At 42.4% G+C, this 72,089-nt stretch overlaps 1 protein-coding gene across 1 annotated transcript; it reads left to right on the forward strand.

Annotated features, from left to right (window-relative positions):
• The first annotated feature begins 28,014 nt into the window (after nt 1–28,014).
• Nucleotides 28,015–54,018, forward strand: LOC136945631 (3'-5' exoribonuclease HELZ2-like). Its single transcript, XM_067239580.1, is given in 20 exon segments — nt 28,015–28,075; nt 39,135–40,645; nt 40,893–41,076; nt 41,414–41,521; nt 41,675–42,186; nt 43,621–44,256; nt 44,395–45,193; nt 45,308–45,383; nt 45,512–48,938; nt 49,050–49,135; nt 49,601–49,738; nt 49,822–49,971; nt 50,175–50,319; nt 50,491–50,622; nt 50,735–50,927; nt 51,401–51,547; nt 51,647–51,856; nt 51,973–52,129; nt 52,253–52,420; nt 52,586–54,018. Coding segments are annotated over 19 exon segments (8,736 nt in total). The 5' UTR covers nt 28,015–28,075; nt 39,135–39,293; the 3' UTR covers nt 52,702–54,018.
• The last annotated feature ends 18,071 nt before the right edge of the window (nt 54,019–72,089 follow it).

Genomic DNA, 72,089 nt, shown 5'->3' on the forward strand with positions numbered 1-72,089 from the left:
AGAGCAAGGAGCAAAGCTAATGTCTCCTGTTCGATGGTGGAGTACCGGGACTGACACTGATTAAACTTCTTAGAGAAGTAGCACACCGGGTGGTCCACACCGTCCACATCCTCCTGTAGGAGAACAGCCCCAGCACCCACCGAAGAGGAATCCACCTCGAGCTTAAAGGGTGTCCTGAAGTCAGGACCAGAGAGGACAGGTGCACTACATAACAAGGCTTTGACGACATTGTAGGCAGCCTGGCACTCTGCCGACCACACAAACGCAACCTTAGGACTAAGTAAGTCTGTCAAGGGAGCAGCAACCGAGGAGAAGTTCCGGCAAAACGTACGGTAGTACCCAGCCATACCTAGAAACTGACGCAACTCCTTCCTGGTCGTAGGCACTGGATACGCCATCATTGCGGACACTTTAGCTGCGATAGGGCGTACCTGGCCTCTCCCAACCTGCTTGCCCAGATACGTGACGGTAGCCTTACCGAATTCACATTTGGCCAAATTAACTGTAAGCGAGGCAGCGGCCAACCGTTCAAACACAGTCCTCAACGCCTGCATATGTTCTGGCCAGGTAGCCAAGTGGATGACTACGTCGTCCAGATAAGCGCAACAGCTTGGGATATCACCCAGCACCAGATTGACCAAGCGCTGGAACGTTGCTGCAGCATTGCGCATACCAAAGGGCATTACTGTGTATTGACAGAAACTGTCAGGGGTTACAAAACCCGAAATAACGGAGGCACGAGGGGTAAGAGGTACTTGCCAGTAACCCTTCAGCAAGTCTTTGACACATAGGAGGCCCCCCCAACAGTATCCACACAGTCCTCCATACGGGGTAACGGGAACGAATCCGGCACAGTAACGGCATTTACCCTCCTGTAGTCGATACAAAACCTAAACGTGCCATCGGGTTTAGGGATCAAGAGACACAGGGAACTCCAGGGACTGGTACTGGGGGTGGCTAACTCGTTTTTAATAAGATACGTCACCTCATCTTTCATAACTGCCCTTTTTGTCATGTTCACCCGGTAGGGATGTTGGCTGACGGGGGCAGCCTCACCGACATCGACGTCGTGCTCCAGCACCGTAGTACGGCCTGGCACATCCCCGAACAGCGAAGAGCATGCCCGAATAACGGCGGTTACCTTGGCGCTCTGCCCCTGGTCCAAATGCTCCAAAAGGGACACAAGGGAATTCAGCATCTCCGTGTTACACAAGCGAGCACCCTGCTGCTCTGCTTCACGGAACTCCAGGCCGTCTTCGTCCCTCACGGAACTGACCACACAGACCGGACCCAAAGCAACAGACGTTACGGCCGAGGTTAAAGGCGTATCCGCGTCTACAGCGGATCCTGGGGTGGAGCTCCCGACCTGATACCTTTTCAACATGTTGATGTGACACATCCGAGACTGGCACTTCCGGTCAGGAGTGTCGATCAGATAGTTTGTGGCGGTACACTTTTCCCTAACGATGTACGGGCCAGAGAAACGTGCTGATAAAGAAGACCCAGGAATAGGCAGTAAGACTAACACCTGGTCACCTGGGTGGAACGAGCGAGACACCGCCTTCCTGTCGTAATGCTCCTTCATGCCCGTCTGAATAGCGGCGATCGCTTCCCTTGCCAGGGCACGGGCCTTGCTTAGCCGCTCACGGACCCGACTGACATACTCTAGCACACTCTTGGGTGCGGGGCAGACAGCTAGGGGAGTAAGTAGCTGCTCTTTCAGCACCTTAAGTGGCCCCCATTGCATGTCCGAAGACGAGCTCAGCAGGACTAAAACCAAGAGACTCCTGTACAGATTCCCTGACAGCAAACAGCACAAATGGTAAACCTTCATCCCAGTCCTTCTGGGTCTCAAAACAAAACTTCCTCAACGGACTTCAGGGTTTGGTGCCACCGTTCCAGGGCACCCTGACTCTCAGGATGGTAGGCACTGGATACATTGTGTGTTATGGCCAACGACTTTAACACCCTCGATAATAACTTGGACATGAAGTTTACATTTACATTTACATTTAGTCATTTAGCAGACGCTCTTATCCAGAGCGACTAAGTACAGGGACATTCCCCCGAGGCAAGTAGGGTGAAGTGCCTTGCCCAAGGACACAACGTCATTTGGCACGGACGGGAATCGAACTGGGAATCGAACGGGAATCGAACTGGCAACCTTCAGATTACTAGCCCGGTTCCCTAACCGCTCAGCCACCTGACTCCCAACAAGTTAGTACCTCGATCTGTCTGTATCACTCGAGGCAAACCAAACGTGGAAAAAAAACTTGATAAGAGATGCTATGACGGATTTAGAGGTTATATTGCGAAGAGGGATAGCCTCTGGGTACCTCGTAGCTCTGCACATCATCGTTAACATAAACTGATTGCCTGTTCTCGTTCTCGGCAAAGGGCCAACACAATCAACGATCACTTTGTCGAATGGCTCACCCATCACCGGTATGGGGTGAAGCGGGGCTGGTGGAACAGGCTGGTTCGGCTTGCCTACTATCTGGCAGGTATGACAAGAGCCACAAAACCAAACCACGTCGGACTTCAAGTTTGACCAAAAGAAATGTCTGAGGACCCTGTCATACGTCTTCCTTACGCCCAAGTGACCCGACTATGGGTCGTCATGGGCCAGTGTTAACACATGCTGACGGTATTCCTGGGGAATTACAATCTGACAAACACAATCCGTTCCTATCCCTGTGCGGCTAGACCACTTCCTCATCAGAAGTCCTTCGTCTATGAAGTATTTAACACCGTCTTTATGGGCGGCAACGGGTGCAGTGGCCAAAGCGAAATGATTGACGAGAGTGGGGTCTGAAGTTTGGCAACTAATCAGCCGTTCTCGACTAACAGACAGAGGCAGGGCGTCAAAAACTGAGTCACTGGGTGTTTTTTTCTTACCGGGTGGTGGCAACTGGATGGTTGGACCTGTATCGTGGTCTGTGGCTAATGCAGGACCGAGCACTGACTCCGATAGATCACACACGTCACCCAGCCGGCGTGACTGAGTGTGCGTCGCTACGCACGCCGGAAAAGTTAAGTTGAGCTTTGAGAGTTTGCACTGCCTCTGTGCACTCTAGAGACCAGACCCACGGTTCATCTCTCCGAAGCAGCTGGCGCAGTGGGGCTGTTATGGCCGAATACTGAGGCATGAACTTTTAGATTTGCCCCTCGTCGGGCCACATTGAAGACAAAGGAGGGCAAGATCCTAGTACCATAGCTAACAGTCACTGCGATGGACCCCAACAGGGGACCAGATTTTAGCCTGTGTGGTGTGTTCAATCAATTGATCACGTATCATCTCGTCTGTCTACGTGCCGAATTTACAATGGCTAGCTAAACCTTTCAGGTTGGAGAAGTACTGATGGATGGACTCGCCTGGGAGTTGATGCCGTCGCCGAAACATAAACCGTCTCAATAAAGCACTCTGTGGGGCAGCAAACTGGTCTTTCAAAAGTTTTAAAGTACCTGCATAGTCTGCATTTGCCCCGTTGTCGGCTAGAGTTTCCAACACACGCTGTCCCTCGACTCCAGTGCCTCAGCAATACCTTTTTCCGAGCGGCACTGACATCGGCTAGCCCCGTAGCCTGAAGGTACGTCTCAAAAGACTGATGCCAGCGATTCCACGGTATTGTAGGCTCACCTGGAAGTGCGAGGAAAGGAGGTGGAGGAGGAAGGGAAAAGTCAGCCATCCTTGTCGCCAAAATGTTGTGTTTAATAAGGACGCTGGACGAGAGGTTTTAGCACGCAGCTCACTTTACTTCTAGACCAACAGAACTGACAATTTCAAACTTCCACAGCTGCATACTACGCATGCTCCTAACGATTAACAAAAGAACACAGATTAATTTGTCCTGACGGACATAACAGTACCGCCACAAATTAGTCTATGTGTGGGAAACACTGCAATGTGTCCGAGGTAGCTGAACGAAGCCGAAGGGACAAGAGTAAAGTTAGTTCCATAGGTGGGCGATCCAATGAGTCTTGTACTAGTTCTGTAGTACGCATGAGAGAGGAGGCTAAAAGGGCTGCTCTTCTTGCACAAGCAGTATCACTGAAAAAGAAGAAAGAAATACAGCTGAAAGAAGCAAACTTAAGAGCTGAATTGGAGCAGTTAGAATTAGACACTGCTATAGCGGCTTCTGATGCCAAGTTGAAGGTGTACACTGAGCATGAGAGTGCTTGTGATGTAATGAATAACTATTTGCAGACTAAGTTGCCAAACACAGATACACGTAGTCATGCAGAAAGAGTACTCGGACATGAATACATTGGATCCCGTACAGATGTCAGTAGAGCTCGTCCTGTACGCGAATATGCTGGATCTCGTATAGATGTCAACAGAGCCCATCCTGTACGTGGATATGCTGGATCTCCTGCGGATGTACCCAGAATCAACCCTGTGTATAAACCTCCTGAACAGACGGGTGATGGTGATGAGGAAGATGAAGATTATTACATCCCTGACACTACTGCACGAGGTATGCCTAATGGAACTGCTGTTGGAAACACAGGAAGTGCACCTCGTCCGCATGTTCCCCATCGGGTGTCTATAGATAGAGATCTACCTGAGGTTCCAGAGGAACCAATGCCCTCAAATGACAAGATTTATGAGGTGATGCACCATCAAAACAGAATAACTGAGATGCTGGTTCAGCAGCAAAACTTTATTACCCAAAAGAGACATTCCTGTGTTTTCCGGTGATCCGCTCACATACAAGTCATTTCTCAGAGCCTTTGACAATGCTATTGACAGCAAAACACATAATGATGGAGACAAACTCTTCTTTCTGGAGCAGTATACTAGCGGAGAGCCACAAGAACTGGTGAGAAGCTGTGAACACATGCGGCCAGAGAAGGGCTACAGAGAAGCCAGGCTACTGCTTCAAGAACAATATGGTGATGAGTTGACAATAGCGATGGCCTGCATAGACAAAGCTTTGAAATGGCCACAGATACAAACAGATGATGCAAAAGGCTTGCATGCATATGCTCTTTTCTTGATTGGTTGTCGAAATACCAAGCAGGACGTTGACTACATGGATGAAATGGATAATCCAACGAACATGAGAGTCATACTTTCCAAGCTACCATACAAGATGAGGGATAGATGGAGACAGAAAGCATTCGACATCCAGGAACATAGAAGAACAAGAGCTAGGTTTGCAGACCTAGTCACTTACATAGAGAGACAAGCCAAGGTTGCCATAGATCCTTTATTTTGCACAGCACAGGAAGACAGTGCACCTGTTAAACAAAAGGAGAAAGACACTACAGCTAAGAACACAAGAGGAAGCACTACAAAGGGTAGCAGTTTTGCTACAAGCATTGCTACTGAAAAGCAGAAGCCTTTGCATTCAAACCAAAGTGCCAAGACAGATCAAATTAAAGTTCCGGATGCAGGTGTGTACTGTGAGAAGAAGCATGTACTGGAAAACTGTGAGAAGCTCAAGAAACAAACACACAAAGACAAGACTGAATTTTTGAAACATAAAGGATATTGCTTCGGTTGCCTTACACAAGGTCACTTAAGTAAGGATTGTGTAAGTAGGCTGACATGCCAGGTATGCTCGCTGAAACATCCAAGCATTCTGCATATACAGAAACAGGAAAAAGCCATAGAAGGAAAGAACAGCACAAGCGAGGCCCAGACCACGAGTGCTGTAGGACAGGAGACGTGTGGATACACAGGAGCCGGAAACGGAGAATGTGTTTTAGCCATTGTTCCTGTAAGACTCAAGTCCAAGAAAGGCACACGGACAGTGGAGACATTCCACTGAATTGACCAAGGTAGTTCTGCAACCTTTTGTATGGAGAAGGTCATAAGAATGGGGGGTCAGATGGCTGAGCGGTTAGGGAGTTGGGCTATTAATCAGAAGGTTGTTGGTTCGATTCCCTGGCTATGCAAAATGACGTTGTGTCCTTGGGCAAGGCACTTCACCCTACTTGCCTCAGGAGAATGTCCCTGTACTTACTGTAAGTCGCTCTGGGTAAGAGCGTCTGCAAAATGCCTAAATGTAATAAAATGTAAATGTCAGAATGCTGAGGCAAGAAGACGGAGATTTTGCTCCGAACTATGGGTCAAGAGAAGGTTGTCCATAGCCATAGACAAGCCAGTCTGACCTGGAAGTCAGTTAGCCTGGTCCTAACCAGACCCTCGTACATTTCATTTGTACAGAGGGTCTGGGATCGCTCCATTGACAAGCGTTAACTTCCTTGAAGGGGGTACTCTGTTGAAGTTTAAAACTATTGGAACTGCCCAGAGCCACTCTGATCTGCCATAACCAATCGCTAGTGTTCGCCTTATCCAACTCCTTCGCCACTACTGGAGCGGAGTTAGCTGCCGTAGCTGGAAAATCAAACTTTTCCCGAACCCTGTGGGGAGGAGGGCCACAACATCATGGCCACCAACAAAACTCAGCAAGGATTTTTCTTGCTCCGGCTTTAACTTATGGATATTCGGCCGAATAGCTTCGCTCGCATCTTTCTCCGCCGCCATTACTGAACTACAACTCAAACTAGTGCACGACGTCATCGTTCTCAGCCACTCCCTCTGTTCACTGATTGGCCCTACAAATTTTTTTTTTCTGAAAACCGACTAATACACCAAAATCCCAGACCTAGTACAGAAGCAAAATCTAAATTGAGCGGAAGTACGTAGGAGGGCAGAGCCAGGCTAGAAGTCAGTGGCCTAGAAGAGGAAATGTACATTGACTTACCTTCAGTATTCACACAGACTGAAAATCCTGTGAATGAGAACATCCCTCAGCAGATAGACCTGCAGAGATGGACTTACCTTGAAAAGGTACACCTTCCAAGTATCAAGGCTGAGATAGGCCTGCTGATAGGTGCTAATGCTCACAAGGCAATAGAGCCTTGGCAGGTTATCAATAGTCAAGATGATGGTCCATACGCAGTCAGAACAGCGATTGGATAGAGTGTCAATGGTCCCATCAAGAATGAAGATGAACCTCAACACAGTGAAGGATTGCAGAGTGTCACTGCAAACAGGATATCTGTGGCAAGCATTGAGATGTTAATACAGCACTTCAATTTTTACTTCTCGGAGCGCAGCTGTGAAGACAACAGAGATGTCTCACGATGATAGAAAGTTCAAGCAAGAATTGGAAACCTGCAGAACCGAGCTGGTCAAGTTACAAAAACAATTGATGGACTCGGAACGACTGCAAATAACACAGAAAGCTACAATGAAGACTTGAGGAAACAGGTCGACAAGTTGAGCACTGAGATTCATGATCGAAAAAAGAAGGAAAAAGGCAAAACCAATGCAGGCCACCTGGAAGCAACCGGTGTAGTCGTCTCCCAGGGGGCCATGGCTAAACAAACTGTGGCCTTACCTGGCGATGGAACCATGGAGCCCAGAGAAAAGAAAAGGAAGAAAAAGAGGAGGAGGGCTTCACCATCTCATGAGGATGAAGGAGTGGGGCTTAAAGAAGGGAGGGGTCCGTCATCTCCTTCGGTGGAAGACATCGAACCAAGGGGAAAGAAAAAGAGGACAAAAGATAAGCCTGCCCATACGACCTCAGAGGAAATACCAGGAAAGGACACTGCGGTGGTTGAGGAGCCTTTAACTGAATCTACAGAGGACACAGTTGCACAAAGCGCAGGTGCCGTTTCTTTGAAGAAAAAGAAAAGAGCCAAAGTGAGGGATTCCGCTCTCCACGGCGACGCAGCGGGAAAGGAGTTGGACCAGGAGTCGGCTCCTCAGGTCACAGGGAGGGGAGATGACGTGTCGACACTGGATGTAGACACAGCAGAGAAACATCTGGAGCAGGAGCATGCTGGACCACCTCCTGACACCCTACAGTGCTCCGCATCTGAATTCAGTGACACTGGGTCACACAAGAAGAAGAAACACCTGGATGACTGGAAGAGTGAAGAAGACCTACCCAGACTCAAGAGAAGTTGTCCGGATGGTTCAAGTCCAGACCAAGTCCAGCCTGTTGGACAGACCTACCAACAAGCTGTGTCTGTTACAAGAAGCGGAATGATTCAGGAAAGGACTGCTGATGTTTTAGGCCTTAGCAGAAACTCTTTGGTATATTCATTAAGTTAACATGTACAGAAGATATTGAATTGGTATGGATATGGCTCTGTTTGTAAGTTTGTAATTGTTTGTAATCCTGCCTATACAATTAGGGGCCGGAGTGTTAGAGCCATAAACAAGATGTATATTATTTCTGGAATATTATTTTGTATCACCTTGTTGTTATAATGAATATCTCTGTAAAGTAGAGACTCTTATTTTGACCGGTTGTTTTGACCATGTGAAGAGAGCACGCTTAGTTGGAAGGAACAGAGAGGCACGGAGGTTCACAGTTTTCTGACCGTGCTGCTTAATCGTGAAATAGGAATCTTTTATTTATGTAAAGACAGGGTTACTTGAACATTTATGAAGATGCACGCGTCCATTACTTTCTCAGAGTGCTTCAAAGAATGTCACAGATATTGGATCTGCTGCCATAATAGTACCTACGAACATGTCTTAATCTGCTAGACAAGTGGGTTCCCCTTCGTTCTAGACAAGTGGGTTCCCCTTCGTTCTAGACAAATGGGTTCCCCTTCGTTCCTTTGGTGAGCAGTCTCACGAGCCCTACTTACCCGGCGTCATGGAGCCGACCAGCTAAATAGTTATTTAGCACTTGCGTTGCTACCTGCATATACCTACAGCTGGCAGCTGTGCTCCGTTTGGCTCCTAGATTCAGACCTAGCTCTGGTAAATTGTAGAGCTAGCTAACTACTACACTTCTGCTGTGTGGGAATCGAAGGAGCTAACGAGTCGACTCTGTACAAAGTACATAGTACAGAGTACACCCCACAATTTCTCCAGAAATTATACCTTCTCTAGTTTTATATTATTTTCCTATTTATTATTTTCTTTTTTGAGATTTTGAGATTATTACTCTATAATGAAAATTACATAAAATTACAATCACATTGATGTGATATGTGCTATCTTATTGAACAAACAACTTATCTCTGTTACGCCTACTGGGAGATCCGGGCCACGACGCTCCCTCTCTCCTGAATAATAGGGATGCGTAACGACGCGCCAATTATGTTTATGTATTTAAGGAGTGAGTTTATGTTTGTCATTTGTCGGTTATTGTCACGTTTTATGTTCAGAGTGCATGTTAAACTTCTCTTGAGAGCTCTGCTGGATGCGAGCGTTATTTTTGTTGTTCTGTACGACGAATAGGCTACCTAAGTTGGGTGCTGTTTTGTTTGCCGATGGACATTCCATTAAACTACAACCTCCTGCATCATACATCTCCTGTTTTTTTCATTCGACTCAACGAGATTGTGACAGAATAACCAACCTTAAACGAAGAAGAAGGAATGGAAACCGAGCAAGAGACTTGGAAAGGAACTGTGACTGAGAATCGGATTCGTCAGCGGAACGTCAGCGACGCCTGTGTCTAAACCTTTGTCTGTACTGCGGAGAGGAGGGTCATCGGGCATCTGGGTGTCCACATGCCCAAGTGAGTACCCGAGGAAGAAGACGAGCTCTTCCTACGCCGGCTCAGGTAGGAGTCACCAGTACCAGTTGTTCTTTGCCTAAGCTTGTCATGTTGGTGGACTTGTTGTTCTGTGATTACCCAGAGGTGCTCCCAGTACCTGCGCTAATCGATTCAGGAGCGGTTGGTGATTTTATCGATGAACGGTTGATCGAGAGGCTGCATGTACTAAAGAATATATTGTGCTTATTAACGTTATGCATTGTGCTTATTAAAATTATGAACTTAGAAGTGTGCCCAGGCTTAAACATTGGGTCTCACACTGAGTGTGGGAAGCAGGCTGTTCTTTGTGTCTCTATCTCTTCATTTTCAGAAACAACCTTGAATCTGGGTGGAGACGGCACCCGAGCAGGTGGGACGCGGAGGCAAGAACAACTCCCTGACGCACGAGGGAACAAGCTCAACCCTTTTTTTGATACTTGTGTTTTCAATTGCATTGTATATGATATGCTGGGGAAGGGAAAGATAGCCAGTTGGACTTTGTGAACCAGCCCAAAACTCTGTTGCGGGTAGGGAAACGTAGACAACCCCAGAGCTCTGTACTTGTTGATTTCCAACTGCTGCATTAAAGCTGATATTATGGGACCTCTGCGACTCCAGACCACTCTTTCTAGAACACAGATTTGTGTCATTGAATACTATCATTACATATTGGAATAGACACATAGATATATGAATCCTTCAGTACCCACCGTTGCATTAGAGACTCCCATACCTGTGCAGGCGATAGACGGTTGTCCTATAGGAAAGGGTTCAATCACGCACAGGACGTTCCCAATTACGATCCAGATTGGAACAAATCACAGGGAGACAAGGAGTTTTTATGTCTTACAGGCTCCAGCGTATGCAGTGGTACTGGGAATGCCATGGCTGACCACACATGATCCGGACATTTCATGGAGAGAAAGGAGCATTGTAGGATGGTCGCCTATCTGCCAGGAGAGGTATTCAGTTCTTACCATGGGTTCTACGACAATAGAGAGTCCTGAGGGGGCAGGTTCAACTCTCCTGCCAGTACCAGCTGAGTATCATGATCTGGGAGAGGTATTTTCTAAGGAAAAAGCCACAAGGCTTCCCCCACGTCGGTCCTGGGATTGTGCCATTGATTTGAAACCTGGTGCTGCTTTGCCCAGGAGCCACGTCTATCCATCGTCGTATGTGGAGACAGAGGCCATGGAAGTATACATACAGGAGGCCTTGAAACAAGGGTTCATTCAGCAGTCAATATCACCCGCCTCTTCGAGTTTCTTCTTTGTGAAGAAGAAGGATGGGGGACTCCGTCCTTGCATCGACTACCGAGCTCTGAACCAGATCACCACCAAATACAGGTACCCTCTGCCTCTCATACACACCACAGTGGAGATGTTTACTGGTGCTCAATATTTCACTAAGCTACACCTACGAAGTGCCTACAACCTAGTGCGCATAAGAGAGGGAGACGAATTGAAGACCGCTTTCAGCACCACCTCCGGTCATTATGAATACCTAGTCATGCCTTACGGTCTAACCAACGCTCCTTCTGTGTTTCAATCTTTCATAAACGAGATATTCAGAGACATGCTGAATCGGCGTGTGCTTGTTTATATTGACGACATCTTGATTTTTTCTTTGTCGTACGCCCAACATGTGCAGCAGGTCAGAGAAGTCCTACGACGGTTACTCAAACATCGACTCTACGCTAAGGCGGAGAAATGCAATTTCCATCAGTGTACTGTGTCCTTTATGGGATATCAAATCTCCACGAGTGGAATCGAAATGCTTACCGAGAAGGTAGAGGCAGTGAAGTCCTGGACAACCCCCGCCTCCATAAAAGCCCTGCAACGGTTCCTAGGGTTTGCAAACTACTACAGGCGTTTTATCAGGGGTTTCAGCACCATAGCAGCTCCCCTCACCGCACTTCTCCGTGGAGACCGTAAACGGCTGGATTGGACGGAGGCGGCGGAGAGGGCGTTTGGCAGGTTGAAGGACAGGTTTACCACGGCACCTATCCTGAAGCATCCAGACCCTGACTTACCTTTCAGAGTGGAGGTGGATGCATCGGAGGTGGGAATCGGTGCAGTTCTCTCGCAGCGTCAGGGAGACCCACCCAGACTCCATCCCTGTGCCTTTTTTTCAAAGAAGCTAACTCCAGCTGAAAGGAATTACCATGTGGGAGACCGGGAATTACTGGCGGTCAAAGAGGCTTTGGAGACCTGGCGACATTGGCTAGAGGGATCTAAACACCCTTTTCTGGTTCTCACCGATCACAGAAACCTGGAATATCTAACCACCGCAAGACGACTCAACCCAAGACAGGCCAGATGGGCTATGTTTTTTGTGAGATTCGATTTTGTTTTGTCTTACAGACCAGGCACAAAGAATACGAAAGCTGATGCTCTCTCGTGTATGTATGAGGCTGAGGATGAGCCCATGGAGGAGGCATCCGTAATTTCCCCAAACCGTGTTTTGGCCCCGATCATGTGGAACGTGGATGAGGACATTCGTCAGAACCTGGTGAGCGAACCTTCTCCTCCCTCTTGTCCTGCTGGATTGCTATATGTTCCTTCAGGGATAAGGGACCGACTATTGGCCTGGGCGCATACTACACCGATGTCCGGACACCCCGGAATCGCAGGAACGTTACATGCTCTTCAACCCAAGTACTGGTGGCAGACAATGGCGCAGGACGTTCGTAGGTATGTGTCCTCCTGTTCAATCTGCGCACAAAGCAAGAGTCCTCGCCATCTGCCACACGGTAAGGTACACCCTTTGCCCGTGCCGCAACGACATTGGACACACATAGGAATAGACTTTGTTACGGACTTACCGCTCTCACATGGCTGTACCACCATAATGGTCATAGTTGACCGTTTTTCGAAGGCTTGTAAATTCCTGCCTCTACCTGCATTGTCCACAGCCTTTCAAACTGCGGAGACGTTGTTCACACACGTGTTCCGGAATTATGGGATACCCGAGGACATAGTTTCCGACCGAGGCACCCAGTTCACATCACGAGTATGGCGGGCATTCATGGAGAGGTTGGGGGTTTCTGTGAGTCTGACCTCTGGTTACCATCCTCAGTCGAATGGACAGACGAAGAGAACGAATCAGGAGTTGGGACGATTCCTGAGAAGCTACTGCATGGACCGGCCAGGAGAGTGGGCAGACGTCATCCCCTGGGCAGAGTATGCCCAGAATTCCTTACATCATGCCTCTACGGGATTGACGTCTTTTCAATGTGTCCTGGGCTACCAACCTGCTTTGGCTCCCTGGCATCCCAGCCAAACCAGTATACCAGCAGTAGACGATTGGTTTAGACGGGCGGAGACTGTCTGGAATGCTGCGCACGTTCGCCTACAATGAGCAGTCCGTCGTTCCCAACTACAGGCAGATCGAAGACGCAGTGAGGCTCCGATACTGCATCCGAGTGACCGAGTATGGTTGGCCAGTAAGAATACCCCACAACGGGGTGCCTGCCGCAAGTTGACCCCACGGTTCACAGGACCATATGAGATTCAGCGACAAATAACTGATGTCACGTACAGGCTTGTCATGCCCATTCATTACCGTGGGTCTCGCTCATTCCATGTCTCTCTTCTCAGGCCGGTGGTAGCGGGTTCTCTTGATGAGGGTGTGCCTGGCAACGCTCCGCCCCCTCTGCCTCTAGAGCTCGATGGGGACCTGGCTTACGCAGTGAGCTCGTTGCTGGATTCGAAACAAAGTGGGGGTCGACTGCTGTACCTCGTGGATTGGGAGGGGTACGGTCCAGAGGAGAGAGGAGTCCTGGGTGCCACGCAGCGACATCTTGGATCCCTTTCTCCTCTTGGATTTCCATCGTCGGTACCCACAGAAGCCCGCGCCACGTCGTAGGGGTCGTCTTTCATCTCGCAGTGTTGGGTCTTCGGAAGCCGCCCCTGAGGGAGAGGGTACTGTTACGCCTACTGGGAGATCCGGGCCACAACGCTCTCTCTCTCCTGAATATTAGGGATGCGTAATGACGCGCACCTGTTTACCCGTTTGTCCTCGGCTGTAGCCAATTATGTTTATGTATTTAAGGAGTGAGTTTATGTTTGTCATTTGTCGGTTTATTGTCAAGTTTTATGTTCAGAGTGCATGTTAAACTTCTCTTGAGAGCTCTGCTGGATGCGAGCGTTATTTTTGTTGTTCTGTACGACGAATAGGCTACCTAAGTTGGGTGCTGTTTTGTTTGCCGATGGACATTCCATTAAACTACAACCTCCTGCATCATACATCTCCTGTTTTTTTCGTTCGACTCAACGAGATTGTGACAATCTCAAATAATAATTGCTCAAGGCATCTCTCCAGCTCGGACGGACGCTGCGTTGAAACCACAGAGTTCACAGTGAAATATATATGAAATAATTGACGATTAATATTTTTACGGCTACAAATCTTTTATTTATGTTGTTCATAACTGGACTTCCAAGTAGACTATATTAACGTTGTCAGTAGGTTTCAGCACAACAAAGTAGGACATATGGGGGGGGTGAACCTAGCCAAGGGGGAGGCAAGTGGGTGACCAGGCTCTGCAATTAAGCTGATGAGCAGCACCTGCACCGGCTCATGAACTCTGTCCGAGACTCTGGGGGCAACTGATAAAGACAGTCGGGAGCTGAGTATGGAGGAGCATCTAAGCATTCTAGCGGGGTCTCGGTGGGGTCCTGTTTACCGAACTGTCTCAAGCTTGCACTTTATATTGGAGGGTGGGTGCCATTTAGTTTAGAGCCACTGGCAGTGAAGACAGCGAGAGAGGGGGAGATACCGGGGCAGTAGGGCAAGAGAGCACTAGGGACTTTAGTAGAGCAAATAGTTCACACGAGAACTGCTGCTGAGAGCGGGGAGTGCTCCTTGCTTCCGCATCATACTGGCAGGTCACTCGTAGTCAGTGGCCGGTGCTACAACCCTTAGATCCAGGAGGCAGGGTCACATTGTTTCGGAAGCTAAGTGATTTTTAATGCAACAGCGTACCTGTTATTTTGTGTAGCGTTGGTTTGTCTTTTATGTGGGAGTTTGCTTTGGCTTAAAAGCTTCAGAGTGGGGTACGGGAGAGGTAAACCACACCATTGCCATCTTCTCCCCAGGACTAAGCTCAGCACCATGGGTGATCGGGCTTTCTGTTCTGCCGCTCCTCGGATCTGGAATGCCCTCCCCGACCATCTGCCCTCCCCGACAATCACCTCAAACTACAGAGACTTAAAAAAGGACTAAAAACTTTTCATTTTAGCAGAACTTATGAGTTTCAATTAACCCTGCAAGTCATTGCATTATTTACGTTTACATTTAGTCATTTAGCAGATGCTCTTATCCAAAGCGACTTACAGTAAGTACAGGGACATTCCCCCCCAAGGAAAGTAGGGTGAAGTGCCTTGCCCAAGCACACAACTTCATTTGGCACAGCTGGGAATCGAAACTGTAGCACTTTGAGATTTGCTTCAAATGTAAAGTGCATTACAAATAAAATCTATTATTATTATCATTGCGCGGTCCTATCAGACGGGAGAGGTTCTATAGGCTACCTTGTTAATTTAGTTTGGGCTCTGAGCCATGAAACCCAGGTCGAGGCCCCCAATTTTCTGGTGAGCATTTAATGCGTGTCAGGCTGTTTTTGGTTTCTATTGGGTGCTAAGTGTTTACTTATGTTGAGTTGGTGTATAGAGTTAATGTAAAGCTAGTCCCTCTACTTGGTGGAGGCTGGGTACACAGTGGGCTCGGGTAGTATTCTGCCGATTCTTTGCGCTGATCCATGAAGTATGCCAATATCTGTAAGTCTGTAGAAGTACTTTTCCCTAAATACTGAGTGTGGTGGTGTGTGTGCTGACCCCTGACGCCGAACCATACCGGTTATATAAAGTTGGTGGCAGTGTTACTCGCAGTGACCCAGTAGGCTAATTGGTTTCTCCCTTTGGGCGGTTCCAGTTCATTACAGTAGTTTACAGCTGTTTGCTGATGTCGCCGATAGGCTACAGCTGCCTCGCAGCTTTCCTCTTCTGAAAAGCTTTGGAGGACAGAACAAAACCTCATCGGAGTCCGTGCCCCAGACACGCCTGGTGTAAATTGATGCCGCGTGGAGGGCAGAACAAAACCTTGTCGGAGCCTGCGTCGCAGATGCACCCAGTGTAAATAATGGGTTACAGGAATGTCTGGTTTGTCTAATATGTATTTATCATGGAGGGTTTAACGCAATATCACAGTAACACAGAGACAATTCGCAAATAAGTCATTGGTCCATCCACAATCACAAGACAGACACGCAGCTGTCCCATGGCCCTTCTGTCATTGGTTCACTCCTTAACCCTTGTGCTGCCTTCGGGTCACATGACCCAAAGGTTCATAACGAACCATCGTTGTGGTTACCCAATTTTACCCAATACAAAAACTAATAAAAATCATTTTATTTTAACCTTCGCAATGTGGGGGGTCTGAGACAGCCCAACGGTTAAAAGAAAATGCTTCACTTTTGTATGCGGTAAAGTTGTCGCAATACGATGGTGGGTCACAATGACTGATGGGTCAGAATGACCCAAAGATAACACAAGGGTTAAAAGACGTTGCTTCAGTACAATCAGCCCAATCAATAATATGGCACTGTCCTGGCTACAGAGCAAAGGTCACATCATTGACCCCTAGAAACCTTAGGATTCTCTTAGACACTTAAAAATCCCTTCCTGTCTTTGCCAGAATTTAAATTAACTTATCCAGTGTCCACTATGAACAACTGACAAAACATTTGAGTCGTTAGTTAACCCTTTACACTCCATGTGAATCAGCATGTGTTTTTATCTCAAAGCCTCACACATCCTGTGAGCTGTTGGTGTTAGAGAAGTTTAAGGATGTAAACCCTTATTCTGTATTCATTCTGTATAAAAGAATCAGCATTCCATGCATGCAGGAAGAGGAACCCACAACATGAACTCTGGGTAAACAAGGCTTACGTAAACAAGCTAACCTAGGCTGACCATTATCTTACCAGAGATGCCATAAAAATGCTTGTCTTATCTGTACTGAGTAGGCCAACTGGTCAGCCTAGAAGGATCAGAAACTCTGTAACTTTCTACTTCAACGCACACAAGCGTGCGAAAACTCTGGGATTGATCCCCTTGACAGCTGCAGGGGAGGGGAATTCCCACCAATATGTTTAAATGGTCTTACATGAAGACTAGAGAACCAGACAACTTTGTATTGCGACCAAACTTGTCTCCTTGCTGGCAATAATTAAACTATTGTACTTTCTTTGAATCAGACGACTTTGTGCATTACTTGATAAAGAAATTATCTAACAGTTGGTCACAGGATTTCTCACAGATGATGAACACAGAATCCTATCAGAATAAAACTTAACACATACATATTACACATACTAGTATAACTAAGAGAGAACTTCCATATCAGCCTGACAGTTAACCTGGCCCGGACCAGATAGTTTTACTGCATAAGTTGTCATGGTAACTGAGCTTGAACTAAATGGAACTTGTTTCTGGAACCAAATCAACTGGAAATGGATCCGACTAATGGACATAAGCCTGTTAAGTTAAGACTTATATGGTAAACTTGCTTTATGGAACAGGCCTCTGGACAATTTAAAGAACCCTTAGTTTAAAGTAATGTTTGAAAAGGTTGTATCTTTTTAATCCATTGAAATATTAGATGTTTACCAAGTTTGATTTATTCAAATAGTAGGCCTATGTTGTTACAGTCAGTGGTAGAGAACAGAACAGTTTATGAGAGGAAGTTTGAGGGTGTGCCTGTGCCGTCTGCACAGCTTATCACGGCTCACGCTCAGAGGTAGACCCAGATGCAGACTCCGACACAGGAGGTAGCTTCCAAAAACAATAAGATTTATTTAACCCTTGCGTTATCTTCGGGTCATTCTGACCCATCAGTCATTGTGACCCACCGTTGTATTGCGACAACTTTACCACATACAAAAACAAAGTGAAGCATTTTCTTTTAACCGGTGGGCTGTCTCAGACCCCCCACATTGCGAAGGTTAAAAGAAAATAATTTTTATTTGTTTTTGTATTGGGTAAAATTGGGTAAACACAACGATGGTTCGTTATGAACCTTTGGGTCATGTGACCCGAAGGCAGCACAAGGGTTAAGGCAGAGAGTAGTCGTGGACAGGCAGGTGGTCGGTGAACAGGCTGGCGGTGAAGGTACAGTCTGGTAGTAGGTAGAGTAGTCGTAATCCAGGGGTAATCAAAGATCTAAACACAGGAGATCAGAGAACAAGGCAGGAACAGAACAGGTAACGCGGGAACGCCCAGTAGTAACACACAAGACAAACTGGCACTGGACCAACATAAACCAACTGACTAAATACCCAACTAACGAGCAGATGAGATACACCTGGAGGGGGTGAACAAACAACCAGGTGAACACAAACAGGATGTGACACAGCTGACACCAAAATTCCCAGAAAGCTTTGTCCCATCAGCCCTGTCTTGCAAGGACAATAATCCACAATAATATCTCACTGTGAATGAGATAATGTGGTTACATCATAAACATAATTAAAGAAAACAGGCTTTATATCTTTATGGAAAGAACCGTGGAGTTAACATAAATTTATAGATGTGATTATGGTCACAGGTAATTGTGCTATTACAAAGATGAAGTATTAAGCAATCATGCATGCAGCACAGACTGCTTGACACCAGCCGTGTACCTTGGTAATGCTGTCATGTGTGTGGAATGCAGGCTCTGTATAGTGAGTTAGGGTCATGCTAGTTATTTCAGAGAGCAGATATACCTCTGTCCTACTTGGGGTAACCACAGTTTGGCGCACCTTTTCAGATTTGATCTTGATTTCCAACCATGTCTGTTGCCACTGTCTTCCCTGTACATAGCAGACCCCGATCCTAAAACTGTCTTTTTTCAGCTAAAGTAACTCAGTGTTATGCGTGCAAATATGATCATTTACACAGATACCCTGAACAGTAAGTTGACCTCAAACTCACACAGCTCAGAGAGATGAGTTATGGTTATGTTTTTATGATGCGTAAATTATGAACGAAAACAGTGATATTTGGTTGATAAGTGCTTATTACAAAATATCAAATGATATTTGAGAGGTCCAGTACAAAGAATGTTTGTCCCAAAGTAACTGTCCAATGTCCATTAATGACCTCATTATAGCTGTGTCCATAACCACAATATTGATTTCCTTACTGTGATAAGGCATTATGTGTGCTTAGATGTGCTTTGTGTATTACATTCTACATAGTTTTATCCTGAAATGTCTGAATATTGTATCGTAGGTTTGAGTCGCACACCCCCGGTAGTCGCTTTGTATAAAATGAAAAATAAGATTTGCATGAGCCTCCTGAAAGTTTGCAACAACACACATACTCATACACTAGCCACAGTGTGTCCTAATGAGGAAATTCAGGGCAGTATATGTTGTATAAGTTCAGTATAATGGTGTGTATGTGAAATTAAATGACAATGACAATTGTACTAAAAACGCAAAATCCTTAAATATCTGGGTCATGTATGGTACTTGAGAATCAAATCAAATTTATTTGTATAGCCCTTTTTACACGCAAGCATGTCACAGAGGGCTTCACATACGCACATAGAACTGCCCCGCAACCAACCTAAACCCTCAAGGAAGACAAGGACTCGCGACCAGGTCCAGCGTTGGCCGACCGACGACCAGGCAGGTGCTGACAACTCAAACCCCCCACACCACAAGGGATGTGTGTGGGAGGGGGGACAGAGAGAGGAGAGCAGGGATTAGAGAATGCCAGGAGAATTGTTGCACCAGTCAAGTGTGGACTGGTGCAACAATTTAACAGAGCAAAAAAGGGGTATTTGATGCAGCCCCACACACCAAGACAGCGACAGTCCCCCTCGGTTGGAACATGAAATCTGTTCCAGGGGAAAGAACTCTAAAATAAGTTATACTTATAGAATAAGGATGGAAACAACCCGTCCCCCGTTGCCTCCAACTAGTAACATACTTACCTTTAACAGTCGTAGAATTGACTAAACAATAACGTTTTTAACCTAATTTTAAATGTCGAAACAGTATCAGACTCCTTAATTGAGACAGGTAATTTGTTCCAGAGAAGAGGTGCTCTATATGAGAACGCCCTACCTCCAGCTGTTTCTTCTTAATTTTGGGAACCACCAGATAGCCGGCATCTTGAGATCTAAGTGTCCTTGCGGGGCAATAGGGTGCAAGGAGACCGGAGAGGTACAGTGGTGCCAATCCATGCAGAGATTTGTAGGTTAGTAGTAGAACTTTGAAGTCAGCTCTGGCTTGGATAGGGAGCCAGTGTAGAGAGACAAGAGTAGATGTTATGTGATCAAACTTTCTTGTTCTGGTCAATAGTCTAGCAGCAGCATTTTGCACCCGCTGTAAATTTTTTAGGTGGGTAATTGGGAGGCCAGAGAACAACACATTGCAATAGTCCAATCGGGACGTAACAAATGCATGTATTAGTTTTTCAGCATCATCCTTTGAGAGAAATTTTCGTATTTTGGCAATATTACGTAGATGGAAAAATGCAGTTCTGGTAATTTGCTTAATATGGTACTCAAACGAAAGGTCTGGGTCCATTGTGACTCCTAAATATTTTACCAGCTGGCTTTGAGAGACTTTGACGCCGTCTAGGTCTAAGGTCAGATTGGAAAAATTATTTATATGTTTTTTAGGACCGAAAATTTGAACCTCGGTTTTATCCGAATTTAGAAGAAGGAAATTTGCAGTCATCCAAGCTCTCAACCTAGAAACACATTTTTCCATAGCATGTGGAAATTCTCCAGACTTTATAGACATATATAGCTGAGTATCATCTGCATAACAGTGAACATTTACCCCAGAGCTTCTAATTATGTTTCCTAAAGGCAGCATATAGAGTGAAAATAACAGAGGGCCTAGAACTGAACCCTGTGGTACTCCCTATTTTACAGTGGAGCTCCTGGATGAGCAGCCATCATAGTGGACATATTGTGATCTATCAGATAGATACGATCTAAACCACTGAAGTGACGTACCAGAAATCCCAACATAGTTCTCCATACCTTCCAAGAGAATCTCATGATCCACCGTGTCAAAAGCTGCACTTCTAGAAGGTCTAGAAGAACCAGGACAGAGATAGAACCCGCGTCAGAGGCCAACAGTAGATCATTGACTACCTTGGCTAATGCAGTTTTAGTGCTGTGGTGGAGACGAAATCCAGACTGGAGAGTTTCATAAAGCTGATTTGAGGAGAGGTGCTCAGTGAGCTGTTGTGCCACAGCCTTTTCAAAAAAAATTGAGAGAAATGGCAAATTTGAAATTGGCCTGTAGTTGTTAAGACAACCTGGATCCAGGTTTGTTTTTTTAAGAAGGGGCTTAATAATAGCTTGTTTGAAATCGTTGGGGACTTGGCCAATTACAATAGATTCATTAATAATACTAAGCATGGGTGGTCCAATAATAGGGAGAAGTTCCCTACAGAGTTTGGCAGGGAGGGGATCGAGAAGGCAGCTAGTGGGTTTTGAGGAGTCTATCAGCTCGATGAACGCTTCCATAGAAATAGGGTTAAAGTGAGTGAGAGCCTCAATATGCAGCATGCTTGGTATAGGGGAAAGTTCAGTGTTGACGGCCACTCCTCCAGGACTAGTCTGTAGTTTGTCCCTTATTGCATAGATTTTTTGGTCAAAGAAATCTAAGAAATCATTGGGAGAGAGATCTGAACTAACACAGAGTGTACTTTTCTTAGTGAGTTTTGCAACAGTATCAAATAGGAACTTATTGTTGTGTTTGTTCTTACTAATCAACCTAGAGAAATATTCTGATCTGGACCTGATGAGGACTTGCTTGTACTCCATTAGGCTGTCCTTCCAGGCCAGGCGTAAAACCTCCAATTTAGTGGTACGCCACTTATGTTCTAGTTTTCTAGTGGACCTCTTGAGAGTGCGGGTTTCCTCTGAATACCATGGAGCCAGTTTCTTGTTCTTTCTTTTCCTTGGTTTGAGAGGGGCAACAGAGTCTAGGGATAGCTGAAGAACCAAATTCAGATCCCTCGTTTTAGTATTTAATGATTAATTTGGGACGTCAAGTGCTTCTAGTGCAGCGGGTAGAATATTAGCCAGTTCCAGAGCTGTGTTTGGGGTTATGCAGCGGCTAGTAGAAATATTCTGAGTGCCTCCAAGGCTCTGGCAGAGGTCCATTTTGAAGGTGACCAGGCAATGGTCTGATAATATAGGATTGTGGGGGTGGACAATGACGTCACTAATCTTGATTCCCCACGTGAGAACTAAATCCAATGTATGCGATTGAAGATGGGTAGGTTTGGAAACCACCTGAGTGAGACCTGTGGAATACATTAGAGCAGTAAAGGCCTTACTTAAAGGATCTTTTGGGTCATCCACATGAATGTTAAAATCACCGATAATTAAGATGTTATCAGTATATGTCACAAGATCAGCACTAAAATCTGCAAATACCTCCAGGAAGAGGGAATATAGTTACTAGGAAGAGGGAATATAGTTAATATAGTTTGTATAGTTACTCTATACCGGGCCAGGGGCCCGGTATAGAGTAACTATACAAAATGAGGGAGGGGGGGGCAGGAGTAGTAGCATTTTTCCTTTTTAAAGTAGTTGGTGGTTTCATGCAAATTATGTCAAATGATTTAAAGGTATTTACAGATTTTAGGCTGAGGTTGAAGCTAGCTTTATATATCATAGCAACACCACCGCCTTTCTTTGATACACGAGGGATGTGTGAGTACGCAAAATCCGGAGGCGATGCTTCATTCAGGGGGGAATATTCATCAGGTTTTAACCAGGTTTCGGTGAGTCCAATCAAGTCCAGGCTGCATTCAGACATTAGATCATTAATCAAAACGGCCTTTGTGGATAGAGATCTGATGTTTAGGAGCCCAACATTCCAGTATGGGTTTTTGGCAGCTTTAGACGTAGATAATTCTTCTGAGAAGGTGGCACTGTCATCAGAAAACTTAGTAGGAAGATCAACGGGGGAGCAAGGCTGAATACATATTAAATTGGTATAATTCCTAATACTTGAAGGCTGAAATTTAGAGAAAGGGCGGGGGACCGACACTGTCTAAATGGGAAAAACGACATCAGCAACCTCACTGACAACACTACAAGCTAGGCTATCGGGCCCCAACAGCTCACAACATACCCATCAACAAACCTATCAGACTCTCTAAGAGACTGTGGCCCGGCTTGTTCTAGTGAGTGTCAGGCCTGCTCTAAAATAGCTTCAATATTCCTAGACAATAGAAAAGCACCTCTCCAGCTCGGATGGAGCCCGTCACTTTTCAACAAGCCAGGTTTGGCCCAGAAACTAGACCAGTTATCTACAAATCCTAAAACCTGTTCTGAACAGAAGCGAGCCAACCAGCGGTTAAGAGAGACAAGTCTGCTGTAGATCTCGTCAGTCCCCCTAACAGGTAGTGGACCAGAGACTATTACTCGATGTCATCTTGAAGGCACAAAGGTTTGAAAAACCATCAGTCAAAATTATATTGGATTTATTGACACAAAGATATTGAGGCAATGTGTACATTTACATAAATACACCCCTTTCAGCCATCTTGTATTGCATTTCTTATTCCACGTCACCCTATATAAAAACATGTATTCTACACATCTGTAACAAATTTCAAGTCGATTGGATCTATGGTTCATGAAGAGAAGGGTTTTGAAGGTTGTACCAAATTTGGGCAGTACAGCCAAATCTGTCATGACGGACCTTATGGGTCCTTGAGGCTTTTTTGTTCACCATGAGAAATAAGGCAAGTATACCAATGTTCAGGCATTTTGGAGTAATGGGGCGCTGACGAAATCACGTAGACTTTGGGCGTGGCTTATAGAACCACCTATGGGCGTACATGGGCCACTAGCCGTCTATTGTATCATTGGGCCAAATTTGAAAAAATCAGGTCAAGGACTTTTTGAGCTATTGAGCCATTTAGCGGAGAAGAGGAAAAATAATAATAATAGGATTACTAACAAAAACAATAGGTTAAATATTTTGAAAGAATAGTCGTCGGAATTCTGCACTCGCGAATTACGGCACACGTTTGTGCCTGTGTAGGCTAGCTTTAAATGCAATGGCTCCCACTTTGGGAACCACTATGTTAAACTATCTGACTACTAACCTGAACTTCATTGCCTCAGCCCAAACGTCAATCTGTCATGAAAATAATTCATTTCAGCCTAAACCATACAACGGAACGTTAAATCGAATTCAACCAACGCAATCGCTACCAACCCTTACAAAAAAGAAGTATACTTCAAGTTTATTTTGTAAGTATACTTAGTATAAAAAGTATACTATTATCATGGTACTTAAGAGTATACTAGCAGTGTACTAGCAGTGTACTTATTTATATACTATTTTTGTACTAAGTAAACAGAATTGGCCCACTTTTTAGGTCATTTAGTATACTTTAAAGTAAACTTATAGTGTATTTGAGGTTTACTTTTGAATACTGTAAAGCAGCCTGTGTAGTGCACTTTCAGTTCATAAAGTATATTTCCTAAAGTACTTCAAAGTATACTTTGGAATACTCTAAAGTAACCTGTGTAGTGCACTTTCAGTTCATGAAGTATACTTCCTAAAGTACCTCAAAGTATACTCTTCAATACTTTGAATGTACACTTTCAATCAATGTAAGTATGTCAAGAAGTATACTTAATATGTCAATTTACTCCAATTTACTAATATATTTAAATGTTAAGGGGCCCTTCACGCGTCGCTGAACTTGTGTCACTAAGAGAACAAGGGCCTTCGCCAAATGACACCGCAGATCCTTAGCTGTACGAAAGTTAATTATTGCATACACACTCATGTTGAAATAATCCAGCTCCTTTTATGAAACGTAACACTCATTTAAGTCATGGTTACAATGGTAAACCGGCACAACAATGACAATTACCACGCAACAAAACACTACATTCTAAGCAGACACATTAAAAAAACGAAATTCATGAAGTTACATTTGTATTTCGAACAAACGGCAAATTTATCTGCAAATCTTTACATTATTTACCGCCTTGCATCATGGGAATTGACCAGCCAATGAGCCACGCTATCTTCATTTTTTCACGTCCTTATTTCGTTCTTCAGTCAGTTTGACAGTATAACCTTCAAATACACAATGCAACCCTTCTGTCTGCTTCTTTCTCAAGTAGCTTTTTCGTTTTTTCCATTAATACTCCAATTGATAATTATTAGTATAAGAGTATAGGGCTTCAAAATGTTTTGGCAGTAATTAAGGTTACAGCTACAGTACGAAAAAAGATTCAATGTGCAATGCATAATAGATTTTCCTAGACATAATAATTAGAATGAGATGGATCTAATGAATGAATGCAATATGAGTGGGCTAAATGCTTGAAAATATCACTACTGTAGAAGGGAAAAACTTTTATGACAGTTCTATCCTTAATATATTGGCTTTAAACTTGAATACAAAATGAATACAAATGTATTAATATAAAAACCTGATAAAAAAGTAGCTGTAAGATTAATTAGTTTTTTTTCTCAGCTTCTAGGCATGAGCAATGCAAGTTACAAATCAGCAGTTATGCATGACTTGAATAGCATGTCTTGAATATGTGCAAGAAGTAGCCTAGGTAGAAATAAATTGCTGAATATAATTTAAACTTGTCGTCTAAATGCAGACTTTGAATTGGAAGAGTATTTGTTCTGCGATTGATGACGTTTCACAAGTCCAAAAGAACACAAGTACAGACAAGAACGCAGATTGAGAAAGGCCTATGGATTCCTCAGTTTCAGTCTCATCACTTTACATAAGACTCATCATGACTCACATAACTTCGGGTTCTTTGTCACAGAAGAATTTTCATGAACATGCCATGTCACTGAAGTTTGCAGGAACATGAAACTTGAGAATAATCTTTCTGGTTGAGGATCATTTCAAGTGCTTTGTTTGTTTTGACAACGATTGTTATCTAATTGTCAGTTGTATTCTTGAAACCAAGTCTGAAAATAATTCTAAAGTTAATGTTTCCTTGTCATGTCTCACACATTTCATACACGGTATTCTACTCTGCTTTAGTTTAATAACATTCCTGAATGAGTGTGGTAGAGGGTATTTTCTGTTTTGTCTGTGCTGTAAATTTTATAGTTAAGTACCACCAGTTTTCTACCGAATTTAATGAATTATTACGTGCACATGCAGGCTACAACCAGGTAAAACGATGCTATAGTGTTAACCACCACAGCAGGGGCGTAGTTTTGTTTTTATACATGGGTGGAAAATGTCCTTTTTGAAAACGGTAAATCTATTAAAAATAAAATGTATGGCCGCATCCTCAGTTATTTAAAAAAGCTGTCCCACTCAAACTACGTAACATCCCCACAATAGGCTATTTACACAAAACATTTACATTTAGCAGACACTCTTATCCAGAGCGACTTACAGTACTGTTCAAGCTCCAAACACCATAGTACATTTATTAGTCTGTAATAAACATCTTTCACTCATCCAAGGTCTCTCCTGATTGAAATGAAGCTTGCGCAAGTTCAGTCAGGCAAGACCGATCTCTGCACTCGGGCTTAATCGTAGTGTACACTACTCACTCCCCCCGCTAAGAACGCCCTACCTTCCCCCGTTCCCTGGTCGGGCGGTCACTAGGGTTCAGGTCGATTAGCGCTCCCGCTATCAATTAATGGTGTCACATGATCCGTGCCTTTAAATATGATTCTCTCCCTGTGTAGTTTGTCCATGCTATCAAGTGCGCGACCCTCCACCACCCCGTCGCCGCCCGGTTCCGTCTCAGTCTTCGGCTCGATTGGTCGTCGGCTGCCGCCACCGCCACCAGTGTCTGGACTCCGTGGGGGATTCTTCTTCGGGCGTTGGACAGGCGCCCTTTGATCTATATAATTCCCCGTGGGGTTCAAGCTCCAAACACCATAGTACATTTATTAGTCTGTAATAAACATCTTTCACTCATCCAAGGTCTCTCCTGATTGAAATGGCCTTGGCACTGGAATTTCCTGTTCACGAAAGTGAAAAAAGTTTACAATACATTTCTTCAGTTCTCATAGCAAAGGGCTCTGGCCACCTTTGGCATAAATAGATGTGTACATGTAGGTGAAACGTCCATTGGCCTTACAATCAACTTCTGTGTGTTTACCATAATTGAATTAACACTGAACTTTTACATCCCCAGTTGATCCATGATGCCAGAAAGTCTTGTTATATGTATCATGTTAAGATGAGACAGCTTGATAAAACTCCTATTGAAAAAACTATGTTGAACTTAACACAATCTTTTATGACAGTTCTATCCTTAATATATTGGCTTTAAACTTGAATACAAAATGAATACAAATGTATTAATATAAAAACCTGATAAAAAAGTAGCTGTAAGATTAATTCGTTTTTTTTCTCAGCTTCTAGGCATGAGCAATGCAAGTTACAAATCAGCAGTTATGCATGACTTGAATAGCATGTCTTGAATATGTGCAAGAAGTAGCCTAGGTAGAAATAAATTGCTGAATATAATTTAAACTTGTCGTCTAAATGCAGACTTTGAATTGGAAGAGTATTTGTTCTGCGATTGATGACGTTTCACAAGTCCAAAAGAACACAAGTACAGACAAGAACGCAGATTGAGAAAGGCCTATGGATTCCTCAGTTTCAGTCTCATCACTTTACATTAGACTCATCATGACTCACATAACTTCGGGTTCTTTGTCACAGAAGAATTTTCATGAACATGACATGTCACTGAAGAATGCTGAAGAACCAGAAAGATTATTCTCAAGTTTGCAGGAACATGAAACTTGAGAATAATCTTTCTGGTTGAGGATCATTTCAAGTGCTTTGTTTGTTTTGACAACGATTGTTATCTAATTGTCAGTTGTATTCTTGAAACCAAGTCTGAAAATAATTCTAAAGTTAATGTTTCCTTGTCATGTCTCACACATTTCATACACGATATTCTACTCTGCTTTAGTTTAATAACATTCCTGAATGAGAGTGGTAGAGGGTATTTTCTGTTTTGTCTGTGCTGTAAATTTTATAGTTAAGTACCACCAGTTTTCTACCGAATTTAATGAATTATTACGTGCACATGCAGGCTACAACCAGGTAAAACGATGCTATAGTGTTAACCACCACAGCAGGGCGTAGTTTTGTTTTAATACATGGGTGGAAAATGTCCTTTTTGAAAACGGTAAATCTATTAAAAATAAAATGTAGGCCGCATCCTCAGTTTTAAAAAAGCTGTCCGACTCAAACTACGTAACATCCCCACAATAGGCTATTTGCACAAAACATTTACATTTAGCAGACACTCTTATCCAGAGCGACTTACAGTACTGTTCAAGCTCCAAACACCATAGTACATTTATTAGTCTGCAATAAACACCCCACAATAGGCTATTTGCACAATGCGGAAAGACAGCAGTGGATAGCCTGTCTAGGAGAGTTTGACGGAAACGAAACTCATTGCCAATGTTGCGGGATAGTAGTGGGATGGTTAGTTTATGACAATCTAGTGTAGCCTACATCGCGGCCCACATCAGTTGGTCTTTTTCGGTAAGTTCAGTATTTGGAGTATACACTATGAATAACTTTTTGTCTGTCCTTAAGATAGAACTGCATTATGTTTACAACCGTGGTGAAATGTTTACAACCGTGGTGAATATTGGATATTGACCTTTGGACAAGCCGTCTCGTTTAATTTACCGAATTTCATCGGGGGTTAAGCGGCCGCTAAGTCAATGCATAGCCTACAGGTGGGGACTGTCAACAAATTACAGGATACACATTTCAAAAGTCAATAGTTGGTCAGGGTAGGCTGGCCTACGTTTTAACCGTTATTCTTTTCGGTACAAAAAAACTGTCAGAAACCAGAAAATATGGGCAAAAAACACATTCAGCTCGATTTGTGGTTTTCCGTTCTTATTGACAAAACAAATTGACCACACATGTTTCGTTTCCATTGGTGGGTGGGCCTTCAGGAGCCCCTTGATTCTGATTTCCTAGTGCGCCCTATACATTTTATGTGCGCTGTACACTGAAGGTTATAAAGGGTTTACCTCTTTGCCGTAAGACTGTCTTTCCTTTTCAGATGTTGTGTTGGTGTGTATGGATTAGTCATGCAACAGCGATTTATTGTATTTCCTGTTCTTGAGCAGGAGAGGGACCATAACGCATCATGTCTATTCTGAAAATGAAAGCACTTTTGTACATTTTCCATGGGATATTGTACTGTGAACTGTAAAGTGTGTCCTCAAGCATTCAGCAGCGATTGTATTCAATTCAGTTGTCTGTCCACAGACTATGGTAAATAGCTACCAATAGGGCATTGAAGCTTGTAGTCTGTAAGTTTTTCAGTCACTGCGGTCCGTACCAATAGTGAATGGTCTGTGGAGTGATATTGGTGGTCCTAATCCACCGTCTCCTTTTTCTGGTCTTGTTGACAATGCTGTTAGCCGGATAAATGTCAGAAATCATAATCTTATGAATATTGGCGTAATCTATTATTGATCATTCTTAGTAATTTAGCAGACACTTAGATTTTGCACGGCCGGGAATCAAACTGGCAACCTTCAGATTATTAGCCCGATTCCCTAACCGCTCAGCCAGCTGACTCCTATCATGCCTATCATTATCATGCCTAATTGCCTATATTCTTATTAGGGATGTGCATCTCCATCACTGAGGACGATGCGATAAACATTTCGATGCACTGCCAACGATCCGATACATTAAAGATACATAAAAGCACCTACTAATGCGATACGATTCACCCCTATTGCGATGCAGTGCGATTTGACACGATGCGATTCAATGTGATGCGATGCAAAATAATATGATGCTATGCAATTTAATATGGTACATAATGATTTATTTCTTTGTCAGACAGAAAATCATCAATTAACTAAACAAGTGAAAGTTTTACTTCACATGTTAAACAAAGTCTCTAACAAAAGATAAAATAACATCAGGCCTGGATCTTGCCTTAAACCACTCATTCTTTCCTGTTGTATGTGTTCTTTGAATGTAAAAAAAGGGTAAACTATTACTGGCAGTCACAAGCTGCTGTAAACACTGTCATAACACCACACACGAAATTGAACTCATACGACCTACATTAAGGTTTTTCTCAATGACTCAGCTATCTCTCGTCTTACTTTGTCGTACACAACAGGGATTTGTTTCTCGGAGAATAGCGTCCTATTTTTGCTAGGGGTACCGGTGGAGCTAGTCACTCACTGTAGCCATAGCTGAATCCGAGAGGGAGGCAGACGTCTCCACACAAATACCATGTAGCCTCTTCAGGTGACTACCTAAATTAGCCGTGCTGCCTACCCTACTTTATAGCAACACGACATATCTTGCCAATTGCATGGGTCTTGTCAAATTGTCCATCTTTCTTGTAAAATCCGAAGTATTGCCAAACCTTGGATTTATTGCACTTCGTAGGAAGGTGTAACTCTTCCTCCGCCATGATAACACTCGCCAGAACGCCTCCAACTCGCGCGAAACTTGGCCGAGACTTGACGAGAATCGGCAATCAGTGAGTGGAAATGAGAGCGCGCTTAAGAAACAGTTAGAGAGGAGGAATCTATCTAAATATAAAATTATTGGTCACAAATCATTGGTCACATTTCTAAATACTAAAGGTGTTAGCCTACACACTATTCTATATAAATACATCGGATTATACCGACGCAAAAATGTTAGAAAGGATGCAGCGATTTCATCTCACATTGTATCCGGTGCACACTTTTTTGATCCGGGCAATCGCATCGTGAGCTTTTACGCCGATGCACCGATGCGAACCGGTGAATCTTCCCATCCCTAATTCTTATGGTTGCATTGTATGTTGCTGTTTGTGTGATTATAGATTACTGTGTCTGTCATTGTAGGTCAAAACTAAATGATGTGCAACATAGTAAGTCAGACTTACTACACAAATTCCAGGAATTATACTGTATATAGATAGCTCAGTGCCCGTGATGCAGCTGGGTCAAGTGAACGCACTCAATGTCGTAGTAGAACAAAACAGTTCCATTAGCAATAGTAGTAAAAGAGATATCAGCAGCAACTGCAGAGTCACCTCCAGGGCTGGACTGGGACCGAAAATCGGCCCTGGCATTATTGGGTTAAGGCGGCCTCCCTTGCGCTTTCGTTTCTCCATTTTTATCGATGCTAAACTTTAACTATGTCAAACCATGTTAGGCATTAGCCAACAGCTTGTGTCTTCTTGGATTTGATTGGGTCAGGCGAGTGCCAATTAAGGACATTAACCAATGGGCCGCTGTCAGTTCTCTATGGGCCGGCCCGACCAAAAACAAAAACAAAACAATGGGCCGCGGTCAGTTCTCTATGGGCCGGCCCGACCAAAAAAACACAGAGACACTTAAGTAGGAATAGTGCCCATGTCCGTGATGCAGCAGTTGATTATATCAGTAAACACTAGCCTGACGTTGTCATACTCATAATTCTAGTCAGAATATGAGTCTGATACCGCTCCGTTGGGCTGTGAGTATGGGGCGTGTTTCAACCGAACCCGGACAAAAAATGCATCTTCGCTCAATAGACCTACAACCAATCATAGCAACGGAGTATGTGACAAATCCCGTAGGAAGGACGGCAAAAACATATTTTCGATCGACAAATGCCTTGATCGCGTTTCTCTGTTCCTCTTTCAAAATTAATGCGCTGTCGATGTCTTCTAAAACAGACTCAATGGCAAAATCTACACATCTCAGCTCTCCAGCGGCAACCATGTTTGTTGAAAACAAACATCATCGTATAAAGCCCGCCCTGACAATTTGATTGGTCCGAACAGCTCTTGTTCGGGCATAGTTTTTCCCCAACTGAGCGACTCCAGACCGAACTTCCCGACCAAAACAGTTTGTGGGTGGGGTTAAGTTCGGCTGGCACCCAGGCTAAGTAAACACATTAATTTGTTACAAAATTCACTGATATATAGTCAACTGAAAGTATCCATATTGTTCTGTTAGCTAGCCAGCATTTCATCCTTAAAGAAAACTCTTTGAAAGCTATTTTAATCCGTAAAATATCTTGGATTTTCTGTATCGCACAATAATATTGTTCCTATGCCTGTTTTCGTCTCGCTATATCCATATCCTTTCGGCTTGTGAGAGCTATCTTAGGGCAGCTCAGTCAACTCAACATGGCTGAGAGAGTCAAGAGCGAAGAGAGCAAACCAAATGTCTAGTTTCCCTGAACAATCCTGTCAAATAAAAGAAAATGCCTAAAAAGGGCATACCCAAAGTAAATTGAACGCTGTTCTTGAACCACTTGGAGTACATACATGACTGTGGTCTCTTTTGAAAGATGACACTCTGAAGTTATTTCCCCTGCTGTCAGGACCCCTGTAAGTCCTACTGGTGTTGAGTAATAGAAGCTTGAACACAAGGAAATTGAAAGTTTCTATTTCCGCCTAGATTTTATTTAGAAAACAGAGGCCTGAAGAGGCCTAGAGGTGGTAGGTATTAGCTGGAAGACAGAACGCACAGACCTAGTTGGCTTTAGAAGGCCATCACCAGGGCATGGAAGCTCCTATTGGGTCAAACAAGGTGTCAATCGAAAGGTCAAAGTGTAGCGACCATCATCACGTTTTCTGTTTGTAAATATTCGAAGTGAAACTCCATCCATGAGCGATAGTGCGTGAGTGAATGGCGTGAGTGAATGGCGTAAGTGACTGGCGAAGGCAGAATGAAGCAACAAGATCGTGGCTGTTGAAGGATTTAAAATCTTTGTGTCTATTCCAATATGTAATGATGGTATTCAATGACACAAATCTGTGTTCTAGAAAGAGTGGTCTGGAGTCGCAGAGGTCCGATAATATCAGCTTTAATGCAGCAGTTGGAAATCAACAAGTACAGAGCTCTGGGGTTGTCTAAGTTTACCTACCCGCAACAGAGTTTGGGCTGGTTCACGAAGTCCAACTGGCTATCTTTCCCTGCCCCAGCATATCATATACAGTGTAATTAAAAAACAAAGATAAAAAAAGCGTTGAGCTTGTTCTCTCGTGCATCAGGGAGTTGTTATTGTCTACGCGTCCCACCTGCTCGGGTGCCATCTCCACCCGGTTTCAAGGTTGTTTCTGAAAATGAAGAGATAGAGACACAAAGAACAGCCTGCTTCCCACACTCAGTGTGAGACCCAATGTTTAAGCCTGAGCACACTTCTAAGTTCATAAGACATAACTTTAATAAGCACAATACACAATTTTAAGACATGCATCCTTCATAAAGTCGTACGAACATTGTTCCTGTAGTTATATTCACTCGTGCACAGTGCCTGTGATGCATTCGGTAATTAAGATGCCACAAATATTAATAACTGGAATTATAGATAGTGCCGTGCCCTTGATGCAGCTGGTGATTACAGTTCTAGAATTGTGCTGTAATGTATTATACATTCTTTACTATGTGTGGAGGTAATACATTGTTTTGGACGAACTACTTGACATAATTAGATAGTTTGGACCTTTGGGAATGTAACCAGAACATTTTTGTTGGGATGTTTTGCATAACTGGACAGCTGTGAGCCGTATTAGGTAAGTAAATAGTTTTTCCTCACGCTTTTCAACAAAGGTAGTATATCACAAAGACGTTGAGTGTACCTTGCTGTTGCAACTTGATCTTGAAATGGTGTACATCAATGGAAGCACAAGAATCATAGCTTTCCAATGATGTATGGCATGTGTAGCAGTCAAAAAATAAATTTGTTAGAATTTAGTGCGCAGTAACTGGGGGAGGAGGGGGCAGCGTTTCCGGCCCGCGGGGGGCCCGGACCATAAACAGGTGTGTAAAGCGCTAAGTTTCATTTAATTGTGAATGCCTTTGTTAATCGCATAAGTGACTGAATGATGTGTATTTTATCATACAGCCTATTACATCTAGTGTGCATTAGTCCAAGCACTTTGTGAAGCATATAGCCTAGTGCAAGCTCAACATCACTGAAAAAGATCCACTGCAAAACTGGCGGCGAATTATGTTTTGGAAATGCTTATCCAAACAGCGTCTAACGTGGCACTGCACTCTATTGGATTATAAACACTTAGCAATCAGAAGCAAGGGGCCCTGAAGTCCCACTCACCAATACAAACTTAACAAACATTGAGTGGTTAATTTGTTTTGTCAGTAAGAACAGAAAACAAGAAATCAAGCTGAATGTTTGTTTTTTGTTGTCAATTTTAAGAAACAAAAAAGCAACCATCTGTACAATTCCGACAATTGCACTGAAAAGAAACCCTAACCTATAACGTGCCATTAAATCATAGATTATTTCATATTAGTCATGCTGGTACCTGCAAATACTGAGAAATAGGGTCGCAATATAGTTTCTCCATTTGAGATGTCAGAACCATAGAAATTCTTGGTTTTCATAGTTTTTTATTATTATTTTGGACTAATGAAATAGTGCTTTTACAAAAGAGACAACGACTCTGTCAGGGGTAGGGCTGAAACGATGTGTCGACATTATCGACAACATCGACAGTAAAAAATCGCCTACAAATATTTCTGTTGTCGACAAGTCGTTTGATCTCATATGACCTAGTTTAAGGGCCTGCAATAATGCAATGATCAGTGCGGCGATGTTGGAGTGCAAACGAAGGAGAAGGGTTCAATTGCAGTGCTCCCTCCTCAGGCCCCTCTAAACCGGAACTTTGGAGAAAACTCAAAAGTTTTCTACAAGTTCTGGGAAATGTTTGTGTGTGCGCATGCAGGGTCCAGTGCTTCCAGGTGGAGGGGGGCAAGGGGGTTCTGAAGGCTTTTGTTTGTTGAGAAGCCTACAAACAAAAAGCAAATATAAATATGGGGCAATTACAAAATTTCTCAGAGGGTTGAAAAGTATTTTCTATCAAATAATTTACTGTACAGCTTTAATATGCGAATTGCAACATAATGAAAATGTTTCTGACATTTATAACAGCACACCTTGGTTTCGTGACAGAATATGTGTAAGCCCACCATTGGCTATTCTCATGTTGCATGCTGTCTAAGGAAGCTTACTCCAATCAGAATGAAACATTAAAATTTTGGGGGTATTACTGGTATTATGTCTTCTCCTGGGGCTCTAAAATCCCCTTATCTGTGGTCAAACTGACACTTTGGCTATATGCCCACAATTTACATCTGGTTGACCCAGATCTTAAGCCTATGCCCGACGTCACTCTTGCTAAAAAAAGTGTTTATCCAGGCCTGCACTAGACATGCTGACTCGTTCATAAACCTATATGAGGACACCCAGGTAAAAAATAAATATGGTAAGTATACTAAATCTTAGCATACTTGAGTATACTTGAAGACTGATTAATCTCCAGTATACTTCAAGTTATTGAATGATTAATTAATTTGAAATGTGCTATTTTGGAACAACTAATTTTGTACTAAATATATTTTAGTTGGAATTAAATTGTAGAAAAGCACAATTTAAAGTGTATTTAGTGTACTTTTATGTGCTAAAGTGGAACAACTTCAAGTCTACTGTGTACACTTTAAGTATATGGAACTAACTAGACAACATTCCCAATCGGGGTGAACCCTCAAATTATCTAAACTATAGACCATAGCATTACACATATCAAAACAAAACGAACACAACAATACAACTCCAAACAATGCTCATTTAACTAAGCTAATGCCCTTAACTTTGTAGCTTTTCAGCTTGCCGCAGGGCATTCTGGGTACCAAGAGCAATGCACGAGTATAGGCGATCTTACAGCATTGTGTAACACACTTCGGTTGTGGATAGTATCTCCAGAAATAAAGCCAAGTCACTCCTTTAGTGGCAGAATCCATTGTTATGTCTACAAAATTATTTTAGTATAAGTTTTGCTAGCTTGCAAATCATGAGGATAGCCTATTGTAGCAGACCTTTCCATGTGACAACGGACAAGGGTGTTTTGTCCCTCGGGAGTTGCCGTAGGCTTGATGCTGAAGTCAGTGAGGGCTGTTCGAACGGCTATGTCAGGGGTCACTAATTGGCAGACCGCAGTCCGGGTCCGGACCCAGGCAGTTCCCTATCCGGACCCGGACCTATAACCGATATATTATTATGGAATGAATTTTGACGGAACGTTTCCATTTTAACCGGCACATCTTTTTGTTCCAACTAAATGTGGTTTCTATCTTACTTGTCCAATACAAAGGTCCAATCAGGAGCTTTAATAACTGTAATCACCATGACAACTCACTCACTGAAAGTTGGTTGCAACCTCTGGGTCAGGTTGTGTGTGTCATTCGCAACAACGCAGGCTAATCGATTTGCTAACAGTACCTGTTTCTTCCTTAGCGAAAAACATGGCGTGCTCTAAACCCGGCGAAAAGTTGATTCCAAAAATACCTCATTTTAGACAAGTATGCATTTGTGCTGCCGGTGGGGTGCACAAAACCAATGTGTTTAATATGACGGTTGCCCTTGTCAATAGTGGTAGCTAATGTGAAACGTCACTATCATGGCCGTGGGAACTAGGAGTGCTGTAGCACCCCCTGACAGCACGAGAATTTCCAATGATATGACTTGAGAATTCACCACCGCGGCACAGCCCAGCCCTGCAGTAGCGGACTGGCCATCGGGAGCACCGGGAGAAGAATAACAATGGAAAACCAGGCTAATTGAGTACCCCCTATGTCAAGAAGAGCAGTGGTAAAATACAAGTTTTGAAAAGAGACCGCGTTATTGTCCACACGATCATATACAATCATATCTAAAACGAACTTACAAAGAGCTCAGTTACACTACCAAAGTTGAATTAGTAATGTTAGCGATGCTAGCGTTAGCTTGCTAGCTAGCCTATAACATTTCCCTGGGTCTTGTAACGTTAGCTGTTTGATTAACTGAAATTATTATGAAATGTTATGTTCTACTAGCCATTTGCCTACTTTAGCAAGTCACTGTATTTCCAAGCCCTGATAATGTAACTGAGACGACACAGAAAATAATTCCTCATTCAAGTAATAAGCCCCCGTTCAAGTGTTGAGCATTAAATAGAAATCTTGAAAGAAGCCACTTTTTTGTTCTAAAACCGGACTATGAGCCGCTTCGAAATAGAAGCCGCACAAGCACAAGAAAACTGTAAAAAAAAGGTACTTTACTCAACTACACACTACAGTACAGCAAATGTATTAGGCTACCAGTACACTGAAGGCTGAATTAATGAAGGGACTTCGAAAGTAGTACTTAAAATAGCCTAAAATTTCAGCATATTAAAATGTTTATTTTTAAAGTAAGCTTTAAGTAGCCTGGTCCTAACCAGACTCTCGTACATTGCATTTGTACAGAGAGTCTGGCCTCGCTCCATTGACAAGCGTTGACTTCCTTGTAGGCGGGTACTCTGTTGAAGTTTAAAACTATTGGATCTGCCCAGAGCCACTCTGATCTGCCATAACCAATTGCTAGCGTTCGCCTTAGCCAATTCCTTCACCACTACTGTAACAGAGCTAGCTGCCATAGCTGGAAAATCAAACTGTTCCCGAACCCCGTGGGGAGGAGGGCCACAACATCATGGCCACCAACAAAACTCAGCAAAACTTGTTCTTGCTCCGGCTTTAGCTGTTGGATATTCGGCAGCGTTGCCACAACAGACCGAATGGCTTTGCTCGCATCTTTCTCCGCCGCCATTACGGAACTACAACACAAACTAGCGCACAACATCAAGGTCATCGTTCCCAGCCACTCCCTCTGTTCGCTGATTCGCCGGTAGAAAATCAACCTGAAAAATCGGACTTACGTACCTCATGGCCAGACCTATGTACAGAAGCAAAAATAAAATTGAGCGGAAGTACTTAGGAGGGCAGAGCCAAGCTAAGCTTTAAGTGCATCGTTACAAAGATTATTTTTAGCATGCATTTTAAAATATACAAATAATATGTTTGAAAAAAAAGTTCCAGTTGTACACTTTAGAAATTACATATACATTTTACTTAAAGTATATTTTTTTATAATATATTTACTAAAAGACAGGGAGTCAGGTGGCTGAGCGTTTAAAGAATCGGGCTAGTAATCAGAAGGTCGCTGGTTCGATTCCCGGCCGTGCCAAATGACGTTGTGTCCTTGGGCAAGGCACTTCACCCTACTTGCCTTGGGGGAATGTCCCTGTAATTACTGTAAGTCGCTCTGGATAAGAGCGTCTGCTAAATGACTAAATGTAAAAGTGTACTGTAGTACAATTTTTTAAAAGTGTGTTCAAAGTATTAACGTTAAAATTGGTAAAAACATGATGGTAGTATACGTTTTATATATTCACAGATAATACACTTTTTCTTAGTATATTTAAAATGTACTATTGAAAATGTGAATATGCTTGAAATACTCTAAAGTATACTTTTTTTCACCTGGGCAGTGTGTTACAAATTCATTTGGCACAATGTTTTAATTATACGAGTGATATTCCACAACACAGAAAAAACTGTGCTAAAAGTGTTCAGTAATTTGGGTGGGGGGAAAGCGTTAGGGAGAGTTTATTGAACAGGTTTACCATCTGTCCCCTTGGCCTTGTTTTTATTGGCATGTTTAAGTACACAATGGAGCCATATCTCTCTATCTCTCTTGCGTATACCAACATGCTTAATATGGAACTATCAAACAACAGAACAATGAGTCAATATTTTGTTATTCCAAAATAATAAAAAACAATGGAAACCAAGTATTTTTCCTTAATCTTGTTCAGACATCTAAAATGGACAAAATTATATTACAACCGGCAAGAATAATATTGAATAATCAAACAAATGATTAATGGCTTGTATAATTTGTGTTGTATGGTTATTTCGTTATTAAAATAATGAAACAACCAAAAACAAGCCGTTGACACTTAAATGTGGGTTTGAGTTCCAAAATGAATGAAACTATATTACAGCACTATTTTATGTTTGCCAGTATTGATTGAAAAAAAACAAATGGCCACTGGGTCAAAGTCAAAGTGAACTTTATTGTCAATCAGACCATGCAACAAGTAATTACACAGACGTGTAAGGTACACGGACCATCAAAGGTCTTAGAGTTTACAATAGATAGATCATTTTTATAGTTCTTCCACCATAAAACTTAAAAACTTTACAAACTATCTAAAAAGTATTATAATATATGAGAGAGTTTTTAGGAAGTTTGGAATGTCTATAGCTTTATGGTCACAGGACTTAGACATGTAAAATCCCTTTCAGTGTCCACTGACTTGGCATACATGCTACACATCCTTTAATCGTCCAGACTCTGAGCTTTCTTCTTGCGCTATTGTCAGCCATCATCTTTAAAACTCAATTTAGTATATAAAATATATGAATGGCAGCTTAACATTCACTTTAGTCTAGTTTACTGTAAAGCTAAGTACATAAAGTATTTGTTGTATAATGGTAACAGAATATAAATATTTCACATTTATAATTTACTATGAATTACATTTAATGGTATGGTTGAGTGGTTAGGAAATCGGGCTAGTAATCAGAAGGTTGCTAGTTTGATTCCCGGCTATGCCAACCAAATGACGTTGTGTCCTTGGGCAAGGCACTTCACCCTACTTGCCTCGGGGAAATGTCCCTGTACTTACTGTAAGTCGCTCTGGATAAGAGCGTCTGCTAAATGTAAATGTCATTTTCATTTTCTTTAGACTCGACAAATCCAAGGAAGGCTGACGTCATCAATGTAGACTAAACAATTATTCTAACTCGAAACATATCCATCTCATTGCAGAATTAAAAGCACGATTATTAACTCATGCAGGTCCAACAGTGCAGATCCATATATTAGATTCAGGGTGAGCTTGGAAATGGCATCTCAAGAGATACTATGGGATCTCTTAGTAGCATGCAATTTAGAAGTTGTGTGTACAGTGTGCTCTGTCAAAGTGAATGAAATCACTTATACTCTTCAACCTTCAACCAATCACAACTGCAGTAGAGATCTACTTTTAGCTCAAAGCAAAGATACTGACAAGTGGAGACCAATTTCTCGTCGCCCTTCATATCCGAATCCTGGACATTACCAAGTATGCTGGTTCTTTTTGGAGGGGTCTGGTTGTACAAGACACAAGAATCGATGCACGTTTCCAAGAAGCCTGGAGGAGGCAGCTGTGTGGAACTTTGAAAAACACAATAGAGTAGACCACAGCACTTTGATCAGACTTTTAACTGACTATGAAAGTGATGCAAAATGTGAAAAGGAAGATATTGCAGGGTCAAGACCGACTAATCACTCATCGACATACAATTTAAAAGTAGTATGTTCCATTTGCTCTGTTAAAGAGGACGAAATCACTTACAGGTGTGAAGGAGTGATACACCAATGCAGTAGAGATATTCTACTTGCTCAAGTCAAAGGTACCAGCAAATGGAGACACATTTCTCAACGTCCCCCACGAAATGTAAGCCAGTATCAGTTATGCTGGTACTTTGTGGAGGGCTCCGGTTGTACAAAACATCATGAAAAATGCACATTTGCCAGGAGCCATGAGGAGGCTGCAGTTTGGAACTTTGAAAAACGTGAGGGTATAGACCACAAAACTTTAATTAGACTTGTGTCAGAGTCTGAGAGTGATGGTGTCAACCAAGAGCAAGTGGCTAAAAACTTGTTCACTGAATTTTCTGGGGACTTCCAAGAGCTCTGTAAAGACTGCTTCTACGGATGTCCACCCAAAATAACAGGAAAAAGATGGAATAATACGTGCACAGAAGATGCAGCTCATACCTGGAACCCAGTGCTGGTCCATCACGTATCAGACAGTCAGGGCAAGAATATCTACAATGAAATACGTTTCCTTCCGATAAACACTCAATTACAGTATTGCAACCATGTCTTGCAAGGCATGCCCTGTTGGCACGAGCCAACCCAGTGCCAGTCAGCCCACAGTGAAGTGGAGATGGCTGTGTGGAGGGCAGAATCTACTGGGATGTTTGTTCGCCCTGAGCTTCTTCTACTGAGCAAAAACAAACAAGCCAACCCTAGACTGCAGGTGGAGATATACTGCAAGGCCTGCTTTTTGGTTCTGTCATCTCAGGAGAGCTTCTACAGGCACTGTGCCTCCCTGGAGCATGCTCGGATGATCTCAGACGATACAACCACAGAATGGAAGCATCGCCCCCCTCCTCATGGCCACAGGGCTCAGTTTTGGCTGTGTGACAGGTGAGCATGATTTTCAACTCAAGGGGCTGAGGGTTGACCCTTCACTGATAAATTATACGTCTCTATGCGATGAAGAAAACATAAGTGAGAAATGCAATCTTAAGATTTCAGATCAGTTGATTTAGCATTTGTACAGACAACTAAAGCATTAAAAAGTTACTTTCCAAACCAAAATCATAATCTAATCATACATTTTAAGTTGATAACAGGAAATACTATGGATGTATACTGAATACTTTATCCTCAGGTCGGACACTTGTGAATATGGTGGCAACTGTGTGAAAGCTCATTCTGTGGAAGAATTGGCGGAGTGGCTGATGCAAACAAAAGAAGAAAGGGAGATAAGACAAAATATTGAGGCTCAAGGCCTTATGTCTTACACAGACAGTCTTCTGGAGGAATACAGACACAGTGGAAACGAAGTGCACATTGTAAGTTGTAAAAAAAACATTTTCCCCATGGACTCTTAAGTTAGTTAGACAAATTAGTAGACACATACTGCAGTAAACTTGGACTACTGATCATATCAGTCAACCATAGACAAGATGGACAGAAAATATTTTTGGAGAGTAATTACATCTGTCAAATAATATATATATAATGTATGTAAAGTATGAATATGAAGTTAATTTAAGCCAATTTACTTTTAATGATGTGGATGATTAGTAAGATATAAAAGTATAAAATAATTAAAATGCTTTGCTGTAGACAGAATAAAACCTTATTTCTTTCAAACACAAGAACCATACAGTCTGTTTTCTTTCACAGATTTCTGAGCATGTTGATGATGTGAGCATCACCTGTGATGAGGATTTGAATGTGACTTTTGTTCAAACTGAAGAAAAATTCAAGTGGGAGTTCCAGATCAAAACTGAGGTGATGAATATAAAACATAGAGGGTAGATGAAAAGAAGCATACTCCATTTGTATCAGTAAACATCCAGAGTGCCACATCTGATGTGATTCTGGGATAGCTGAGATCTGGTTTGAAAAGATAGATAAACCTTTGTGTTTTGTGGTTCTTCACAGAGACTTCTTGCCCATGTCGCACTATTGAAACAAGAACCTGGAGCTTCCTTCTCCATAGGTGAAGATAGTTCTGAGGCCTGCACCTACTCCAGAGGGGAACAGTTCCATAACAAAGACACAATGGCATATGACATCACTGTGGTCTTCAAGTCTAACCACCCAGGCCTTTATGAACAGTGGTTGGTCTTTGACTTTAACATGAGACCTGTGCTCCTGCAGAAACTTAAAGTTAGAATTGGAAAGCAGACTTTGACTAACTTTGAGGTAGAGAAAGGTCAGACCTCTTCTCAAAGTCTGGAACGCTGGCATCGGGGGAGCAGGGTGATAATTCCATGTTTAGAAAAAAAAGAGGCACAAGAAGAGCTTCTAAAAGAGTACAAGCCTCCTCAAATGAGTTTGCTGTATAAAGCCCTGGATGTCGTCAACACACTCAAGACTCGCGAGAACTATAAGGATACAATGCACAATTTCCTGTACAATGAAGAGAAGGCCCAAGATCAAATTGTTTCAAGGTGAGTAACTTTATTGCCCAGTTTCCCATACATGGATTAAGCCTAGTCCTAGAGAGAGAGAAAAATGTTATAAAGATCTTCACTGAAAAGGAAAAACTAGGCTTAATCCATGTCTGGGAAACTGGGCCTATATATGCCATCTGTCATAATAATATTTTACGCTAACATTTTATCACCTTTTAATGCACAAACCCTCGAGCACCAAACACACAATGAGTATGTTAGACACAGATGAGAACTGTCAACTACATGATCACTGCATTGAGCTCCATGAAAATGTCTTCACTATTCAGCTGTTAAACAGTTACTAAAACTAGTGTTTAACCACAATAAAGGATACAAACCTAGTCACCAGAGACTCTTACTCTCTTAGAAAATCCAACAAAAATAGTCTCAGAGGTCTCAGTCTTTTCCATAGTACGAAAGCATATGCCTATGAACAGTTAATATCCATATCAACCCGACTAGCTCAGTGTTTTATTTAAGCAATAAGGTACGAGAGGCAGTACATTATCGTCAATAAAGTACATGTTCCAGGGTGTTGTTAGGCCCGACGCGCAGCGGAGGGCCGGCAAACCCTGGAACACATACTTTTTTACATACCCAATATGTAATTCATTTCTTCCCTGGTTATGGTCTTCAGGTCTACGGTTTTTCCCACCTCTTCACACCAGTTGGTGAAGCAGTTAATTGCCCACTTAGTTTGGAAAACAGTGTTTCTTTCATTGCGCAACATTTCAAAGACCTCAATTTCTTTTTTGTCTATAAGAGCATGACGCCCACCTGAATCATCCTCTTCGGCTAACCATTGATCAAAAGTCACCCCCCCCAAAAGATCGAAGTTAACATGAAACATGTTGTTGATGTGATTACTGTCAAGCTTGAAATGACAACTAATAACGGTTGCGTTATTTTGATAACGCACCAATATGGAACGCTCCTCAGCTTAATTGTAAACAGGTGTACAGTTACTTTTTGAGTGCGCACTAATATGGAACGATTCCCTTTTAAGGTAAATGTAAAAAGGCGCACAGTACTTTATCGCTCAATAATGCACACCCCAGAACTCCCTCTCAACCAATCAGAATGCTTGATTTCATCCACCCGTATTATAAATATATATATTGCCTGAGTTAACGAATAGGTGTGAAAAGGTGTGAATAGCTCCATTGACTGTTCCAAAAGGTTAAAAGGAATTCTCCTCCCCTTTTCATGTGGTTACGGTCAGTAAGGTACTCCCTAAACCAGCCATATTCTTTGACTAAAATCCTCCCACATTAAAGCATAGAAGGCATGTTATTTCAGTATATAATGGATTTTGTAATATCTATGTCCAAGCGAGTAATATTTAGACTCTAGAAGGCAAAATATTTACAAACACTAAAGTGGTTGAAGAACATTTCATCTCTTTAATCTTTTTCCTTTAATTTATAGGCTACATTTTTGTGGGAATTTAACTTTATCAGCAACCCTGGATGATCCTCTTTTTGGGATGAAAATTGCCCCACAGGGTGAACTATTTGGTGCCATTGTAGTGCCTTATACCCTTACCCCTGATACACCAGAGGGTGCAGTCCTTAAACATGATGTACAGTCAGCACTCATTGCACCAATACAATCCAACAAACAAAGTACCAAGGTGTATGAAGCCATCATCCTCAGAGACACCACCAGCAAGAACAAAATGCATCTCCAACTCTCCAAGAGATGCTGCTCTGAGCTAAACCTTCAACGCAATGAGGCAACTGAAGTAGAAATTCAGTTCCAATTCAACCGTTTGAAGTTTTCTGAGATGCACAAAGCAGTAGACCTCCTTCCAAACATGAAAATGGTGTTACCTGATTTCCAAAACAATAGTTTCCCTCTGAACAAAGTGCAATATCCCAAACTCAATTCAAAACAACGGGCTGCAATTGATTTTATCATAGGGGACTGGGATGGAAAGGATATGGCCCCCCTCCTCATTTATGGGCCATTTGGAACAGGGAAAACCTTCACTCTTGCTACAGCAGCCAAGGAGCTGGTTAAGCAACCAAACACCAGGGTACTGATCTGCACTCATACAAACAGGTAAGGACATTTCACATGGTCAGCAAGTGATCTATTAATATCCAACCTCCCATCACATTTACAGGGTAACCCAAACATTGGCATAACTGGCTATGGATAAGCTGATGTAGAATAACTAAGTCTGTCTGATTTGGTCAGTTCTGCAGATTTGTATGTACAAGACCATTTTCATCCATACATCATCTCTGGACATCACCAGATGAAACTACTCAGGCTTAAGGCAAATAAACAAGGAGTGTCTCTTAGTGCAACTGATGAGATTACCCAAAAGTACTGCCTTCTGTCTCAAGATGGAAAGTTCTTCTTACCACCATCAATAGATGTCTTGCATTGTCATCGTGTAGTCATCACAACAACTGCAATGGCAAGACACCTCCATGATCTGAAGCTCCCGATTGGCTACTTCACTCACATCCTTATTGACGAAGCTTCCCAGATGTTGGAATGCGAGGCCCTGATGCCCCTTGGTCTGGCGGGGCCGAACACCCGTGTGGTTTTAGCTGGAGATCACATGCAAATGGGACCAAAACTGTTCTCGGTAGATGTTCAGCAACGCTCCAATCACACTTTACTGAACCGACTGTTCCACTACTATCAAGGTCAACATAGTAAAGGCGCCTTAAAAAGCAGAATCATTTTCAACGAGAACTATCGCTCAACAAAGGAAATTGTGGAATTTGTGTCCACTCACTTCTATGTTGGCAAGAGTGATGTCATCAAAGCTGTCGGAAATGTTCCATCGCATCCAAGTGGCCACTCCCTGAAGTTCCATCACGTCAGAGGAGAATGCCGGCTTGACACCACATCTATGTCATGGTTTAATGTAGAAGAAGTGGCAAAGGTGGTTGAAATAGTGGAAGATCTTCTCAGAGACTGGCCATCCACCTGGGGACCTTCGGATCCAAGCTCTATTTGTGTTCTGTCAGAAGGATGCCAGGTAAAATACTACTTTAAATATGTTGTAGATGTTATCTAGGATTCTTAAAGGTTATGACGGTACCATACTACTATCTACTTCAATCATTCAACAATAACATGTACTCCTTTGTAGGTTATCCAAATCAGGAACCATCTGAGAAAGAAATGCCTTGGCAGAGTCAATGTGGAAAATATAGCTAATGTACAAGGTATGCTTTATTTCATGATATGTCATCTCCCAAAGAAACATTATTCACCTATCATTTTACTCTACTTATGTTATGTTTGTATGGAACACTATTACATAGTCTGATTCATGGTTTTACTTTCTTTATAGGCAAACAATTCAGGGTAATAGTAATGACAACTGTTCAAACACGTGATAGCCTTGATTCATCTGACTCAGCTGGTCTGGAGTTCTTCAGTGACGCTCGTGTGTTGAACACAGCCATGACCAGAGCTCAATCCCAAGTTGTTGTGGTTGGAGATGCTGCTGGTCTCTGTTACTTTGGGAACTGCTCAAGAACCTGGAAATGTTTTTTAGACCATTGCCTTAGCAAAGATAGCGTTGAACCAAAACACCTTACCAAGAAGTTCATTGAGGATGATTTGAAGGAAATCTCACACTTTCAGAGGTCTGAATATCAGGGCAAGAGTTCTCAGTCTGAAACTTCAAGCACAGAGGACAACATGGATTTAATTCTTCAACAGCTGACAGAGGAATGTGACCATTTATCTGATGTCCATTCAGAATGTGAGTTCTTAGTGAAGGAAAAGAGACTTCTCACCATCACTGAAACTGGAAAAGATGCGCTGTTGGAATTGTGTGAGAAGTATCCAAACTTCTACAAGCAAGGTGAATTGGTCATGGATAAATTAAACGCAGGCTATATCATGCCATTTGACAATCCCAGAGAGCGCATTGATATCAAAGGAAGAGGAAACTTAGGCAAGTCTTTCCCTGGTGATGAGGTGGTGATACAAAACAGTTACAGTCAGGATCAGTCAGAATGGATGGTGTTGGGCATCACAAAGAAATCGTCACGTCTGTTTGTCTGTACTCTTGGAGATGAAGATTACCACAAAAAAATAGATAGATTTTTTTCTATAAAAAAGATGATACCCATCAATGAAAATACCACCCAAATTTGCATCCTGATGAGCAAGAAGAAACGCACTCAGATTCCAACATGGAAATATACTGATGGACAGTGGATGATAGAATCCTATCAAAATCTTGATGAAAATCTCAGGAAAAATCATGTTTTCTTGGTGGAGGTGATTAACTGGAAAGACCACTGCCATTTTCCGCTAGGCAATGTAATAGACATTCTGCCAATAGGTACATCACTAAAGGAAGGACTAAAGATCTTGGATGAAGAATATGAAGTGCAACCACTGTATGAATATCCAAGAGATGTTCTACACGAAACTTGTTACAGTAACAATACTGAACACAGTAACAGAGAGGACTTGCGGCATTTGATTACTTTCACTGTTGATAATAAGAAATCCAAAGTCTTAGATGATGCCATTAGTGTCGCAGACATGGGAACTCTTTATGAAATAGGAGTTCACATAGCCGATGTAGCAAGTTTTGTGAATCCCGAAGATCCACTGGATCAAGCAAGTAAGAAACGTGGAGCTACATATTACTGCCCTGGGAAAGAACCAAAATACATGTTACCAAAACAACTCAGCATCAACAACTACAGCCTTCTTCCATGTCAAGATCGCAGGGTGATTTCGTTAATTGTAACAGTTGAGAAGGAAACAGATGCTATTATTGACACAAAACTTCAGCTTTCCCTAATAAAGTCTGACCAAAAGTGGTCTTATGAAGAGGCGGAAGATATTATAAGTTAGCTGTCTGGTCAGGAGCCTAAGTATGATGCAGTAGAACACTGTGTGGCGGTAGCTTACCATTTTGCCAAAGTTCAAAGGAAGACCAGGCTCCCTGACAACTGGAGCTATGCTCGACCAGATAATCATCGAATGCTGGGAAAGAGAAGATCCCATCAGATGATTGAGGAGCTTAACATAATGTTTAACAAGGTTGTGTCAGAATATTTGGTTAATAAACAAAATACCATGGACTGTACTCCCCTTAGATGTCAAGAGGGCCCTGATCCAGTCACAATTAAAGACTTAAAGGATGAACATGCAGACCTCTTACCATTGTCATCCTTCTTGAGACATCAAGTTGATCACAATGACAATGTCTCAGTGAGCAAAGACTTCCATGTGCTGACACACATATGGAAGGAAATCCAGTCAGCTGCTGAGAAAGGGGAAGTAGACATTCTGGTTGATCTAATAGCTGCTGACGACATGTACCCTCAGCTTCTTCCAGTAATAACACATTTTAAGAAGTGCCTGAACAAGTCATTTTTTGTTCGCTCAAATTCCTGTGCTAAAGCAAGTACTGGGCACTATTCCATGAACCTTGACTTTTATACACACGCATCCTCACCTATCCGCCGCTACCAGGACATTATCTTGCAAAGACTTTTACATTCTGTTTTAAATGACACTCCAGTGCAATATTCTCCACAAGAGATCGACATTTTGTGCCAACAGTCTGACAACAAGTGCAAGAAAGCAGAAGAGTATGAGAAGAAGGCAGAGATGATCTCCTGTGCTGTGGAAATGAAGAAACAAAATGCCTCAAAGCTAGCATTTGTCATTGATGTTGCACCAGAAAGAACATTTTTCAAGCTGTCTTTTCCAGTCGAAAAGCATTTATTTCCAGACAGTTTGCCTGTTATGTACAGAGATTTGCAACTGGAAGATCAACCCATGCACAATCTTGAAGATAACTCTGTGACTCTGAAATGGAGAAAACGAGTTTACTCATTTGAGACTACCAACACTCACTTTGAGCTACAGAGGTTGCAGCATTGTAGACCACATATTGAGCTTCCACAAACAACTTGGAAAGCTATTGTTGACTCAATTGACCAAGACAAATTTAACACAACCAGGTCCCTCATAAAGAGTATTAATCCCTCACAAATAGATGGTATGATAAGTCTATCAAAACATGCTGAGAAGGATTTGCCTGAGACTCAAAGAACTGCAGATGAAACCATTGAAATAGAGCATTATGTAGACCTTAACATCAAGTTAAGGCCAAGTGACAGCCTTCGAGTTCAAATGACATCGGAGAAAAAGAGAGGTTACTGGACACCCACTGTTCAGTTAGTGCAATTCAAACCAAAGTTTGAGGTTTGTGTAGACCATGCCAAAAACCCTGTTGAATGCTTTGCTGAAACTCCAGAGCACCAATCTAAGGATCAGTATAGGAACACTAATGAGTATGTTAGTATCTGGAAACCACTATGTGAGATGGAGTCTGCTGCTACTGCAGTGGCTGAAGGTGACAACATAATCATTGAGGACTTGAAGCTGAACTTCAGGCGTGGAAAGAAACTGGAAGGGAGTTTTGAACTGCCTTTTAAATACATAAAAGAATGGGCGATTGAATGCAACCTTGCCAAGAGCTTACTGTGCATTCGGAAAAGATGTTTGGAGATGAGTGCTAGGGTTAACCCTACATTCCATGAAGTAGATCCTAGAGATTTCACATGGGTGGCGCACGGTATTACAACCAAGGTAGTGGAACCCTCGCAAAAGTCAAAAAATCCAACCAAGAAAATAACATTCTACATCAACCACTTGCCAATGAAAACCATTCCAGACTGCATTTTTCATGAGAACATGACATTTACAGTTGAGATAATCCCCAAACTAACACCCGATGTGTAAGTATATTGAAGACAATACTTATGTGTTACACCTGTTGGTTTGCCCTGCTTACAATTGTACAGTCTGGTCAACAGTATATATATAACTCTGTATAATTCGTTGTCTAGGCGTAAAGAAAGTGCTGTGAACAATATTGTGAAAGCAAATGACCTTGTCCAGAAAATAGCACTAGGAAGACATATCCCTGGAGAAGGTAAGAATACGGTATAGTAGAGTCACAAAAATGGGGAAGTGGGTTTGTAAATGTTTTAAATAAAATTGTTTACAAATGATCTTGATAACATTTGTCAGTTAAGTTAACCCTTGTGATATCTTCGGATCATATTCTGACCCATCAGTCATTGTGACCCACCGTCGTATTGCGACAACTTTACCGCATGCAAAAACAAAGTGAAGCATTTTCTTTTAACCGTTGGGCTGTCTCAGACCCCCCACATTGCGAAAGTTAAAAGAAAATGCTTTTTATTTGTTTTTGTATTGGGTAAAGTTGTCGCAACACAACGATGGTTCGTTGTGAACCTTCGGGTCATGTGACCCGAAGTGAAACAAAAATAATTAAGTTCAATCCAGTTTTGTCTTACAGTTCTTGTTTAAAAACAAACATTTCGGAACAATTTCTTATTGAGCCTTGTCATTTGATTTGAATTTGTTTTTATAGCCTCACAACAACTTGTGCTTCCTTGGCAAATCAAGAGGGAAAAGGGCCCTGATGGACTGCCAGAGCTAAATGACAGTCAATGTCAGGCAGTGGAAAAAGCTATTAATAAGAACTTCACAATCATACAGGGGCCACCAGGTAAATTGTATTTATAATATCCTGTATAATATGTGCTAAAAGCCTTTCTCTGACTTGCTTTGTACTCTGCATTTGTGTCCTAGGAACTGGGAAGACAGTTGTGGGAGTGTATATTGTATACTGGCTCCTTAGGCTGCTCAGCAATGGATCCCGGCCTCTTCATGATCAAAAGGACAAGAGAGAGGTTATTCTGTACTGCGGTCCATCCAACAAGTCTGTTGATGTTGTCTCCGGCAAGTTAACATTATCATGGAAAAATGCATGTCAAGCTATTGCTGTGATAACCTACAAAGCTAACTTTGCCTCATTTGCAAAATAGATACAATCCAAGATGTTAACAAGATGTATGGAATAAAATCCCATCCCCATCAGAATTCTTTCTAGAAATTATTTTTGCAAATGTTTATCTTTCTTCTTTCTTTTAAAACTTCTGCAGAGTACTTTCTTACATTTGGACACAAACTGAAGCCCCTGAGGGTATACAGCCAACAAATGGAGATGCAGGAATACCCTTACCCTGGGAGCACTCTACAGCTCTCCCGCAGGTCCCTTCGCCAAGAGCGGTCCAAACCAGAACTCAGGTACCATCAGTGTTGTTATAACAGTTGTTTTGATATGTTTTGCAGCTCATGCTCTTTAAGTGTGTAAAGACATTTCTATTAAACACAATGGTAAACCACTTAGATAATTATAGTGTCCTTGTCTGAAAAAAAGGTAAACAAGTAATATATTTGACGTGTATTCCAATTTAGGAAGATTACCTTGCATCATCGGATACGTGAAGATGAAAATCCTCACGCCAAGGAAATAAAAGAGTTTGACTGCAGAATTTGCCTTGCCAATCGATCAAAAGAAAACCTCTTGACGGATCAAGAGATTGATGTGTACGTTGATGTTCTGTCACAGGATAACATGCCGTGTTACAGGTTCTTTTCAACCTTTAACCCACTGATGCATATGATGTGCTGCATGTCTTTCTATTTTGTTCCCTTCCAGCTACAAGAAGCTTCTCAGAAAAGCTCGAGAGTATGAGCTGCAGAGGCATGATGTCATACTTTGCACCTGCACTGCAGCGTCCTCCCCTACACTGATGAGAACAGTCAGTGCACGTCACATCCTTATTGATGAATGTGCCATGGCCACTGAACCCCAGGCTCTCATCCCTCTGGTCTGCAACCAACCCGAAAAGGTCTGTGATCATTTATATTTTAGGTTTTTACCATGCTGTTCGGTACATTTCTGCTTTTGTATTACATGGTGATGTCAAATGTTACATCTTTATTATTGTCAAGACCTAAAATGGCTTTCAGTCCAGCAGCACCTGTGATCTGACCGGTGCTCTGATCACAACATTGCAGCGCTTAAGTATGTGGCATGATAACTTGTGAGCCTTAGTGTGATTTTTTAGGCACTTACAATACCTAGAATAGATCTTAAAAATAACTCAATTAATAGTTTTCAATTCAAAATAACTAGAAGCTCTAATGCTTGAATAGCTGCATGGTTCTTGCACTGTTATAGAAGGTTTAAGGAATGACTAAAACTTCTATTGAATGGCTTCTCAGCAACCATACTACTTTGTCTTCATATCAAGGACTGTAAGTCACAGTAAACTTTCTATTGAGACAGAGACTTACACATTTCTTCAACCTTCCCCTTAAGATTGTGCTGCTTGGTGACCACAAACAGCTCCGACCCATTGTCCATCATGAACGTGTGAAGAAGATGGGGATGTCAATATCCCTGTTTGAACGCTACATTAAGGTCCTTAAGACCCGGACAGTAGTGCTAGATACCCAGTATCGGATGGTAAGAGACAACGAAATTAAGTCATATTGCATAAAAAAACTAGTTGTGTTCAACAATTTTGAGTGTAATTAATAAGTCTACTTTGTATCAACTTTGTAGCATGAGGATATCTGCAAGTTTCCATCAAAGGCATATTATGATGGACTGTTACAAACAAAAGTGGATTGCCGAGACAGTGTTCTTTGTGCTAACCTCAAGCCAACCCCAATTGTTTTTGGTGACATTAGAGGTGAAGAGATTGGTTTAGTTGTGAGCACGGCAAAGGGAAATGAAAACTCAAAAGCAAATAGGGAAGAAAGAGATCTTGCGGTAAGAAGTCCTTATCAAAAAGTTTATTTTCAATTTACTTGCTATTGCCGAAGTCTTGTCAAAACATTCTAATAGTGAGTGGGATGAACAATACATGTTCTTATTTTTGTTAACAGGTTAACATTGCACAACTACTGGTTAAAAAAGGCAAGATTGATCAACAAGGTATAGCGATTCTATCTCCCTACAATGCCCAGGTGTCCGAAATTAGAAAAGACCTCAATGAAAAGAATATGGGTGAAGTCACTGTCACTACCATCACAAAAAGCCAAGGTGACTCATCCACTGAATCTTCATTACTTCTCTGTCATGACTGTGGTGGGTTGTCCTTGCTATTCTCATGCAAGCTGACACGCTGAAAGGATTTGCAAAAATAAACATTGCTTTTTCTCCCAGGAAGTGAATGGCGCTACATCATTCTATCAACTGTGCGCTCACTGCCCAGTGAGGAGATTGAGAAAGAGCCTGATAGGGCATGGCTGTCCAAACATATTGGCTTTGTTGGAGATCCCAACCAAATCAATGTAGCCATCACCAGGGCCAAAGAAGGACTGTGTATCATTGGTGAGAGATTCTGTAAAATATGTACTCCTGCACAATCTGTTACTTTCTGATTTTCTGTTCTTGTGGCTAGAAATGGGGAAAGGAAGGACACAATTTCATGGCTGAAGCAAGTATTTCTAAAGCATATCAATGTTTACTGACCCACCATTGCATCTTTTCTCAAAGGTAACCAAGAGTTGTTAAACTGCAGTGGAGCTTGGAGACAACTCCTCAATCACTATAAGGAAAACAACTGTGTCACAGTGGCTAACAAGATTGATGTACATTCAGTGGCTAAGTAGCCATCGAGTCTTCCGACATAACCGTTAAAGCAACAGATTTGTGCAGCAACACCGACCTGGTCTTTCAAATGTTTCTAGTTTCTACTTTTTATTATTATACTATAAATTATACTTTTTTGTGTGTGCTCTGTAAAAGTGACCTTTAAATGAATTATTATCGTATCTAATTCAAATCTAATGTTATCTTAAAACTACTTTTTTGAAGTGAAGTGTCTGTAAGAAAAGCATTAGTGGATGGGTTGAAGCTGTTCTTTCACTAAACCACAACCTGGAATAATCTAGGTGACCATGGTACAGTGTGTTTCATGCTTGTAAAGTTTGCATTATTAATTAATAATAAATTCCATTACCAACTGCTTGTCGGCAATAAACAAATGAATGAATGATAACTTTCTTAAATTAAATGAAGACAAAACTGAAGTCCTACTATGTGGCCCCAAATCCAAAAGAGAGCGAACTAAGAATCTAGGAGGTTTAACCCCCTGTCTTAAACCAGAGGTGACAAGTCTCAGTGTAATCCTGGACTCAGATTTGAATGTCAACTCTCACATTAATAAAGTGACCAAAACAGCTTTCTTTCACCTCAGGAATATAGCGAAGGTACGACCATTCATAAACCAAAATGATGCAGAGAAGCTAATTCATGCTTTTATATCCAGCCGACTGGACTACTGTAACGCACTTTTCGCTGATCTTTTTAACAAAGCATTTAAATAATTTTATCTCAGAAGGGTTTTATTAGTTGTATTATTGTTTTATTGATTTTTTGGATTCCCGCAAAGACTGCGGCTTGTGTTTTGTAGAGTAACATTTTATTTATATTGGGAAACCACCAAGACTGTGGCTTTTTGTTGAATTGTGTTCAGAAGGGTTTTATTACTTTTATTACTTATATCATTGTTTTTATTTATTTTATGTAAAGCACCTTAAGCTGCAATTCTTGTGTGAAATGTGCTATATAAATAGACAGTATTGCTTAAATTCCACTTGCTGACCAAACGTCTAACAAATCTGATTGACCCTGGTTGTTTTTCCCACGCTCTAGGGACTACAAGTTCTTCTTTCTTGTCTTAAGCTATGTTTTTAATATTGAACATCTTTATTAAGTTCTGCAACCTGTTTCCTTTTTGCATATTGTGGAGTTCCCCTTTTGATAGACACGAACTATTGAACTGATTACATAGCTGTCTGGAACTACTGTTTAAAAGAGTGCTCAGATCATGTCATTTTTAGAGAGCCATTCTATAGACCTAATTTTGGTACTATTTTAAAACTGCTCCTCCTTGCTGCAAGAATAAACAGATAGGACAAGACAAATTCTTCTGACCTCAGACTTTTAATAAGAAAATTCCACCACATTGTATTGAGTTTATTTGATGTGTTTGCTAACTTTGTGGTGCAAATGAGTTACTAATGAATGTAGCCTATTGCTAATGGAGTTTTAATTTATTAATTTGCCTTCTGACTACACTTTTCTGTTTAGCACTGGTGTAGAAGTGCAAGACAGCAAATTAAACATGTTCAGACCATCAGTGAAGGTTTTCATTTTTTAGTGTGGACACTACACTAACAGAAACCAGCAGACTGTTATAACATGCTAAATGTGTCACAAGCCTATTGATATTGCTCATAATATTAAGCTTTAAAACATTATTCTAAATTCACAACTGCAGGCAAACTTATTGGGTTAATACACAGTAGCCTAGGTGTAAAATCTCTTAAGATTTTTTGTGAGACACTTCTATGTGTCTCACTAATGGTCACAAAAATGTTTTTAAGCTCACCATGTTCAGTATTCAGAAATCAAAACATTTATTCACAATTTTTTTGCCAAGCGGAGCCAGCCAGTCCTGTGCGCCAAACAGAAACGTTGAGAAGTCAATGGCTAGCAAGCGAAAGCTAACCAGAGTGTATCATTCACACACTTTGGGTTCACATCCAAAAAGGTGGCACTCAGAGATGAAGAGGCACCCAATGACAATGCTGTTGCAGCTAGCACAGTGGGCCCACTCACTACCAGAACAGATGATCATCTCCCACCCAGTGATTCCCCTGAAGAAACGAGGCCGAGTGCTCCGAAGACGCAGCAGGTGCTGAGGTAACGTTAGCTGCTACTGCTGCTAGCACAAGTGACTTGCCGGCTGGTTTGTCAACGAAGCAGGTGGGCGCATGGAAAGACCGCAACTGTCTCCGATAGGCTATACCTGGCATTTATTCAGTTAATTGCTCTTGTAAATGCGCCAGATTGGTGCCAATCATTGTCATGTCTGCATTGTAATGAACAACTTTGCCTCCTTGTTATAAAACAACGTGCATCCTAACAACTTTAGCCGATGCAACCTCTTATGTCAGTGTTGCTTTTCGAATACTAGCCTACCATATAGAATAATAGGGGGTCAGATGGCTGAGTGGTTAGGGAGTTGGGCTATTAATCAGAAGGTTGTTGGTTGGATTCCCGCTCGTGCAAAAATTAGGTTGTGTCCTTGGGCAAGGCACTTCACCCTACTTGCCTCGGGGGGAATGTCCCTGTACTTACTGTAAGTCGCTCTGGATAAGAGCGTCTGCTAAATGACTAAATGTAAATAATAGTAGACTAGAATAATAGCATATCGGATTATCAAAAATTGTTAAGTGTGTGCGTGTGTGTGTTGTCATGTAGGCTATAGACTGATTGTCTTGACTTGCATCCATAAAATAGTTACTGTAATGTTATACCTACTGCCAGTAGCGGACTGACCATCGGTAGCGCCATGTTTATTTTACATTAAGCTCCAAAAACAATTTTTCGCTCAAATCAGCCAACAAATTCTGCTCGCGCGCCATGCGCTCTCGCATTAACTGTAGAGCTCCCTACTAGCATCACATCAAACCCAGAATGTGCATGCATTAGCAGGGCACTTTGGTGGCGTATACACGGGGCCGGTTCTGGTGGGCCGGTCTGGATCAGTCCAAGGCCTATTTTTACTCCCAGTCCGTCCCTGCTTACTGCATATTGAGCAAATTTAGATCGGTATTGCGCAACAATTGAGAGTTGGGGACCCCCCCCCCCCCCCCCCCCCGCCCGAATATTGACGCGTATTTCGCACACTGACTAAATGTAAATGTCTAAATATAAGTAGTTGTAAGAAAGGATTGGTTGGACAATTTATTTCTACCACTCAATACAATAAAACATTCATAACTGTCACCATTTTCCCTGAATTGGTCACTATGTTAGCTAGCTCAGGGCTCCAGACTGCGACCAAATGGTCGCATTTTGCGACCAGTTTTTGAGACAATGCAAGCATTTTGTTCAAGCACTCGCGCATGTGTGACCTACAAATTTGGAATTTATTGGGTGTGCACAACGTCAGCACACGTTAGCAACACCGCATAGATACGACGTTCTAGTAAGACAGCGATATCAGCGAGTCCTCAGCATTAGTGTCGTAGCTTAAGACTAGCTTCGTTCTTTTGGTGAGCAGTTTCACAAGCCCTTCTTACCCGGCGTCATGGAGCTGAGCAGCTAAATACTTATTAGCACTAGCGTTGCTACTGTATCCCTGCCTGTGTTTGCGCTGTTGCGCTGTTATACTCAGCAAGTGTCGTGGTGTCGGAGGACTTATCGAAAAGCGCATCATACATTTAAGTCATTTAGCTAAGACTTTAAACTCAAAGTTATGTGGTGCGTCGCTGTATATCAGTTGTAAAAATGTCTGTCAAAAAAACTGACCCATCTGCAACCGATGCAAGCACACCCCACAATTTCCCAAGAAATTGTACCAGGGGCGATTCTAGGATCAGACCTTTAGGGGTGCTCAGACCCCAATGAGAATGTGACATGAATACAGTGCCTTGCAAAAGTGCTAAACCCCTTTGCTAATATAAATCCCTCATTTCACTGGATAACAATTCATACATTTATGTATTATTATGCAAAATATTGAATGAATGAAAAAACTAAGGATGTCCCTTTCTTCATGAACTGATAATAAACTATATATTTATTTTTATTATTATTTTTAGGGGTGCTGAGATGAAATTCAGGGGTGCTTGGCGACCCCTAAAAAGGGTCTAAAATTGCCACTGAATTGTACCCTCTCTAGTGACATTAATAATTGCATTGCAGGTTAATATAAGGTGTGCCCCTAAATTTTCTGCTTGTGCTCCTAAAATTTTCAGTCAGGGGCTACTGTTCTCCTAGTAAAAAAAGTTAGTCTGGAGCCCTGTAGCTAGCTAAGTAACATCACCAGCTGTTTGAATTAGAGTCAGTGACTGAGAGAAGCTGGCAATGCAGTAGTTGTGTTCCTTATCTGACAAGGTGACTTGAGTGTCTACCATCTGAAATGCACGTGGCTAACGTGAAATTAATCCAGTTAATTGCACCATAGCCATTTCACTATGTTGGCAGGGTTCACACACTAAGCTAGCTGCATTTGCATAGCTAGCAAACAAACCGATGGAGCAAACATTAGCTAGCACCTATTCCATTTGGCGTTGTCAAGATCAGCACGGATGTTGTAGTTCTTCGAAATCCATTTGCCATGGTTAGCGATACTGAACAGAACTATACTATATTCTACCATTGTCATAATTATCTTAAATGGTCTCGTTGCAAAAGCTAAATCGTCTCTAGGGACTTTGAAGCACCTGTGTGCCGATCTGGAGTAAACTGGCGATAGCAAAGATGATGGCAAATACCACACAAACGGAATTGGGGCTCGCTAGCTCTGCAAATTCAGCTATTCTGGGAAGCCATATAAAACCAAAACATGAATTATATTAAAATGACAAAAGGTTGCAGTTTGCGTTGTGTAAAGGGTGAACTCATACAGCTGTCAATCCTTGTCAATGCAATCCGTTTCACCTTTCCTAACTGACTGTCTAGCTACCTGGTAGATCGAAGCCTATTCTAGAAGAATGGTAATAAATGATAGAAGCCCATCTCCTACTGTAAATAACCTGCACATTGTGTGTGCGGCCAGCATGGTAGAAAAATTGCAGAAAAAATAAAGATGGACATCAGAGCATTTCAGGACACCAAAACGCAAAGAAAGAACCCCTAGTGGCCTAATCTCAAAGACTAGTTGATAAAATCTTCATAAAAATGATGTGAAATGTGCTAAAATAAGTTTGTTGAGTCTCTTGTTTGGCAACATGACGGGTTCTCTTCTTTAGACTTGTAAAATAGGGACATCATTGGACAATTCCATGGATACCCCCACTCTCTACTTAAACTGGTGACTGAACCAAGATTAGTTTGAGCCAATGGTATTGTTGTGATTAATTGTGTAGTATTGGGTACTGGTAGTTAGGAGGATGGCAAACACCTTATTTCTTTTCTAGGAGAAGACTGTGAGTCAGTGAGGGTGGTGAAAGGGAAAGAGCCAGGGAGAGACTTCAGATGACAGTGTCACAGCCATGGCAGGACCGGGGGTCAACCTTTTTGCCAGCAGCACCAGTATAGGAGACAGTGGCACAGCACTGTCTAGTCACCTCAGTGGTGGCACAGAACCATATCAGCCACACCCACAATTTATAGAACCGCAGACTCTTGCCAACAAAGTGTTGACATTTCAAGAGAAATGGTTTAGTGATTTCCCCTGACTTTATGATGGTTCAATTGAGATTATTTTAGATGAGACTCCATTGTAATTACATAAACTGCACCCATACAGTGTACAGTACATACTGGCCTTTCTTGGTATTGCTGGTTGTAAATACTGTACACCTGCATTCATACTTGACTGATAAGAAACACTACTATAACTACATTTGAACAAGTTGAGACAACCCTTCAGTTACTAACTATAAATTATCCAGGAGTATTAATTATGGTTCCTCAATATACATTTAACATATTACAATGTAGGCTGTGTTACAGCAGTCATTTTGGTATCCCCCTCAGAAATTGCTCTTGAGAAAATGTCATAATTGTCCCCCCCAAAGTTGATAGCAGATTTTCGCCACTGATGTGTACGTATTTCAATGAGGGGGTATGCAGAAATGCACATTTCCTAATTGTAGATTAATTCACGTTTGCAGTCAGTGCTGCTCGGCCATCATCCGAGGTTAAACATCCTTAAACATCCGTTAAACATCCTTTCACCCCTGTTGACATTGGTCGTCTCTCTGAACCCCCGAGCGGAAAACCCAAACAATGTTTTGTAATCTATCTCCTCAATGGATGCGTGAGGGATTTATGGGTGGGTTGAATTGTCTGCTCAGTGTAACTTGTGTGTGCTAACTGCAATCTGCTCTCAGGAGCCCGACGTGTCGCATAGTACTAGCCAAGGGGTATCTGTGGGGCAGTGGATTAGTCGCCGTTCCCCGTAGTCTCGTTGGCATGGCTAACCGTAAATATTCTGGGGAGAACAATTGACCGTGGACCTGTTCGCCCCGATACTTGGGTTCCTGGCATTTAGCCTGATCCGCCCGAAACTGTTTTCTGTTTATGCAATATCGATCACGCTATTCAGTGAATTGACAGGCAGGCGTGGGCGCCTGCATGGCTCAGGAAGGCTGTTCTCGCCGACGCGTCAAGTGATGCCCTTTCAACAGTCGCAGTGGCACCTGTTCGGGATAAATGGCGATCGTGGAGGTCTTCTGTGCTTCGGCTGTCGTAGCAGGCGCGCATTTTGACTTTCTGTCCGAGTCCTGTGTTGGGTCAGCTGGACAGGTGCAGGTTGCCATTTGTGCCCCACAATTTTAGTGATCGATTTTCCGTCCTCGCACCGGCTTGGTGCATTTCATCTGTCGTTGCTTGGGCATCTCAATTTCGCATTATTCCTCACGGTCGGTCGTCGTTCCCGTCTGTGGACGTGGCTAAATTGGTTCCGGTGTTTGGCCCTGCACAATCTCGTTCATAGATGAGGGTTGCAATCAGATATGCGTTCTAGGCCGTGCTCTGCGGGTGTTTTCTACAATGGCGAGGTGCAAACTGTAGCTCCCTGGCTTTGTACATTGTGTTGGGGGTTTCGACGTGAATGAAGGGGCAGTGTGACGCAAATGAGGGGGTAGTGAGTCGTGGCTCGTTGGACTCGAGTTTCGGCGGGCGATTGCAAATTCACAGCACTGTTCGAACTGTATCCCGCTAATTGTACCCCACTTGTCTTAGGTTAGTATAGGTATTAGGTTAGTATAGGTTACTATGTGTATTAGAGGTTTAGTATACTGTATTGTATATTATTTTGGATATTAGGTTTATCATATTATATTTTAGCTTATGTAACAAACGTGGTCTTGCAAGCTCCGTCAGAGGCATACCAGCCAATGTTCGCTCCCACCGGGAGTCAAACCTGCCACCTCTCGATTTCCAAGCGCAACCACTACCAACTACGCCAACGAAAAGCTAGCAATTCGTTGACGCGGGTGGCCTGTTACATACTTGACGAGTGAGTTTCACCACACACCGGCTATACTTATCATGTTATCCCAGGTTGCTTTGCATTGTCTTGTCCTAAGAATTTCAGGGCCCAGTCTGACCTTGTGTTGTTTTGTGCATCTGACAATAAAGACTTGAATTTGAACTTGTATCCTATTGTAGCTGTTTGTCGTGGGGTAAATATGGTGCAGGAAGAGGATCGTTGTGTCTTGTGATAATGGTCACAGTGAATATAATGAACAAGGGTAGATCCTCTGTGGCATTTGATTAACAGGTAGTGAACGTTGGCGTCTCAAGTGGTCTCGGCTCACCGCTCAAGCGTTGGGTCGTTGGTCATCTGTAACGGTTCAATGTTACATTAGACCGAATGCCAATGATGTTCTGGAAGGCCAGAGGAGGATGGCGTCTACCCTCCTAACAACCTAGCGTTCACTCTTTCATGTTTCATGTATTGCATGCTTAATATTCACAAATTAATGTTTCGTCAGGTGGCTGGCCAGGCGCGGTAGCACGTGGAGCATCAGGTGACACAGTCACCGTCAACGTGGGATGTCGAGGCAGTGCCTCAGTGGGTCGTTGAGGCAGTGCCTCAGTTGGGAATTTCACGGTTACTCAATCACAATAGATTAGCTTAGGGGCACTGGTTGCTCCGAGCTACACTTGCTTAGATTAGCATGGCTAACACGACGCTCATTCACAAATAGGTACTGCACCTCTGTGCGGTGGCACGGCGACACGCACGCTCAATTCACATTTCATAGGAACATCAAGGGGCTCCACATACGTACACGCAGCAGTCTAATACATTTATCTCGTCTGGTATGTGGTTTTGTGTCAGGGAATGCGTTGGCTGCTCTCTGCTCGGATGTCGAGACGGTGTCTCCGTTGGGTGCGGCAGAGAGTCGCTGCGAGCAGAACCATCATGCCAAAACATGTATCGTGTGCAATAAAATATCAAGTAATCACTACTACTGAGTCCTCCTCCTAGACTCCGAGACATCACTCCGCGTCAGTAGCATCTCATCATATCACGCAGTCGTGGCACACCCAGAGCCATAAAAAGATTTTTATATGGCTCTGATTCCATACTTCCACACGGAGGCTCCACATTTTCCCTGAAGTCCTGCACCGAGTCTTGTATCGTTTTCGAAGAAGCACGTGATTGATGACAAACATGCATTGTAAAACAGTCTGACTCGTTTTGAGTTTCGGGTTGTAGATTATGGTTAGCGTACATTTCCTGTTGCAACAATTTAATTAAAATGACACAAAATCGTTAACACAAAATAATAAATCTAAATTGTAAAACATATTTTCTATTCTATGAATATGGAGAATTTGTTTTTGCCTATAGCCTACTGCCCGAGTTACCCTTATGGCTCGTTACTTAAGTTTAGCTAATCTTGCCCTCCATTGTAATGTATTCTGTTAGCCATAAGTGGTCCAGTATTTCTGCAAAACACACAAAAGCTTCAGTTTGGATATTCCACAGATAGCAGACGTAAGAAAAACAAATGGGGAATAGGTTAACAGTAGTTTGGTACTCTGGACTCGCAAAACAGACACAGTTAGCTGTATGTCTTGCTCTTCACCCCTCTAGCCTCCAATGCCAAACTCCCTCTCACTACTGAGTTGTCTTAATTGGTGATGGCAGGTGCCGCTGTCACTGGTGCTGAAGATAGTTTGGGTGCTGGCTGATGGAGCTCGTGGCACCAAGAGGCCTCAGTGTTAGTGGGGTTGTCTTAATGTATATAATCAATGGATTTTGCTTATTGCCAGATGTGTCACCTAACACTGTTGGCCCCATGTGGGCCGCCCCCATCAGCTTCAACTAACACTGTGGCCAACAGGATCTGTGATGGATGACTTATCTGCACATTAATACCTTTTCATCTGTATTCTTCCTTTAATCATGTTTCATTAAGACATATTCACCTTCTGTATTTTTCCTTTAATCATGTTTCAAAACATGTTAACATCCAGTAGAACCGTACACCTTTCTTTCTTCATGTAAATATCACAAATGACACACAGAACATGGGTTTTTATATCATAACACATAACATTACTTAATTAACTTTGATTTAATGTGTAATAATGTCTTTCTTTAAGTACCATAGCTATTTATTTCATGCCTGGTTATGACTGCAGCAGGGCCGTCGTGTCTCCATAAAGGAATTCCAGCTGGAAACCTGGTACTTAAATATGGTTCCACAGGATTTGGAAAGCTCCTACCACTGTTTGAATTGTGGAGGTTTCTTATTGTTTTCTTATTTTATTGAAATACCTGGAAATGCCTAGGAGAGTTGTTTTTAAAATCAGTATGTAATAAATGTGATATTACTTGTTAAATTGGGAATATCAATTTCATTGTAAAAAAAAATTGAGCTATGAGGCAGCGTTAAGACCCCTCCTGATTAACAAGTGGGCTAGACCAGTCCTATATATTTTGTCGTTTGTGAGAGCTGTAGAGGGAAAACATCCTGGTATGATGACCTCTGTCAATGAGGCTTACAATAGTTTGTTAACTGTATTGCTTATTTTTATTTTCATAATCTCAGGTTTATTGGCTTTATTGGGGTGTGCTTGCCTTCGGCGAGCACAAACCATTGTTCTCTCTCATATATATTTATTATTTTCCCACCCTTAAGGATTCCTCAATATTTGGACTACATAGACAACGTCGGTGTCAAAATGTTCATCTTGGTCTCGATTGCGTTGCTTGTATTTTTATTCACGTTCCGTTGCACTGTTAAGGCTTGATTTAAGTTTTTGTGGCAAAACATACCTTGTGTGGCAAAAGGGAACTCAGTGCTAACCTAACGTCACAACGTCAGCACACGTTAGCAACGACGCATAGATACGATGTTCTAGTAAGACAGACAGCGATATCAGCGAGCCCTCAGCATTAGTGCCGTAGCTAAAAGTCTAAGCAAAGTTGAGGCTACTTTTCGCTAGTTTCCAACAAACATGACGTACCTTCAAACGTGTCTTAATCTGCTAGACAGTGGGTTCCCCTTCATTATTTTAGTGAGCACAAGGTCTCACAAGGCCTATACTTACCCTAGCGCATCATACATTTAAGCAATTTAAGACTTGAATGTACAGTAGCCTACGTAATGTCACACTAAATAATGTATTTGAACTCAAGCTTGTGTGATGCGTCGCTGTATCGTCGCACAGTTTAGGACTATATTACAGTAAGTAAAATAGTGTGGTTCAGTACATAAGTGAAGTGAACACCATTTTGCTACCTGCATATACCTACAGCTGGCAGCTGTGTTCTGTTTTGCTCTACATTCAGACTTAGCCCCGGTAAATTGTAGACCTAGCTAACTACTAGACTTCTGCTCTGCAGGGAGTCAGATGGCTGAGCGGTTAAGGAGTCGGGCTATTAATCAGAAGGTTGTTGGTTCGATTCCCGGCCGTGCAAAATGACGTTGTGTCCTTGGGCAAGGCACTTCACCCTACTTGCCTCAGGGGAGAATGTCCCTGTACTTACTGTAAGTCGCTCTGGATAAGAGCGTCTGCTAAATGTAAATGTAAATGTAAAATGCTCATAATCTGGTATAATTATCTTATACCACTGCCAATAGACTGATTGCTGTCTGCCTTTAACTATAGCATATATTCAGCAATGTGAGAGAGAAATAAAAAAGTAAAAAAATAACAAACGCACAATTGCGTCAGCACAACAGCAGCCTATTTGTCATTGTTCAAAACCAAAGACAGCGCTATAGCCTTGTGATAGTTAAGCACCACCACTGAAATAACACATAATCAATGGAGGGAAAGTATAAGTAAGCAAGTATATTGGTTGCTGGTGAAGACGTGGTGCTGCTAGCTACCTGCTGCTGCGGTAGTGTTTCGTCTGTGGAGATGCTGATGATAGCTTCCTCTCTGGCTGGTCTAAATAAGTGTGTAGAAGATCTGTTACGTTGCCTACATTACGGGATTCCTTTACCCGGTAGTTGAAACTTGGGGCTCTCAATTAGTTTTTTACTTTTTTTAATATATATTTTTTTATATAGGCCTAGTCTGTTTTTTGCTATTAGGGCGGGGGCCTAGGGGCCCCCCCGCCTCGCGGGGGCTGCGGAGGCTTCCCAGCCGCCACTGCCTACGCCCCTGACCGATATATGATTGAGAAAATAAAAATCACATAAGTATTCACACCCTTTGCCATGACACAAAATTGAGCTCAGGTGCATCCTGTTTCCACTGATAATTGTTGAGATGTTTCTACAACTGTCCACCTGAGTCCACCTGTGTTAAATTCATTTGATTGTACATGATTTGGAAAAGCGCACACCTGTCTATATAAGGTCCCACAGTTGACAGTGCATGTCAGGTAGTGGTGGGCATAGATTTTTTTTTTAAATCTAGATTAATCTAAAATGGCTCATTTGAATTCCGCCGAAGGCATTCAGAATATGTGTAATTCTGAGTAATCTGAAGGTTGCAGTAATCTGAAGGTTGCCAGTTCGATTCCCGGTCTTGTCAAATGACGTTGTGTCCTTGGGCAAGGCACTTCACCCTACTTGCCTCGGGGGGAATGTCCCTGTACTTACTGTAAGTCGCTCTGGATAAGAGCGTCTGCTAAATGGCTAAGTGTAATGTGTGCTACCCAAATAATGACTAAAAGTCTTTGAGAACGGCTTTCTCAAGCCAGGTGGCGCATTAGACCAGGAGCTCATCTCCTGTTTCCAAAATGCATCACAAACTGCTTGAGAAAGCTGTTCTACTATGATAATTGATGATGAAAATAAATTATGTTCAATAAGATGTACTTGTGTTTATTAACTGTTTATTAGATTAGTTAGTTTGGCTGATAGAGCTGTGCTGACGGGCTTGCCTCGGTTGCACTCAAACATCATAGTTTGACGACGACTCTTCCCCTGCGCTACATCAGTGCTTGGCCCGGCATCTTCCGCATTAGCTAAGGGATGCTTTGCGTTTAGGTGGTATTTGAGACTGGAAGAACTCCTACAGTAAACTAATTCCGCATAGCACAAGGTGCAAACAACTTTAGTCTTGTCGAGGTTTCCATTGGGAAGCTTCTTAAAAATACATTTTCCCTGAAGCAAACCAGGCGGCTTCATAGCTGCATCCATGTTAGCACGTCACGATTGATGTGATAATTTCATACACAAGGCATACACACAGGTTCGAAGACTCGTTCTCGCCCCCTACAGTGCAATTTGGCTAGGTATACATCCGCGCTAAAATATCAAGGTGAAAGTCATCATAGCTTGCGTAGTATAGACCCAGCTCCCAACCCAACTTTGAGAATAGATTAACAGCAATATTTTTTTTTATCGCCCGATAAGAGTCTCACTGCGTTAACGCCGATAATGGCCCACCACTAATGTCAGAGCACAAACCAAGCCATGAAGTCCAAGGAATTGTCTGTACACCTCTGAGACAGGATGGTATCGAGGCACAGATCTGGGGAAGGGTACAGAAAAATTTCTGCAGCATTGAAGGTCCCAATGAGCACAGTGGCCTCCATCCGTAAATGGAAGAAGTTTGGAACCACCTGGACTCTTTCTAGAGCTGCCCGGCCAAACTGAACAATCGGGGGAGAAGGGCCTTTGTCAGGGATGTGACCAAGAACCAAGAAATGGTCACTCTGACAGAGCTCCAGTGTTGCTCTGTGAAGAGAGGAGAACCTTCCAGAAGGACAACCATCTCTGCAGCACTCCACCAATCAGGCCTGTATGGTAGAGTGGCCAGACGGAAGCCACTCCTCAGTAAAAGGCACATGATAGCCCACTTGGAGTTGGCCAAAAGGCACCTGAAGGACTCTCAGACCATGAGAAACAAAATTCTCTGGTCTGATGAAACAGACCAGAGAAAATGAATTGAATCCATTTTGGAATAAGGCTGTAATGTGGAAAAAGTGAAGCGCTGTGAATACCCTTCATATGCATTGTACAGTGGATATAAAAAGTCACACCCTTGTTAAAATGCCAGGTTTTTGTGATGTAAAAAAATTAGACAAAGGTAAATCATGTCAGAACTTTTTCCACCTTTAACCTATAACGTGAACAATTCAATTGAAAAACAAACTGAAATCTTTGAGGGGGGAAATATATGTTTTCACAATAACCGCACTGACTAATAAAGTAAATTGTTAAAACTCAAACTTTAGATTTTACTGGGGCACAGCAGATTTATACTGGGGCACGTGCCCCCTGTAAAAGGGGTCTAACGACGCCCATGTGTGTGTGTCTTCTACTAAAGAACCTGCTGCTATGTCGTCAAGATTTTAGGCCTACAGATCACAGAAAAAGAAAGCTAGTCGGTGCTGCCCTATGGTGTTCGGAAGTAATAACACCCCCAATCATTACACGTCTCTCCCCTCTCTCTTTTTCACGTGGTGCCAGTATGCATAATACGGCCGATCAAACAAATGAGTAAATGGCTCGTTATGTTAAATGGTTATTTCGTAATTCCAAAATGAAACAAATCAACGGAAACGGTCCGTGTACGGTCCGTGTACCTTGTGGCCATTGGTTTTTCTATTTTGGGCCGTAATATCGTTTTGTCACTTTAGTAAGTCGAACACACATTTAAGTATAACGGCTTGTTTTTGGTTGTTTCGTTTTTTTTTTATATAATGAAATAACCATATAACACAAATGGTATAACGAGCCATTAATCGTTGTTTTGATTATTCCATATCCTTTATGCTGATATCTGCAAAAGATGAAAAATAGGCTCGTAATATCGATTTGTCCATTTCGGAAGTCAGAACCAGATGATGGGGAAATGCGTGGTATCCGTTGTTTTGTTTTATTTTGGAATAACGGAATAACCATATAACACAAATGGTATTACGAGCCATTTACTCGTTTGTTTGATTATTCCATATCCTTTATGCTGGTATCTGCAAAAAATGAAAAATAGCCTCGGAATATCGTTTTGTCCATTTTGGATGTCAGAACCAGATTATGGGGAAAGGCTTGGTTTCCGTTGTTTTGTTTCATTTTGGAATTACGGAATATCCATATAACACAAACGGTATAACGAGCCATTTACTCATTTGTTTGATCGGCCGTATTATGCATACTGGCACAAGTGAAAAAGAGAGAGAAGAGGAATTTAATAGAGGCACTTAATTAAGACGTACAACAGAACCCAAGTTTCTTTAATATATATTAGAAACATTACAAGACGGGGCTCCAGTGTGTGTTCAAACAAGGCCAAAAGTGCCAGACGGTATCAATCACACCCGTGCAAGTAACACTCCACGCCCCAACCCTCCCTCCCCAACCCTCCCTCCCCCCACCTAAATGACGCTTTCAGTTCTGTTGTACGTCTTAATTAAGTGCATTGAGGCAATCATAGTAAGAAAGTTGAGGTCATGTGGGCTACCTTTGCAGTTTATATAGACACACAACTGACAGAGGCACTGTTGTGGATACTTTTTTTTAAAAGTTCTGATCATATTCCAAATTCAACTTCTTCAAAGTCCAAAAACAGCACGGAGCAGCAACGAGAGGGTTCCCAGGAAAATCTGATTTCCCTTTGTCTGTGCTTCACCTTTTATATCCAACAAATTACACCCCTGAACTTTTAAAACAGATCTATTGGCCTACTACAATTGTAAATATCCTATGACTTCTGCTCCAATTGGGCCTTGATGCAATGCCATCGAATAGTTTCTGCTGTTTCTGCCACATTTTTGGGGACTAACCAGGGACCAAACCAGTAACTTGTGTCCAGTTCCTCTATTCTTCCCTACTACATGTGTTTTCCAACACCAGTTGCAATCAACCCTGGGTTATAGCCCTTCACCATTGCATGGTGCCATTCATTCTTCACAGGTCACACCCATCAAGTCAAAGTGAAAAGTAACTGGTCCAACTCCATGTCCAAGCCCATGGTATCTGTGGAGGAATACAGTCATCACACTTGTCAAACCCTCCCCACACAAGTCCAATGACTGCATGTTTGCAGACATACAACACAGATGAGACTCAGGAGAGTGGATTAGAGATAATGGTAATGGAAGGGTGTTGCACTTTTCTGCTTCTCTTTTCTCCACTCACTTCTTTACCTTCTCACGCTTTCCAATTGTTTAAACAAGTCTCTATATTCTATTCTTTCAGTATCCTGCACAAAAGATGACTGTGTACTGTATATAAAACATTCCGGCATATAAATCCACGTATCTCCACACTCAGATCCTGTCACCCTTCCCCAGTCCGCTGATGTTTTCAACTAACCTAAATACTACAACAGCATAATACAATTGCTGAAATTCAGTTATGACTTGTGATTTTGGAAAGCCACCCCAGGATTTCAGTGGCCCCATCTGGCCACTCCTATAAAACATTTCTGGGGGTGCCACTGCTTTTGCCTGTTAATGCCTGCACTGCAGTGAAGAAAACTATATGACAACAATAATGTTTAATGTAACTGGCCCCTCTAACAGAACCTCTGGCCCCAATGTAACTGTTGCCCCCCCCCCCCCCCCCCCCCCCCCCAAAGATAGTATATTAACTTTAAGCACAGAAGTGTAGGCTGATATACAAATCGTCACAAGCAGAACAGAAATTTTCTTTCAAAGGACATTTTTAAATTGTGTGTCACAGGGTATGAATGCATTGATGTAGGCTAAAACGTGTTGTACATTGATGGATGCAAGGACAACAATTGTATTGTCCCTACAATGGCCTTTTGCAAAATTGAATAGATTTAAATGTAATGTTTTGGGTCAAGTTAACTCTACATTTAATCCAAACTGAATAAAAGTTACATGAGAAAATAATATTATGTTTTTTTATAAATAAAAAGGGAAGATTTGCTCAATGATTGCCTCGATGCACTTCATTAAAGTTCTTCATTAAGCTGTTTTTGGATTTTTAAGAAGTTAAATTTGGACATAGAATATGATCTGAAAAGAAAAGTATCCACAACAGTGTCAGTTGTGTGTCTATGTAAACTGCAAAGGTAGCCCACATGACCTCAACTTGCTCACTATTATTGCCTCAATGCACTTCATTAAAACGTACAACAGAGCTGAAAGCAGTAATTTAGGTGGGGGGAGGGAGGGTTGGGGAGGGTTTCTTGCACGGGTGTGATTGTCTTTTTCAACTGATACCGTCTGGCACTTTTGGCCTTGTTGGAGTTGGACCAGTTACTTTTCACTTTGACTTGATGGGTGTGACCTGTGAAGAATGAATGGCACCATGCAATGGTGAAGGGCTATAACCCAGGGTTGATTGCAATTGGTGTGGGAAAACACATGTAGTAGGGTAGAATAGAGGAACTGGGCACAAGTTACTGGTTTGGTCCCTGGTTAGTCCCCAAAAACGTGGCAGAAACAGCAGAAACTATTCGATGGCATTGCATCAAGGCCCAATTGGAGCAGAAGTCATAGGATATTTACAATTATAGTAGGCCAATAGATCTGTTTTAAAAGTTCAGGGGTGTAATTTGTTGGATATAAAAGGTGAAGCACAGACAAAGGGAAATCAGATTTTCCTGGGAACCCTCTCGTTGCTGCTCCGTGCTGTTTTTGGACTTTGAAGAAGTTGAATTTGGAATGTGATCAGAACTTTAAAAAAAAAGTATCCACAACAGTGCCTCTGTCAGTTGTGTGTCTATATAAACTGCAAAGGTAGCCCACATGACCTCAACTTTCTTACTATGATTGCCTCAATGCACTTAATTAAGACGTACAACAGAACCCAAGTTTCTTTAATATATATTAGAAACATTACAAGACGGGGCTCCAGTGTGTGTTCAAACAAGGCCAAAAGTGCCAGACGGTATCAGTTGAAAAAGACAATCACACCCGTGCAAGAAACCCTCTCCAACCCTCCCTCCCCCCACCTAAATTACTGCTTTCAGCTCTGTTGTACGTTTTAATTAAGTGCATTGAGGCAATCATAGTGTGCAAGTTGAGGTCATGTGGGCTACCTTTGCAGTTTACATAGACACACAACTGACAGAGGCACTGTTGTGGATACTTTTCTGTTCTGATCATGTTTCTCAGCAAGGTGTGTGCTGGTCTTGGGAGAGCAGGCAAGAACAAGGAAGGAGGGAAGGACAAAAACATAAATGTTGTAAATGTCAATCAGTTCTGGCTGTCTTCTGCATGTGGCTCAGACTTCTATATGGCGCCCGAGGTGTGGGAGGGTCACTACACGGCCAAGGCAGATATCTTTGCCCTGGGCATCATCATCTGGGCCATGCTGGAAAGGATCACCTTCATCGATGCTGAGTCCAAGCGCGAGCTGCTGGGTACCTACGTCAAACAGGGCGCGGACATTGTGCCGGTGGGCGAGGCACTACTAGAGAATCCAAAGATGGTACTGAACATCCCCCAGAAACGCAGGTCCTCCATGTCAGACGGTGTTAAAAAGCTGTTGCAAGACATGCTGGCCGTCAACCCTCAGGACCGGCCAGACGCCTTTGAGCTACAGACCAGAGTGGACAAGGTCACATGTGCTGCCTAACCCCTGCTGTTGGCGTCAAGTCCTTTTACAGGTAACTGTCTTTACTTTCCTGTCTTCTCCTTTCAATCCTGTTGTGTATGACAACAGGATTGACTGTTCTTTTGTAATATTTTCTTAGTTGTTAATCCTTAAATCAGTAGCCTTGTTGGTAGATAATGGTACACCAAACTGTACACTTCTGGATTGTTAGTTTCTGCCAGTGCAGTCCAGTGAAGGGCTGCCTATGTGCTCCTCCCCGTGCATGCTGGGATACCTGTTATGCAACTGTCAGCACCCCTCTGCCCCGGGGGGAGGAAACCATCATCTGTCAAATGCCTGTAGTTAGAAGAGGTGGATTGCATGTTCACAGGCTCCCTTTGTCTATACACTTGGGTGATTCACGTGTGGTTGGTGAATGTCATCGGCATTTTGTCACACTGTCAGTTGATTGTTGGAAGGGTATGTTTCACCAATGCCAAACTTACAGGAAAATGGGTTGGTCCTGTTTTTTTGTGTGAAGGGTAAGAGACGAAAGAGAGAGGTTGTTTTTTTTTAAATCTCTGTGAGGGTAGTCCCCGCATCCCTTGTTGCTTGTCTGTCCACCCAACCCTTCCATTCACCCTCTCTCTCACCATCTCACCATCCCTCGCTCCTCTGCCTGCACGTCTACCACACAGTGCTCTAGCTGTTTCTACATTGCACAGATCGGCTTAGCATAGAGATGAATCGTTCTACCTTTCCAATAATGCCACTGTGTGTGTACGAGTCAGAAATTTATTAATGTAGCCTATACATAAAACTAGGTATTTTAAATACCTAGCACAGTCATTATTAACAAGTTGGGAACCAGCAACCATATTAACAAACCAGTCTTGGATAAAAGTGTATAGGCTAGGTATTAGGCCTACATTATATGAACAATTCAAGTGACCAACAAGCTACAATGTTGGCCAAAACCTTACTAAAACACAATCATGTTTCTTTAAATAACACTCACAGAGAAATAATTATATGGGATTATATTATATATTGATTATTTTATTGAACATTTAGGTTGTATGATCGTTTTCCCAATTTTACTTCCGTTCTTGCCTACGCAGTTGCATGTGAGCGAATTGTTATGACATCACCATGTTGCCTAGTGAGGCTTCCTGAATGGTTACATTCTCAGATTTCAGGCCCATGCTCATGAAAAATGAAACTAAGTTTCAAAGTTTCATTTCTTCAGAAGCCAAAATTGAGTCAAAGCAAGTGCAGTGCCAGGGAGGGGCAGATAGATCTGTGTTCAATAAATAGCCTACAGCCGGAACACTTGCTTATACTTGTGGTTATAGAAAGCTTCTGGTTTCAGGGGCTTTGATCCAAGGAGATCACAACACCTCAACAGTGGCTCCAATTCCAAAATCAAAGCAAGTATAATTCATTATTATTTGACTTTATCCTGCTGTTTATAACTGTTGTGTTTAATTGACTAAGTAATACTATAAGTTATATCGATATTTATTGGATAAGCACAAGACTTGTAAAATCCTTGACAAAGAATATATTGTGTGATACTTTCATGAATATTGTAACTA

Source organism: Osmerus mordax, chromosome 1, assembly GCF_038355195.1.
Source record: "Osmerus mordax isolate fOsmMor3 chromosome 1, fOsmMor3.pri, whole genome shotgun sequence".
Taxonomy (NCBI): domain Eukaryota; kingdom Metazoa; phylum Chordata; class Actinopteri; order Osmeriformes; family Osmeridae; genus Osmerus; species Osmerus mordax.